The sequence below is a fragment of the Camelus ferus genome, unplaced genomic scaffold (genome assembly GCF_009834535.1).
Source record: "Camelus ferus isolate YT-003-E unplaced genomic scaffold, BCGSAC_Cfer_1.0 contig299, whole genome shotgun sequence".
Taxonomy (NCBI): Eukaryota; Metazoa; Chordata; class Mammalia; order Artiodactyla; family Camelidae; genus Camelus; species Camelus ferus.
In genome coordinates, this window is record NW_022588424.1 from 496,479 (window position 1) to 568,567 (window position 72,089).

A 72,089-nucleotide genomic window follows, 5' to 3' on the forward strand; every position below is an offset into this window, starting at 1 on the left:
TGAAAGCATGAGAATTCGGAAGTGGGTAGATAATAGTGGTACTGCTGATAAAGATAGAGTATCTTTCATCTGATAAATCCAGACAAGAAGCATTAGAGGGAAATAGGAAAGAAAGAGCCAAGGTTTTTAAGAGATTCATTTCTGAATTTGTGTCATTTTCATAAAAGCAAGGAGCTTAGATAGTGAGTATAATACCTGCATGGAATTATCCTCTGCTTCGAGAAAGGCAACAACCAAACAGGCAATTTAATTTTGGTAAAAGAAGAACATTTAGGAAAGATGCAATCAGAAAGAAATAACATATATACTATGCCTTTTTGGTATATGAAATGAGCTATTAGATTAGAATCTACTCCCAAGTTCCTATCTGAAAATGGTAAAAAACAAACAAACAAACAAACAAAAAACACAGTTATAATTGCAACTAAACAAAGATAAAGTGGTTATTCTTGGCCCTACCCCAAAGTTCTGAAGTTTCAGTTGGATTTATCTAAAATTTCTATGATTTAATCATCCGAAAGGGATCGTTCTACCTGCAGTTGAATGCTGGAAGTAAAATTAAGCCACTTGAGGAAGCTTTGTTGAAATTTTAACATGCTCTTCCAAGTCTCACTGTCAACTACAGTCTCAAAATTTCTTTCTTGTTAACAGCAACAATAAAGAATGTAAGTCAAACAAGTGTCCAGACTTTTTTCTCTCAATGAAGATATATAGAGAGAGTACTCATTTCTTTGGGACTTTGTTTCCAGTCCTTATATGGATTCATTTTTTGTTTTAATCAGATTTCACTCTTTTTACCTTTTCCCATCCATCTATAAATGAGAGTAAGACTCGCTCACTACCCAGAAATTTTAGGAGGATAATTTTGTAAATTACATTGACTTTGCTATTTCCAGTTTGTGAAAGAAAATATTATTTATTTTAGATAATTTATATTACTTTTTATTTTTACTTTAAGTTTTAGAATTATAGCAAACTGACAAACTACCCTGTTAATTGCTAAGGCTTGGAATGTATGAAAATAACCAGTTTTACTATTCTTTCCTTTTAACTGCAAGTGTTAAAGTATTTGTATCAATGAAATGACAATCTTCTCTCTATCTCTCTGTCTCACTCTCTCTCTATCTCTGTCACACACATACACACACGATTTCCCAATTGACTAAATATTTAAATAGGAAATTGTTAGGCTTAAAATTTTAATCTTATGATAAACATAAAACATAGCTATTCTATTAAAATGTTTATTTCATTCCTGGGAAACCCAGTCTAGGAAAATGATAAGAATTGTTGTGAATAGGAGTATAAAAACTAACTGAATAGAGAATTCAGATACAAAACCAAATACATATGCAAAATTAATTTAAATGTGTTATTTTTTATCAATAGAGAAAAGCAGGATTACCTATAAATGAGGTTAAAGCAACTGTAATGCTGTTTGGAAAATAAAAGTTGAATACTTCTTTTATTCTTTATACCAAAATTAATTCCAGCTATATTAAAGATTTAAATGGGAAAAAAATGAATCTTTAAACATTCACAGCAAAAGTAGAAATAAAATTACGATCATAGAATACAGAAGGTCTTCTGACCAGCAATATGATTAAAAACACATAAAAGGAAAAGAATAATAAATTAAGCAGTATAAAAATTTTTAATTTCTATGAGGTAAAAACAAAAGATAATGGTAAAATAAGAAACATTTTATAATATGTGTATGCTGTAAAAATATTTTCCTCCAACTTATATAATGTTAAATACAGAGATAATTTTCTTAACTTACAAAGAGCTTATGCAAATATTTATTTAAAAAAAAAAGAGTAGCTCATTGGGAAAATGAGCAAAGGAAGAGTACACAGAAGGAAATAAATGCAAATGAACAATGCTCATATGAAGAGTCTAAATCTTCAGTTCCTTCCAACCCTTAGCAACCACTGATCTTTTATCGTCCCATAGTTTTGCCTTTTCCAGAATATCACATAGCTCAAATTATACAGTATGTAGCTTTTAAGATTGGTTCCTCCATGTCTTCTCATGGCTTGAGAGATCATTTCTTTTTAGTGTTGAATAGTACTCCATTATCTGGATGCACCACAGTTTATTTATCCATTTACCTACTGATGGACATCCTGGTTGCTTCCAAGTGTTAACAATTATGAATAAAGTTGCTATACACCTCTGTGTGCAGGTTTTTGTGTGGACATAAGTTTTCAACTCATCTGGGTAAAAACCAAGGAGCGTGATTACTGGATCATATGATAAAAGTATGTTCAGTTTTGTCCGAAACTACTAAACTATCTTTCAAAGTGAGTGCACCATTTTGCATTCCTACCAGCAATGAATGAGAGTTCCTGTTGCTCCCAATTTTGTCAGCATTTGGTATTGTCAGTATTTTGGATTTTGGTCTTTCTAATTGGTATATAGTGGGGATTTTACTTTTTATATCTTATCATTCAGTATTATTTGAATCTTTTAATCATGAGCCTTTTTTGAATGCTAACAAACATTATCTGGGATAGAATGATGACCCATTTTTATGTTTGAAGGGATAAGCAGGTTTGATCTGGTCATCTTATGTAGAAAGGGATGGAGAGAATTAGAAAAAGCTCTCTCTCTCAGATCTTACCAAGCCACTGGGATCTATTCATGATAAAAAGAACAAGGAAGGAAATTAACATTTCTGGACATTTGCTATTTTCTGCACAATATCTTTACTTCTGGTATTATAGTACCACAGTCAAATAAAGTTAGGAAATCAGATTTACTCTGACTACTAGTATATTAAAAACACTGAGAAATCTTACAGTATAGAAAACTGTTTAATTTCACTTGACATTGCTTCCCACAATTATTTGATAACAGAGTACTTTTTAAATTCATAACCCTTATAAACATAAGGCAGAACATACTTGGTCTATCTCCTTTTATATACGTTATCTCATTTGATCCTAATAACAATTCTAGGGAAAATACCTTATTCTCTTCATTTTAAAAATAAGAAAATTGAGGTTTCAAATATTTAGGTAACCTTAACCAAGATCATTTTACTCATATATGGATTCATACCTGAGTCTTCCCAACTAGAGTTCACGCCAGCTGTTGCAGAGACCTATGAAAATCCACTCATCTCCACTCCATAATGGATTCCCTTATTCCACTTTAATATTTTCAGAAGAAGAATATTCTATATGTATAAAGTTGAAGCAATGACACTAGGGCAATAACCTAGGATTTGAGACTCCTTAAAGCCATAATTGGCAAACTATAAGATGACTACATGGGCTCAGCTGTAACAAGATACAATATTGTGATTCTCTCTGATTCAAATTACCCTTCTTGCAAATCATCTGGATTTATGATCTTGATAAACTTTTGAGGATTTGGCTATATCTAAGAAATTGGAATGAGCCATGTAATTCAGGTAGTCCCTGAATCATACCCAACCCAGGCCCATGCAAGAGATATCTGATACCTCTGTAGCAGATCACAAAGCAAAAAAAGGAGCAGAGAGGAAAGAAAACTCTGACCATTGCACTGAATGTCCTTGCTTGTGTGGGTTTTGGTCAAACAAAGCTCCAATTATTTTTTCTGCGTTAATTTCTTTTCCAGTAAAGTGCTTAAAGAATATACTTCCAGTTAAAGCTTTTAGGGTGGACCATTGCTCAAGCCATTTTCAACTTTATTGAAGAAAGGATCTGAAAATATACTTTGGGTAGAAATTCAGATACGGCTCTTGGGGAAAAGCATGATGACTTAATAGGTCTCCCTACCACCCACCTAACTTCTGTGATTGAATTAATACAGAGGATAATGGGGGAGGAAGGATGGAAATGTGAGTTGCAACCACAATTTAAGCTATGTACAGTTACATCATGGCATCAGTTTTTCCACTCAAGCTGGTAAATGACTACACCCAGAGATATGTGAGCCCTTTCTGATGAGATATAAATCAATCCAAACAGTTATCCAATTCTCCCTTGCAATGAATTTAAACGATATCTTTCCCGTCCTTTTAGCCTTTGGTTCTCATTTCATTTCTAGCTTACTGTGGTCTAAGCTCAATTTTTAAGGGATTTGATCCAACTGCTGGCTCTGAAACTTGAAAAAAATTTTAAATAAGCCTAAATTATGAAATCCTAAGATCTGATGGAGTGGGGTTTGCCACAGGATAAAGGACTGCATATCTCACCTAACTGGATCATAGAAGAAGTTCAGAGAATATGTTTATCAGTTAGCTATTAAAGCATACCAAAACACCCCTATATGAAATGGCCTAAAACGTTATGTATTTTTGTTGCCCACAAATATCTGGGAGGACTAGCCTTTTGGCCTTCTTCTCAGTGTGGTTCTGCTTGTCTCAGCTGGGATCACTCATACATCTGCGGTCAGCTATGTGTTGGAGAGACACTCTGCTGACCTTGGTTGGGCTCCCTCCCATACACAGGGGCTGACTGACTGTTTACTAATACAGGGTAGTCTCAGCGGGATATCTCATCTCTGCTCCATCTGGCCTCTTATTCTCCTGCAAGCTAGTCCAGGCAGAGGCAGTATCCAAATGAAAACAGAAGCAAACAGGTCTTTAAAGCCTAGACTCAGAACTGGCACACTACTACTTTAACTCAAATTCTACTGGACAAAGCAAGTCACAGGACAGCCCAGATTCAACATATGGGTGACTAAGATAAGCTTCAGAGGGTGTTGAAACAGGGAGTGGTGAACAATTGGGGATGACTTTGCAAAAAATTTATAACAGTATTTAATATCTTTCCTTTTTAAGCTGAATCTTAAGGCATTCTGGGCACATACAGAAGGCATCCCGGAATCCAGGGCAAAGGTGGAGTGCCACTGTGCCTGTGTTCACCATCAGTAGAGTTCAAGATCAGTGACTCCTCTTCAAATAATGTAAGCTACATAAAGTCAGGTAAAATCTCTGTCTCTTTCTGTCTCTGTCTTTCTCTGTCCCTCTCCTCTCTCCCTCTCTCTCCTTCACACCCTACTATATTCCTATATTTCCAGCACATTAAACAATGCCTGGCTCAGATGCTCAATAAATATTTGTGAATGAATAAATGAGTGAAGGGAAGTGTTATGTAAGAGATTCTATTAACAGAGTCAGATGGAGAAAGTGAACCAAACTGAACACGAGACTCAGGAAAGCAGTAATAAAGTGATGTAAAGCAGATAAGAGAAATCCATCCTAGAAAAGAAATTTCAGAACTGAAGTAAATCAACAGTGGTGATGGTATTTTGAGGTTCCTGCTGCTGCCAGTTTGGCCATGCAGGGAATACTTAAACAGACCATAGCTCAGTAGACAGGAAGGAATGAATCTGCTACAGAAATCAAGTGGAGCAGGAAAAACAGGAGATTTTGCAGCTCACTGTCCTGGAAAGCAGTTGATTCCGGGTGACTGAGGATGAAGGGATAGGGTGACTGTCACTGGAGTGGATGTGGGGTCGGTTTTACTGGCTGGCCTGAGAAGTCTAGGAAGCCCCCAATAACATGGAGGTATGTCAGTAAATGTCAGGATCCCTGCCACTAGGTAGGGTTTAGGGGCAGACTTGGGACAAACAACTGGGAAGAAAGAAAAGCTAAAATGACAAGAGATAGGCCCTGGGACTGAGCACAGCAAAAAGAGAAGCCGATAGCATCAACCAAGGGAGAGCCTAGGAGAAACGAATGGTTAGTGCATCAGGAATTCCCTGGCTTCTGGAGGCCACGCACATATTTGACTCCCTTGCCCTTCAGCAAGCAGAGAAGTGTTTTATCCCGTCAGTAAAATCTGCATTGCTGAGATGACAGGACTCACTTTCTGCAGGGTGCATAACAACTTTCCGACATGTTGTCAGAATGTGTCAGGTCGAGTTACTGTGATTCTATTTCATGACGACGTGACACATGGCGCCATTGCTGGCAATTCAGACGTTTCCTGTCAATGCCTGCCACTCAGGAATGGATGTGTAATCAAACCAAGTCACCAGCTAGGCTTTTTGCATGAGAGTCGCTTGCAAGTTTTACTTTTAATACCTGAGGTTTTGTGTTACTGATATTAAATAAAAACTCTTTGCAATGAATTTTAAATGAGATAAAAGCTCTCACCAGAGATTTGTTAAAAGCAGATGAACAGCTGTTCTCTTTTCCCCCCTTTTTAGTAGAAGGGTTTTAAATTATATATTAACCAAAAAGGTAAACAGAATAAAATGGGCAATTAAATATTAATGGAAGATGTAGTGGAATTGTCCTGTGCTGCACTTAAAACAGGCTGAATGATTGAGCTGTGAATTGCTCTCCCCGAGGTATTGAAATATTCATCAGTGCTATTTAATAAATGTTCATATTCGTAGGCACTCATGTTTACACTACAGCACTTGCAAGAGAGTGCTTACTAAAGAAAACATGCTAATGGAAGGTGAACTTTCCTGTACAGTGAGTCACCTTAAATTATACAGAGTGTGCCACTGAGGAGACAGGGAAATCTCTCCTCTGACAAATGAGAAGCTTGCATAAGAGAGGAGCGTCTTTTGTTAAGAGAGGAGCGTCTTTCGTTAAGAGAATGGCTGAGGATGGCATAGAGGCGATGTGGCACCAAGACTATTTTGAGGTTTTTAAAAATTTATCTGGTTTGCATTTTAAAAATGTTTAACCTTTCCTGCCTGAAGCAGAGCTTCATTCCTATGCTATTACTGTAAACTGACTACCTTATGGGAAAGGATGCAAGAGATAGCAAAAAGAGACTGCCGTGGAAAACCTTTAAACCACTGAGGTGAAAGCGTCCCAGCCGACAGTGGAGATGGACAGAAAGACACACACAGCTTTTATGGACTGAAGCGGACACTGCCTCCTACCACTTCCTTTCAGTGACATTTATTTAGTCTTTCTTTCCTAGGAACTGCAGATACTGTATCACTTCAAGAGAGGAATTTGATTGTTCTCATAAGTTAAACAGAATCAAGGCCAATCAATACCTTGGAATTGGCTGATCTCTAGGGAAGATATTAAGATTTACTAGACCAGTGGAAGAAAGGGGCTGTAGCTATGGCTGCTGGATTTCTGATGAGTGGGATGCCTACAAGGAACATGTCCAATCAACTTAGACACCTATTTACTGAAAAACACACATTCACACAAATTCAGCAGCATCACACACATGTGCTGGATCAGGGTCAGTTGGAGGCTTCCTTTCTGATAGCCCTTCATCACCCTCTATGATTAACCAGAAAAAAAATATTTATTCAGTGCAAAAATGGGATCTTAGTTCCAAGGGTAACAAAAATAGCCATACAGAGTACTGTAGATTGATCTCAATATTTCACTCTCCTGTAACAGCTTCATACTTCCATACCTATGTCATGGCTTCACATAGGTAGAATATACCTTTTACCCCTTGACTGGAGCCTTGGCCATGTAATTTGTATTGGCTAATGGGTTGGACATGGCATGGAAAAAAGCTCAAAATGTTCACGAACACTGGGCTTGCTCTCTTGTGCCCTGGCCTTTTGCCATGAGAAGAAAATGCCTCTGGTAGCTGCTAGTCCAAGGAGGATGGGACACTGTGGCATCAAGCCCAACTGTATTCATCTAGGTCAGGTGAACTGTAACTGATCTGCAGAGGCATGAGCAAGATGCTCACTTAGTTTGGGGTTTGTTACATAGCAGTACTACGGCACTGTCAAGATCAGAGAGGATCATTCCAGGGCATCTGTAGACCTATTAATGGTTGTCCACTGGTTATAAATATTTCAGAATGATCCTCTATAACCTTGAAAATATATCCCCAATTAGCCTGCCATCTATAACTCTAGACTTTTCTCCTCAGTTTCTATCCTAGATTATGGTATTCCCACATAATTTTTATTTTACTTTCCTGGCTTGCCTTTTATGTTGCTCCTTTTGCCCAGCATGCTCTTCTCTCTGATTCATTGTCTAGCATCCCCCAAGTTCCAACGTAATCACAAGTCACTTCCCCCTCTGGAATGCCACAGACTTTAAAGGACCATTTATCCCATTCCATTATAAACATTTATTACCCAATGCACATACTAAGAGTTTTTTTTAAAGCAGCAGCAGAAGGGCTAGTACATGGTAGGTACTCAATGAGTGACTAACCTTAAATACTATAGCCAGGCAAGACTTAAACTAATTCTTTTTGAACAGCAGATGATTCCTATTTCTATGAATTAAAGAAAATACTACCACTACTACCAGGAGGAAACCCAGGTTAAATTTAACAGTAATGGTTTAGTGAGAAGTACTAAATTACATCTAAGCATTTATTTCCTTAAGAGTTTCCTCTAAAATTCTTCTTAAATGTATTTTTTAAAACTAGAATTATATTTAGCTGCTTAAAAACCAGTTGTTTTTATAGAAAAGCAAAGTTAAATTTAAAGTATGGACTATTTCTGTTGAGAAACTTCTAAGAATCTGACCATGAGACCATTGTTCAACTGATGCCAAATATATTTCAGTTATTAAGGAAGAATATCACGAGTGTAAATCTATAAAGTAACAGTAAACAGCATAGTCACATATAAGAATTTAACCTTTGAACTTGATATAATGAACATGAAGCCACCAATCAACACAGAAGAATGGTTCCTCCAATTAAACTTTATTTGCTGATTTCCTCCTGATACGTTTGTACAACACTTGTGTAAGGATCATTTTCAATGTTCTATAGATAAAACAACTATACGCTGAGTTTGATAACTAATTGAACATCAGCTTAAGCTCTGATAGGAAATGAGGTAAAACTCTCAGGGCCAGTCATTTTACTGGTGGTTAAGCACCAAAGGCAAGATGATTACATTCCAGAGATGACATACTAAACTTTAAAAAGAAGCTATCACAGTCCATTTTGAGTCTATTTGAGTTCTTGCTGAAACAATGGAAGGATAAGGCAAAGGACAAGGGGAAGGATAAGGCAAAGGACAAGAGGAAGGATAAGGCAAAGGACAAGAGAAGGGATAACAGAAAGAGGAAACAAGATTGTGGGACCTTCCACCCCTTCCTTCACAGCATGACTGCCTCCACTACATGCACTAATGTGTCCTTGAAATTTTATCCAACGTTTGAAACAGCTAGTCTGTCTTCCATATCTCACCCTAGGACTTTGAATCAACCCAGAAATCTAAACACAAAATACCTGGCTCTAATATTCCACCAAGTCTAGGCTTGCAGAGAAGAGAAATTTATAGCCTTGTTCAACAGAAGAGGGTGACTTTGTTAGTACAAGTACTGTAATACAAACACACTGAGCAAAAGTATCGGTGTGAGTGTTGTAAAGCATCCAGGAGGAAATTAGCTGTTTTAAACCATGGAACTAATGTGAATCATTGCTAATAGCTGCTTATTTATCACCAGCATAAAAAGATAATTTGGCTAAGCTAATGAAGTAATTCCAGCTTTTAACTGAATGCTAGTTATTAATTGAATGTTACTTGGGGAAAAAAAAAGGGGGGGAGGGAAACTATATGAAGGAGTGAGTGTAACCAGCTTCCACCCAAGTACATCAACATTTTCTTGATGCTGCTTCATAATATTCCAGTTGCATAACTTCGGGGATATCAAACTTTTTAAGAAAGTTCTCATGGTGAGACAATTTACATTTATCACTTTTATAAGAACAATGTAAAATGGCTTGCGCAGAAGAAGATGTGTGTGTGCATGTAGGTGGTGTGTGTTTTCCTTTATTTTTCCCTTCCATCTCATTGCAGGTGAGAAAACATGCTCAATAGTAAAGAATAGACGTTGGACCCAGCAAAACCTGATATTTAATCCCAGCTAATACTTCCTGTGATGTGATCTTAAATTTATCATTTAACTTTCTAAGCCTTAATTTCTACCTTCTCTAATGGGATAATAATAAACAATAAAGTGTTTTATGTTTTTTTCAATACATTCCTCCAAGTCAGCTATGCAGAACCAAACTTTCATTCAGTACTGACTCCCTTAATGAAACTGTGGCAGATTTCACAATTTTTCAGTGAATTTTGATTATTAGAAAAATCTTATTACTTATTTCAGTGTTGGAAGATATCATCCTGTTCAGTATTAAATTTCAATCTCATATTTGATTGAAATTTCTCTCTGCCTCCAGGGTAGGACTGACTATGACTCTAGTAGACTGAAGTTGAGTGGAGGATAGTCAGCTCTTTGTCTGTCCCACCCATCAACCCAACCTCCTTCACTTTCCCCCTTCCCTGTGTTGATGTCTCAGGAGTTAGGCAAGGGTGAGACAAAGAGGAAAAATAAAGGTTTCCTTCTTGGCTGGTCAGAATTATATTCCTCTCCTCGGCTGTAATGAGTGCTGATCAGGTTTGCTTATGTACTCTTTGGAATGGAAATAGCCCTACAAAGTCCCCCTAATGAGAAGCACACTCCACATCATCCCACATCTCCCAGATAGGCATTCCACTCAGCCTCCACATGCTGTGGCAAGACTGTGGCATCCAATCTCATTTACCCTCCTTGGCCAACTCTTGGGTCTGAGTTCTCACAAGGCATTCAGGTAACCAATGTTCAGTAAGTTTCCATTATGTGCTAGCTCTCTTCTAGGCCCTGGGGCTATATTAAGGATAAAAACAGGAAAAAGAATTCTTGTCCTAATGTAGTTTGCAGTGTCTTAGAGCCTAGTAGATGAAGATAGAAAATAAACATACCAAATAAATAAAGTATATTTGTTTAGATGGAAATAAATACTATGAAGAAAAATAAAGCAGGTAAGAGAGATATGGAGTCCAGAGGGAGAGTTATAATTTTAAACGGTATGGTGGGTGTCCCTGAAGTGGTGATGTTTGAACAAAAATGTTGAAGAAAGTGAGGGAGTGAATCATTTCAATATCTGGGGGAAATGGTTTCTAAACAGAGGGAAGAGTCAGTGAAAAGGTTTTGAGGTTGAAAGGTATTTTGAAGATCCAAGGGATAAGAAGGAGACCAGTGTTTCCGAAGTAGAGCAAACTAGTATAGGCATGACACAAAGCAGTCCAGCTTATTCAGGGTTGGAGTGTGTGCGTGCAAGTAAGCACATATGTGGGCACACGCACAAACACACACATTCATACACATCTGAGGCAGGGGAAGAGATGGTGAGTACAAGGGAGTAGCATATAACTAATTTTCATTTAGTTATATATAAGGCCATAATTTACATAATTTTAACAGGGACTATATTAGAGCTGTTAAAATTGTGGGTACTGGAGTCAGACTGCAAATCCTGACTCCTCTACTTATTATTCTTTTGACCTGATGAAAGTAATATAACCTCACTCCAACTCAATTTCTTTTTCTGTAAAATAAGGATAAAAACAGAATCTCAGAATTGCTGTGAGATAATTGAATTAAAGCCTGAAAGCACATATTACTGTCCGTGGTGATTTCAGTGGGATGCAAGGGTTAAGAATCACTGCCTACATCTATGTTTGACTGACCCATTCTTGCTGATAAGGTCTCAACTAAAATGTCACCTCCTCAGAGAGGCTTTCTGTGATAGTCATTAGGGATGTTCATAAATATTCCAGTACTCCTCCTTCTAGGCCTTGGTGATTGGATTTCCTCACCTCCTTTCAGATTAGACATGGCCACATGACCTGCTGCGGTCAGTGAAATTTGAAAAGTGGCATGTAGAACTTTCACACAAAAAAGACATCTGTCAATTCCGGTGGAAGCACCACATCTGCCCCCTGCACTGGTAAATATATATATTGAGAGAGAGAGAGACACTTATGACATTCTGTGTTTCTACAGACCATCAGGCTAATGATGATGATCAGAGAACACCCCTCTTGCCACCTGACTGTAACGGACATATATCTGAAGCAAGAATAAGTCTTTGCACTGTTAACCCACTAAGGTCTGAGATTGTAATACAATATAGTTTCTCTTGACTGATATACTTCGATTGACCATATTGCATAAAATAGTTTCCTCATTCCCCAGCCCCTTTCCAGCACATTTTTAGATTTAATTTACGTTACAGTACTATACTGTCCTTCTTTGACATAAATTCACTCACAGAATGTCTGAGAGAAAGAAGTTCGTTTATGTCATTCACAATTGTATCCTCAACACAGTAATGAGAATTAAAACTTATTCAGAATTTAATAAATTTTTGTTGAATTATTAAACTTCACAGAACATAAATCCTTTTACTTAGAGCCTTAAGATGCATGAGACTTATGCTAAATTCTACTTCATGTGGCATGATTCTAGGATATTCACATCAAAAATTATAATGTATGGTTTTTATGTTATTTAAGTCAAAGTTCTAGGATATAGACACAACTTGGTTGTTTCACAGTGAGATTATTTCCATGAATAAAAATAAGCTAAAATGCAATTTCAATGGTAAATGTACCAATTAAAAGTCAGAGATTGCCAGAGTAGATCAAAAACATGACCCAACTATATATTGTCCACAAGAAACCCACTTTAAATACAAAGACATGTACAGATTAAAAGTAAATGGATGGAGAAAAATATACTAATACTAATCAAAATAAAGTAGGAGTAGATATATTAATTTCAGACAGAGAAAATTTTTAAAGGAAGGAAAATTATCAGGGATAAAGAAGGACATTACATAATGATAAGAGGTCAATTCTCCAAGAAGATATAACAATTTGTAACATGGTGCACCCAACAAAAGAGCATCAAACTACATGAGGCATAAACTGATAGAACTGTAAGGAAAAATAGATAAATCCACTATCACTGTTGGTGACTTCAACACTCCTCTCATAGAAATGGACAGATCAACCAGAGAGAAATTCAGTAAGGACACAGTAGAATTCAACAACACCATCAATCAACCGGATATAATTGACATCTATTGACTACTCCACCCAACAAAAACATAATTCACATTTTTCTCAAGCTGACATGGAACATTCACCAAGATAGACCATATTCTGGACCATAAAATACAACGTAACAAATTTAAAAGAATAGAAATCATACAATGTCTGCTCACAGACCACAATGAAATTAAACTAGAAATTAATAACAGAAAGACAGCTAGACAATACTCCCAAATGGAAATTAAACAACAGGCTTCAAAATAAAATGTGAATCAAAAAATAAATCTCAGGAGAAATTCAAAAATATTTTAATTAAATGAAAATTAAAACACAACTTACCAAAATTTGCAGCATATAGTAAGAGTGTTTAGAGGGAAATTTATAGCAGTGAACGCATGTATTAGAAAAGAAGAAAGAACTGAATTTAGTTATCCAGTCTTCCACCATAGGAAACTGGAAAAAGAAGAGCAAATTAAAGTCAGAATAAGCAGAAAAAAGAAATAATAAGAATTTGAGCAGAAATCAATGGAAACTCTAATTCAAAAAGATACAAGCACTCCAATGTTCATAGCAGCACTACTTACAATAGCCAAGACATGGAAGCACCTAAATGTCCATCAATAGATGATTGGATAAAGTTGTGGTATATATAGACACACACACACACACACACACACACATCTCACAGATATTTATGTGTGTGTGTGTGTGTGTGTGTGTGTGTAATGGAATACCACTCAGCCATAAAAAAGAATAAAATAATGCCATTTGCAGCAACACGGATGACCTGGAGATTGTCATACTAAGTGAAGTAAGCCAGAAAGAGAAAGAAAAATACCATGTATCACTTATATGTGGAACCTAAAAAAAAGGGGGGGGGGCACAAATAAACTTATTTATGAAACAGAGACAAACTCACAGATATAGAAAACAAACTTATGGTTACCAGGGGGAAAGAGGACAGGGAAGGATAAATTGGGAGTTCGAGATATGTAGATACTAACTGCTATATATAAAATCTGATAAACAACAAGGTCCTACTATATAGCACAGGAACTATATTCAGTACCTTGTAATGACCTATAATGAAAAAGAAGATGAAAAAGAATAGATAGATAGATAGATAGATAGGCAGATATATGAATCATTATGGTATACAACAGAAATTAACACAAAATTGTAAATTGATGATAATTCAGTGAAAAAAATCAATGGAATTGAGAACGGGAAATCAAAAGAGAAAAATCAATTAAACTAAAAGCTGCTACTTTGAAAAGATCAATAAAATTGATTAGCCTCTAGACAGGTTAACTAAGAAAATAAGAAAGAAGACACAAATTACTAATTATCAGAAACAGGAACATTACCAAAGATCATATAGATTTTAATTTAAAAAGGACTAGACATACTATGAAAAACACTATGTCCACAACTTTGATAACCTAGATGAACTAATCCTAGAAAGATACAATCTGCCAAAAGTCACACAAGAATAAACAGATGATCTGAATAGCCCTATTTGCATTAATGAAATTGAATCAATAATTAATTACCTTCTAAACAGAGTGCACCTCATCCAGATGGGTTCACTAATGAATTCTTCCAAACATTTAAGGAAGAATACCAATTCACTACAATATCTTCTGAGGATAGAAGCAAAAGGAATACTTCCTAACTCATCCTTTAAGGAGAGCATTACACCAATGTGAAAACCAGATAAAGACATGAAAAAAAAAGAAAACTACAGACCAATATCATTCATGAACATAGATGCAGAAATCCTCAACCATATATTAGAAATCAAATCCAAAAAATATAAAAAGAATTATACACAACCAAGTGGGATATATCCCACATATACAAAGCTGGTTCAACATTCAAAAATCAATTAATAAGGGGGGAAGGTATAGCTCAAGTGGTAGAGTGCATGTTTAGCATGCGCCGGGTCCTGGGTTAAATCCCCAGGACCTCCTTTAAAAATAAACAAACCTAATTACCTCTCCTCTACCAAAATAAAACAATTAAATAATATAATAATAAATAAAATACTAAAAAATAAACAAAAAATCAATTAATGTAAGGAAATGTTCTAATCTCTTTGTTTTACATGTAGCAGTCTAATTTCCCCAACTAGAAACTACTTGTTGAAGAGACTGTCTTTTCTCCATTGTATATTCTTCCTTCCTTTGTCATAGGTTAATTGACCATAGGTACATGGGTTTACTTCTGGGCTCTCTATCCTGTTCCACTAATCTATGTGTCTGTTTTTGTGCCAGTATCAAGCTGTTTTGATTGCCGTAGCTTTGTACTATAGTCTGAAGACTGGGAGCATTTTTTTTTTCTCTAAAGATTGCTTTGGCAATTAGGGGTCTTTTGTTGTTCCATATGAATTTTAGGATTATTTGTTCAAGTTTGGTGAAAAACATCATGGTCATTTTCACAGGGATTTCAATAAACGTATAGATTGCTTTGGGTAGTATGGCCATTTAAACAATATTAATTCTTCCAATGTAAAAGCATGAGCTATCCTTTATTTGTATCATCTTCAATTTCTTTCATAAATGTTTTATATTTTTAAGAGTATATATTTTTCACTTCCTTGGATAAGTTTATTCCTAGGCATTCACTCTTCTTGATGTGATTTTAAAAGTATTTTTTTTAACCTTTCTCTTTCTGAGAGTTCATTATTAGTGTATAGAAAAGCAACAGATTTCTGTATATTAATCTTGTATCCTGCAACTTTGCTGAATTCATTTGTTAGTTCTAGTAGTTTTGGAGTGGAGACTTTAGGATTTTCTGTATAAAGTATCATGTCACCTGCAAGTAGTGACAGTTTTACATCTTCACTTCCAATCTAGATGCCATTTATTTATTCGTCTTGTCTGATTGCTGTGGCTAGAACTTCCAATACTATATTAAATAGAAGTGGTGAGAGTGGGCATCCTTGTCTCAATCCTGAATTAGAGGAAAAGCTTTCAGCTTTTCACCACTAAGTATGATGTAACTGTTGGTTTATTATAAATGGTCCTGATTATGTTGAGATATGTTCCCTCTACACCCACTTTGATGAGAGTTTTTATCATGAAATGGATATTGAATTTTGTCAGATGCTATTTCTATGTCTATTGAGATGATTATGTGATTTTTATCCTTCCCAACAAACTCAAAATGGATTAAACATCTAAATGTAAGACCCGAAACCATGAATTTCCTAGAAGAGAATACAGAAAGAATATTCTTTGACATAAATTATAGTAATATTTTTTTTGGATCTGCCTCCTAAGGCAAAAGAAATAAAAGCAACAATGAACAAATGGGACCTACTTAAACTTAAAAGCTTTTGCACAGCAAAGGAAATCATAGAGAAAAGGAAAAGACAACCTGCAGAATAAGAAGAAATATTTACAAATGATATGATTGATAAGGAGTTAATACCCAAAATATACAAACAGTTCACACAACTCATATCAGAAAAACAATTTTAAAAATGGACGGAAGACATGAATAGACATTTTCCTAGACATACAGATGACTAACAGGCACATGAAAAGATGCTCAACGTTGCTAATTATCACAGAAATGCAAATCAAAACAACAAGAGATATCACCTCATACCTGTCAGAATAGCTATCATCAAAAAATCTATAAATAACAAATGTTGGAAAGGATGTGCAAAAACAGGGACACTTGTACGCTATTGGTGGGAATGGAAATTGGTGCAGCTACTGTGGAAAACAATATGAAAATTTCTCAAAAAGCTAAAAACAGAACTACCATATGATCCAGCAATTCCACTACTGTGTATATATTTTTTTAAAAATGGAAACACTAATTCGAAAAGATACATGTGCTTCAATGTTCACAGTAGCACTATTTATACTAGCCAAGATATGGAAGCACTCCAGGTGTCCATCAACAGATAAAGAAGATGTGGGATAGATATATACAATGAAATATTACTCAGTCATAAACAAAAATGGAATTCTGTCATTTGTAGCAATGTGGACTGACCTAGAGAATATTATGCTTAGTGAAATAAGTCAGAGAGAGAAAGATAAACACTGTATGATATTACTTGTACGTGGAATCTAAAAAATAATACAAATGAATGTATATTCAAAACAGAAACACACTTACAGATACAGAAAAGAAATTAGTGGTTACCAAAGGGGAAGGGGCAAATTAAAGGTATGAGATTTAGAGATATAAACTACTATGTGTAAAATAGATAAGCAATGAGGATATATTGTATAGCACAGGGAATTACAGCCATTATCCTGTAATAACTTTTAGTGGAGTATAATCTGTAAAAATACTGAATCACAATATTGTATACCTGAAACTAATATAACACTGTAAATCAAACTATACTTCAATAAGAATATCAACATAATCCATCACACCAATAGACTAAAAAAGTAAAATCACACGGTCATATCAGTAAATGCAGAAAAAGCGTCTGACATAATCCAATACTCATTCATGCTTAAAAAAACCTCTCAGTCAACTAGGAATAGAGGAAAACTTCCTCAACTTGGCAAAGACTAGCTACAAAAACCCCTATAGCTAATGTCATATTTAATGGTGAGAGACTCTGTAAGCTTTTCCACTAAGATCAGGTACAAGGCAAGGATGTCCCTTCTTACCTTTCTGTTTAAACAGTGTACTACAAGTGCTTGCTAATGCAATAAGGCAAGAAAAGGGACTGAAAGAAATACAGTCAGAGAAGAGCTAAATAAATGAAGGTATACCCTATGCTCATAGTTAGGAAAACTCAATTTTGTCAAGGTCTCAGCTCTTTCCAACTTGATCTATAGATTCAATGCAATCCCAATAAAAATCCCAGCAAGTTATTTTATGGATGTCTACAACGGATAGATTCTAAAGTTTACATGCAGGGGCAAAAGACCAGAACAGCCAACGCAATATTGACCGAAAAGAATAAAGCTGAAGGACTGACACAATTCAACTTCAAGATTTACTGTAAAGCTACAGAATCAAGACAGTGGTAATAGAGAAAGGATAAACAAGTAAAACAGTGGAAGAGAAGAGAGAGCCCAGAAATAGATCCCTGTAAATATAGTCAACTTATCTTTGACAAAGAAGAAAAAGCAATACGATGGAATAGAAACAGTCTTTTAACAAATGGTGCTGGAATAACTGAACATGCATAGACCAAAAAAAATTATCTACACACAGACTTTACATCCTTCTTAAAAATTAACTCAATATTGATCACAGAACTAAATGTAAAGTGTAAAACTATGAAACTCCTAGAAGATAACATGGGAGAAAACCTAAATGACCTTGGGCATGGTGATGCTTTTTTAGGTATAAAACCAAAACCTAATCCATAAAAGAAATAATTGATACCTCGGCTTCACTAAAATTAAAAACTTCAGCTCTGTGAAAAAGCAGAAGAGAGAAAGAAAATCCAGAGAATGAAAAGACAAGCCACAAACTGGGAGAAAATATTTGCAAAAGACACACCTGATAAATATACTAAATATACAGAGAACTCTTAAAATTCAACAATAACAAAACAAAAAACTTGATTTAAAAACAGGCCAAAGACCTTAACACATACCTCATCAAAGATGATATACCGATGGCAAATAAACATATGAAAAGATACTCCATAACTTATGTCATCAGGGAAATGCAAATTAAAACAAGATACCACTACACACCTATTTGAATAACCAAAATCCAGAACACTGAAAACATCAAGTGCTGGCAAAGATGTGGGGCAACAGAATCTCTCATTCAGTGGGAATACAAAACGGTACAGCCTCTTTGGAAGACAGTTTGGCAGTTTCTTACAAAACTAAACGTACTCTCTTACCAAACAGTCTAGCAATCATGCTCTTTGGCATTTACTCAAAAGAGCTGAAAACTTATGTCTGCACAAAAACCTGTACATGAATGTTTACAGCAGCTTTATTCACAATTGCAAACACTTGGAAGCAACCAGAAGTCCTTCAGTAAGTGAACAAATAAATCAGCTGTGGTACAAGCTATGAAAAAACATGGAGGGAATTTAAACGTGTAATACTATACGAAAGAAGTCAACCTGAAAAGATTACATACTGTACAATTCCAACTATATAATATTCTGGAAGAGCTATGGAGACAATAAAAATATCAGTGGTAGCCAGAAGTGTTGCAAGGGAGATGAACAGGCAGAGCACAGATGATTTTTAAGGCAGAGAAAATACTCTATATGATATTATAATATGTGTATGTCACTATACTTTTGTCCAAACTCAGAATGTACAACACTTAAAGTAAACTATGGATATGGGAGATTACGATTATGATGTTTCAGTGTAGGTTCCTCCTTGGTAAAAAATGTGAGTGATGTTGATAAAGGGGGAGGATATGCACATGAAGATGTAGGACGTATGTGAGAAATCTTTGTACCTTCCTTCCAATTTTGTCATAAACATAAAACTGCTCTAAAAAAGTAAAGTCTTAATAAAACAAAAAGTTAAAATGGATTAATGCATATATTCAAAATAAAAAATGTAAACATCTGTAATAATAATCATTTATCTCTTGTTCATAACTTAGTAAAAGAGGTTATTAGGTTTTAAGAATGATAATTGTTCACACTCTTAACATCCCATCTAAATTTCAAAACAATTGAGAAATAAGGAATCAGACTGATGGAAATTAAGACATAATCTGTGTTACTTAGACATGTCACCAAACTCTGGCCTCTTAATATTTTCCCCTCTCTCTCACTCCCATCCCAAAGTCTGGACTTTCAGAGATCTATTTAAAGAAGAACAAAGGTCTACAGAGTAGACCCACTTAATCAGAATTGCAGCCTTACACCCACTGGGCCCTGAGAGTAGAGACAGAGACTAACGTGGACTCTGATCCACTCACTGGGCACCTAAACATAGAGACAGGAGCAAAAACAGAGCCCAGACTCCTGAAGCCAAGTTGCTCTAAATGAGAGAAAACAAACACATCTCCAGATACCACTCTTCAGGGAAATTGCTCCTTTTGTCTCCTTAAAGAAATGAATGCGAGTGTATAAAAAAAGAGGCCAGAGGGGTTTCTTCCATTTTCATCCCTTCTGGAGAGTGCACATTTCTTCTTTCCGTGGAAATGTTAAGCGTGTGGGAGATGGAGAAGGGAAGCGGTAAGTGCACCTCAGTCTACAACAGGCAAGGCAAATCTTAAAGCCCAATAATTTCTTCTTTCTAAATGACAAAGTCAAACTGACTGCTTTCTTTTAATGGCAGTGGAGCAGTGCTGGCTCACTTCCCAAGTACCCTTTCATGTAAAGATACCTGATGAATGACAACATAGCTCTGTTTCCCTCCTCTTTTCATAGTAGTAATTAGAATTCATTTACGGACATTCAACCAATAGCTTACAATTATGATTAGAGGGACTTAGCAATGAAATCACTTATTTTAACAATAGTATTTTCACTGCAAATTCCACCCCCCAAAATTAAAATACTTTTAAAAATGTAAATTAAAGTACTGGCTAAAATAACTCTTTAATGAAAGTTTATAATGTCCTCTTACATGTTCCCTGGATCCCTCTCTATAAATGCAGAAATTTCTCAATGCTAATTTAGGCAGTGAATAAGCTATTTCTCATACCGATTCATGTTGAGAATCAGCTCTATAGATCCAAAACTGCTGACATTATACAGAAGGAACCCTTAAAGCTGACTTCTGGTGCCTGCATCTGACATCCTAAAGAGAAAATTAAGCTATTTCTAATACAACAAAATGGTGGTTTAACAACAGAAACATACTTCTCAGAAAAGCACTAATCATTCTTAGATGAAAGTAATGTGAAAGATAAGTATTTGCCTAAAGAACAATTCATTGAGCTCTCAACTTTTCTGGAGTTGGGACACAAAGAATTTAAGAGTTCTGAGTGATGTTAGAGATTATCTAGTGATTCTCAACCTGATGAGGACAGAGAGCACTCCTATTAAGAATCACTGTATGGAATAAGAAGGTACTAAATGGAGCATGTTATAAACATAAATGGTACGGTCACAGAAGAAAGGGGGCGGGGAATCCAAACTCTCATTTTTCAGGTTAGAAAACCAGGGCACAGAGAATTTAAGTTGCTACTTTAAGTCATATGGAAAGCCAGCTAAAGTCAGAACTAGCCTTATTCTCCAGCAATTAAGGCCAGTGGTCTTTCCTTAGGAGTAATTTATATTAAATTCAAAGCCTCATATATTGCATGTTTTGGTAATATCTTTGCTCTGTCCAAACTACTAAAGGTATGCAATTTTCATACAAGAGTGACTAAGAGTGAATTTTGATTGAAGAATTATGCCAAAGCCTTTTACAATGCCTAGAGACAGTCCTGGACTTGAGGAGGTAAAATTCCTCCAGATATGTGCCCATTCCAGTGTAATGCCAATACCTATTTGTGATTCATTTCTGTGACACTTCTAGCTTGCCCTTCAAGAAACACTATTTTAATTGTATCTGGATTTCCCATCAGCGCACTTACCATGAGAGGAAGATAGTGGATTCAAGAGCAGGGTTAAGATTTACAGCAAGGTCGTTGCCAAAAAGAAACTAGTCAGCTAGTCTGTAGGGAAATCTGACATTTTAGTTTCTTGAAAATTTTTTTTACTTTTGTCTATAGATCAGCTATGTTCATGAAAAATACACCCAAGGAAACATCAAGATTTTTACATTTGAAGTAAAAGGATAGAATTTATAATTTGTTATTAAAAATAAAGATTATGGTCACCCTCTAGCCAAATCAAAAAGACACATTAGGCCAAGTTCAGCTGAAGATTGCAGTTTGTTTTGAAACAGAAATTTGCCATTTATATAAATGACAATTAAGTAAGTTAGAATGAGACACAAAAAAGTCTTTCCTTCATCCTTTCGTAGATGGAGGAAACACTAGTGTATTGTTCTAAGCCTTCTTCCCCCATTCTTTCTAGAATCAGTAATTGACTAAGAGACCCATGATTAACTTTAATATGGTAAGGATTTTTACTTGAAATACAATGAGTTTCTCAATCTACACAAGTCTACTTTTCTATATCTTTTTTCTTTATTTTTCTGTAGCTTAAAGAATGATACTGAAATACCTATTTAAGGACTGAAATAAACAAATCACTCCAAAATTCATAGGACCAAACTAGTATTGCTCTTGCTGGTACCCATGCTCTTATTATTTGTATAGCACTTAATCACTTATGAAATGCTTCCATATATATTACCTTATGCAATACCTTCAACAGCATCCATGTAGAGGAACAACAAGAATTCTAGATGGGAAAACAAGACTTTAGAAGATTCTCTGACTTGATCAGAATCACAAAAGTGGTAAATGGTAATTCCTCACCCTCCAATTCTTAAACATCAGGCTTTGTATACAACTTCCCAAAATGACATTAGAATGTTAGCCTTTTTGCCAGATAAATCTTAGTAAAATTCGAAGAAGCTTTTCAGAGATTATGCAGTGCTCTTTAATTTCTCTTTTGTGACCTATTCTAGGCAAAGAAAATCAGGCCATAAAAGATTATTAGAAGCAACTGCTCACTCTGGAACTCTCATTAAGAACAATCACTTAAGAGCTCTTACTTGGATGATGTGAAAGAAACATTCATACCTGAACCTTTACAAATAGTCTTTTGTCATAATTAAGTTCATATATTAGAAGCTTCAGAGTTATCATACAAACCTTACTGCAGCTAACTTTAATCAGCCTGAAATAGAACATCAGGCAATGTTTATACATAAAAGTTTATATCTGAAGGGTTAACAGCTGATAACTTCCACACTTGGAAAAGAAGCATAGCGTCAATTAATAATCACAGTTAAAACTACATACATGCACACACAAAATCTCCTTCAAGTTGCCAGGGAAATAGCAGTTTTTATAACTCACTCCAAAACATTTTAAAGACCAAACTAACATCACAAACTGAGACTTGAGCATGCAATTTGTAATTCATGTCACTATGTGATAAATGAAGCTTGATGCTATAGAAGGAAGAAAACTGGAAGTCCAACCCAGTTCTCTAGTGTCTGCTAATTAGCCTTAGGCAAGTTACTTCACTACTTCTAAGTTAGCTCCTTTTGTGTAACTTAGAGTTAAAGATTGTTCTCTCTCTCTCTATATATATACATATATGTGTGTGTGAGTATATATATGGAATAACATATAGTGGAGGAGCTAAGAAGTTGAGACTAGGAGAGACTGTATGAGGGTAAATTTTGGCTCTGCCACTTACAAGCTATATGATCTTAAATATATTATCAAACTTCAGTGTGCTTTAGTTTCCTCATATGGCAATAATTGTATCTACTTCATAGGCAGTTGTTTTAAACAATATAATATAGAGACCACTTAGTAAAGTGCCTGATACTTAGCGAGCTCTCAGTAAGCATTACTAATTTATTTATATTTATGGTTATTATTTTTATGTAGCACAACACCTAGCTCATTAAATCCTTGCTCTTTAACTTCAGTTTTTACTCAGCAGAAATAAGAAAAACTATATATGAGAGTTTTTTGTATTCATTAGCATTGCCAAAAATAATATGGGTTTTGTGCATATTGGGACCACTATACAATAGAAGATAATGGTATTCTGAAAAATAAGCATATTTCTTGAAATATAAGAAAGCTACTCATAAGGCTGCATTGAATATACTTCATTAATTTCTAAGTGGGAAATCATTATAAAAACAGTTCTGATGCACTGCTAATGCAGAAACCAATAAAGCTAGATAGACATATCTTTTTAACTAAGACTTACTCTTAATATTGCTAGAAAACAGATGTAGCTAGATCATTCTGGTTACAATGAGTCAAATTCAGTCTTTCTCTAGGGCTAATAATATGAAACTAAAGAAACTCAAAACTACCTAGCTAATTTTTTTTCAAAATAACTGCATACTTTTTAATTTGTATTCTACACATATATGTAATTATTTTGTGTCAAGACACTATTAAACTTTATTGACCAGGAAACCAAAACAATTTTCTCCTAAAGGTATATTTCGCAATTAACAGCATATTAACTGCTCCAGAACTAATCAGTGATCATTAAAATGTTCTTACTTTTAAATAGAGAGGAAAAACTTATGAGAATTTAGTAAACTAGTAAGTAAATATATAAATATTTTAAAAAATAATCTGGAGGCTAAAAATATTGGAGTACACTAAATTTATGCTCAATCTTCTACACAGTTGGTACACTAGCAAGAATTTATAAAAGCAACCAAGTTTTTGGGTGGGAAATCTACAGCCACTGCTATTAGTTTCTGCTAACACTTCATCACAGAGCTATTAGGTGCTTGTGAGATTTAGAAATTTTGTATATTTTTTAAGAGGACAAATTCTCCTCTGTTTCCAGAGTTGTCTTAGCAATAGAATCTATCTTCAAATTATAAAACTTGTCTTAAATGTATATTTATTGTGGGGATTTCCATTAATTTCCAGTGGTTCAGTTTAACAGTCATCATTTTAAAGAGAAACCCTTATTTTCAAATTCTAGTATTGCTGCTGCTGTTTTACAAGCCACGGTATATTCTACCTGATTATCTCTTTATATTTGTGTGATTCATATAAGAATCCTTAAATATATGGATTTGGAAAGGTATAGAGTTCATCATACTTAGGTTTACAACAATTTATGAAAGCCCAACATGTGTCAGTTAGTCCAATACTTAGTGCTGCCACCCCCACAACTTCTTTCAATTCTCACAACGACCCTGACAGAAGAGCATATTTTACAGAGAAGAAACAGAATAACCAAAAGATTGGATCACATGGTCAGGGTAATCTGATAGTAAGTGGCAGAGCTGATAATGTGTGCGTCTATAACCTTGAAGTTATCCTTTCACATTTATTAAAAATTGATCTTGTAAAGATTTCCATTTTGAAACATGGTAGACTAGGTCCTCTGTTCTAGAAACAACAAAAATGCTGGGAAAAATATAGAAAGAAAAAAGAGAGGAAGGAAAGACATTTTAAATTACTGAGTTGGCAAGAAAGGGAAATTTCAAAGGTCAATAATGAGGTAAAACCAGAATCTGAAGAGACAATAAATCAAAGCAGTTTTCATGCTGAGCACATGTACTCAATCCTGGGTACACTGAGTTTTCTGTTTTGATGAATAAGTAAGTAGAGTGTGGGAACAAGAGACAAAGTGTAGGACCAGCTCAAGATGGGAGTTCTAGAAAGACACAGCTACAAGAGGAGTTATCCCAAAGAGCTTTATCCATGATGTAGCAGTAGAGCAGAAACAAATAAGACCCTTAGAAAAAGACAAGAAAGATTTCCATTCTCAGCCTTGGCTCTGGGTGGAATGAAAGTCTCCTTTGAAAATTCATAATCATGAGACAGCTATATCTTCAGGATAAGCCCTACAACTTTAAACCAAGACTTATGTTAAATTTGTCCTGGATTACTGGTAGCTCTGGGCTTTTGGCAGAAGCAAATCCTCTGGATGAACATACCTTTAAGAATACCTCATTGGAGCAATGCAGATAGAGTTCCCCTTAATAGTAGTTCAGATTCAAAAATCTCAAAACTCACAGGGAAAGAAGTTACAAAAAGAGAGCCAACACAAACAGGAAGACTCTAGAAATGGAAAATATCAGGCTTATAATATAAAAATAAGTATATTCAATATTTAAATGAATAAGAGAAATATTACTCAATTATAAAAAAGAGTGAAATAATGCCCTTTGCAGTAACATAGATGGACCTAGAGATTATCATACTAAGTGAAGTCAGACAAAGACAAATATATGATATTACTTATATGTGGAATCTAAAAAATAGTACAAATAAATTTATTTACAAAACAAAAACAGATTTGAGACATAGAAAACAAACTTATGATTACCAAAGGGGAGGTGGGGAGGGATAAATTGGGAGTATGGGATTAACAGATACAGATGACCATATATAAAACAGGTAAACAACAAGGATTTACTCTATAGCACAGGGAATTATATCCAATATTTTGTAATAAACTACAATGGAAAAGAATTTAAAAAAATACAGATATACACTGAATCACTTTACTGTATACTACATGATGATTCTCTTAATTTTTATAATTGTCCCTAACATATCCTGAGATAGTTGTGAAACTAACACAATATTATAAATCAACTATACTTCAATTAAAATTAATAAATGAATAAAAGAATGACATATAACTAAAGAAAAATGTTTGTAAAATGGTGAAGTTGAATTTGTTAGAGAAAGAGGGAATTTGTAGAAATACTACTGAAGAAGAAAAACATGTTTGAGGGGCTGGCTTTCCCCAGGTATCAAGAATTATAATAAAACTGTAAAAACTGAACATTTGTAATTAGTGTAAGATCAATCAAATAAACTAGATATCCCAGGAAAAGAGCTAGTATTGTAAATAATCGGGGAAAAAGAGGAACTACTCAGTAAGTGTTGCTGAAACATTCAATAAGTGTTGCTGAAAATTTAATTGGAACCTGGACCTGAATAAAAAATAAAATTAACTTCAGCAAATGATGTTGGGAAAACTGGACAGCAGCATGTAAAACAATGAAGCTAGAACACTCCCTTACACCATATACAAAAATCAACTCAAAATGGATTAAAGACTTAAACGTAAGACAAGATACAATAAACCTCCTAGAGGAAAACATAGGCAAAACATTATCTGACATACATTTCAAAAATTTTCTCCTAGAAGAAATAAAAGCAAGAAGAAACAAATGGGACCTAATGAAACTTACAAGCTTCTGCACAGCAAAGGAAACCAGAAGTAATACAAGAAGAAAATCTACGGAATGGGAGAAAATTTTTGCAAGTGAAACCGACAAAGGCTTGATCTCCAGAATATATAAGCAACTCATACGACTCAATAAGAAAAAAATAAACAACCCAATCCAAAAATGGGCAGAAGACCTAAACAAGCAATTCTCCAAGGAAGACATACAAATGATCAAAAAGCACATGAAAAAATGCTCAGTATCACTAATTATCAGAGAAATGCAAATCAAAACTACAATGAGGTATCACCTCACACCAGTCAGAATGGCCGTCATTCAAAAATCCACAAATGACAAATGCTGGAGAGGCTGTGGGGAAAGGGGAACCCTCCTACACTGCTGGTGGGAATGCAGTTTGGTGCAGCCACTATGGAAAACAGTGTGGAGATTCCCCAAAAGACTAGGAATAGACTTACCATATGACCCAGGAATCCCACTCCTGGGATTGTATCCAGAAGGAAATCTACTTCAGGATGACACCTGCACCCCAATGTTCATAGCAGCACTATTTACAATAGCCAAAACATGAAAACAGCCTAAATGTCCATCAACAGGTGACTGGATAAAGAAGAGGTGGTATATTTATACAATGGAATACTACTCAGCCATAAAAACTGACAACATAATGCCATTTGCAGCAACATGGATGCTCCTGGAGAATGTCATTCTAAGTGAAGTAAGCCAGAAAGAGAAAGAAAAATACCATATGAGATCGCTCATATGTGGAATCTAAAAAACAAAAAACAAACAAAAACAAAGCGTAAATACAGGACAGAAATAGACTCACAGACAGAGAATATAGACTTGTGGTTGCCAGGGGAGTGGAGGGTGGGAAGGGATAGACTGGGATTTCAAAATTGTAGAATAGATAAACAAGATTACACTGTATAGCACAGGGAAATATACACAAAATGTTATGATAACTCACAGAGAAAAAAATGTGACAATGAGTGTGTATATGTCCATGAATGACTGAAAAATTGTGCTGAACACTGGAATTTGACACAACATTGTAAAATGATTATAAATCAATAAAAAAATGTTAAAAAATTAAATTAAATTAAATTAAATTCTGAGTAGACTAAATAACTAAATGTGAAAGATAAAACCATAAATCTTTTCAGAAAACTATAAAGAAATATATCTTTAGGAACTTAGGATGATGATTTTTTTAAACAGAGCACAGAATGAGCTAACCATAAAGGAGGAGATTTATAAAATTAACAACTGCCATTTATCCAGCAATATCATGAAGAAAATGAATTTATAAGCCACAAACTGGAAGGAAATACTGCAACATAATGCAACTGCTTTTCTGTACTCTATTGTAGCCTTTAGTTGATGAACTTTTTGCTGATATTTACTTTCCAGGAAGGAGACTTCCTTTCCAATGATTCTCTTAATTTTTATATTATAACTGTCCCCAACATATCCTGAGAGTTGGGTAAAAGGTTTTCCAATCTGTGGATCAATTCCAAATATTAGAACACTAGAAAAAAAAATGCACAATCACAGCATAAAGAAAGAGTGACAGAGAAACCTATTGCCAAGGTCCAAAATATTTGTGTTTTATAAAAGGCATAGGGAATTTAAAAATAAAGATACAGTGAATGATAAGGAAGCAACGGGAGAAAGGAAGTAGAAAGAAAATGAAGGAGGAGGAGGATGAGAGGGAGGAAGAGGAAGGAAGGAAGGAGGAGTTGAAAAGAGGGAAAAATGAAAGACGAAGTAGAGTTCTGGGAACAGGAGACAAAGCCTAGGACCAGCTCAAGAGGGGGGTTGTTCTAATAAGATAGCTCTACATAAAGCAGATATCTCAAAGGGCTATACCCAAAGAGTAGCAGTTTTTTTTACTCTCAGTTTGGCTAATCAGCAGTGGCAGCAGCTATATCATCTTTGGTGAAAGAGTTTATGCTACTGAATCCATGAATAGCCTCCAGCCCTGACACCATGTTTTCTCTGTATGTGATCTCATCGCGTGATGGTGAGGTGGCCATGGAGAGAGCCTGGTTAGTATTCTCAGGAAGTGTCATTTTATTCACCTATTGTTGAGACCATCCTCTTTGGGAGTTGTTTGGTAGTATGGTATGTTTTACTCTCATGTCCATGGTTCACCTTGTTCATAGCTGTTTCCAGTATCAGGAGCTAGTTCCACTCTGCAGTTTTTCCACATAGGTAGCACCAGCCTTATCATGCCCTTTCATACTTAGCACATCACCTGGGACCCTCTTCTCATAGGTCTAAATCTCAGCTCCTCAAGGTCCTTCCACTGAGCTGCTAAACACTTACACCAGCCAAGCAAGGCCCCTCTTTGAGGTGTGAGTCCCTTGTTCAAACCTCCAGATTTTAATAATCCCAATGTCTTCCATTTTACTATCACTCTAGGAGTAATAAGTGCTTCCTATAGTTGCTACTTTTGTGATACTTCATGGTCCTTTTGCCTTTTCAGTTATCGTGTAGTAGGTTAACGATTCTTTACGTTAACATTTGGTTTTTGTCCCTTAAATGAACCCTGACAGACACAGTGATCAAAGCCCTTTATGAAAGAAATCAGGAGAGTTAATTGAGCCCTAAGATAGTGTCAGTGTACTGCTGTCCTTACTATGTAAAGTTGTACCTGTAATTGACCAATGTCAGTTAAGAAGAAAGCATTCTCCAAATCAATAACCATATAGTAAATAATAGAGGCAGTGCTTATCTGCTTCAGAATAGATACCACATTCAGCCTGGCAGCTTCGATTAGAGGTGCCACCTGGCTAAGTTTATGGTACTCCACTATCTGCTGTCATGTTCCATCTGCTTTTTGCAGAGTTCAGGTAAGGGAATGAAACGTGTATCACCACTGCTACATTCTCCAAGTCTTCGATAATGCTACTAATCTCTGCAATTCATTCCAAGACCAGTATTACTTCCAATTTATTGTTATGGCTGTATGACAGGTGTTGGGACAATTTTAGGGGCTTTCACAATGCTTCCTATATAAGTCAGGAAACCAATGTAAGGGTTATGACAGCTCCTATGTATAGTATATCTACTCCAATTATATTCTCCTGCCCTGAGAAAATAATCACAGAATGGATCTTCAAAACCAAAAGATCCAGAAAATTTCATTTGTCATGTGGCTTTCCTAGTCTTCACCCTAGTCAGGCCATGATAACATTTCAGGTCTCCTGGTATAAGTGTCTACACAGACCTCATAGTTAACAATCCTTTAAGAGTCTGATATCCTCTTTCACAAAAAGGAGTTACTCTCTGGGAAATAATCAGAAAAATATTTTTCCACATATATTTTGGCAGAATTGCAGAGTCCTTTTAAAGGAAACCCATTTTTTCCTTCAACCAATGGGCTATGAGTCAGTAAGTTAATATATATCTAGAAATAGAATGAAAAGCTTCCATTTTCCTTTGTGGTGGTAGGTGTCAGCCTTGCGCTCAACACTTTCAGGGTTATTATTATTGTTGTTGTTGTGTTATAAAAAACAAGCAATATTCTAGTCACTATCCATAGTGTTTCTCTGATTTCTTTACCAAATATTTGGTGAGTCATATTAAAACAGGTGAAGGCATTTCAGCTTTTATTTCTTAATTGGGAGGTGGAAGTGCTTCACCCAGATAGACACAAATTTTCTGTTTTCTTGAAAACACAGCTAGTTTGCTCAGTTGTGCACGATTTTTGCCACGTGAAGCCACTGCATCACAAGCAATCCATCCAGGGGAGAATGGTACAGACATTTGCCATTTCCTATCTCTCACTGATTAAAGTTCACTCCATGGTAAATTAACTTCTTCTCATTTCTAGATTATGTTATTACCTCCTCTGAGGAGCCACTTGAATGAGAAGCAAGAGTTTCAGTGGATCCAGTGAGCCCACTGGGACCTACTCCTCCCATCTCTCACCCCTACTCCCTCCCGGTAAATATCAGCTGCAGAATAACTTGGGTTAGCTGCCTAAACGAGAGCAGGAGTAATGGACAGCAAGGAGAACAAACATCATCTTCCTAGATAACTGCTTTATGTAAAAACATTGCCGTCTCCAGGTATTGTGAGGCCATTCTCCTCTAGAAAGAGAAAAGGGGCTGCTTCTTATGACCAGCGATTCAGAGGAGCAAAAGGATTCAAGTTTCCTGAGCTTACCCACTTAAACTGCTAGCCTCAGTATCTTACTCTTTCTTTATCAGAGCCCTGACTTTGACAGAGGAGAAAGGACAGATTTTAATTTTGTTTCCTTTTCAGGTGTCTGTCACATTTATAATTAGATCCCTAGCCTGTTTTTTTTTTTTTTTTTCTCTACTTTGTTGGTTTCTTTGTTTTTTAGCTAGTCTTCTTTAGGGCCACTAGAGACTTCCTCTGGCATTCACAGCATACCTTATATAAATAATTATTTGACCTAACTATATCACTTTCTTTTTGCAAGGCCCCCAATGCCATCAAAAGCAGACTCCTCATGCCATAAGTTTTACATTATTTTCTGCTTTCTCAATCAACTGCAGTAGCCATTTCATTTCCAATGACTTGCCTTTGCACCTCATCTTAGTTCACCACCAACAGAAACTTCAGCAATTGTGAGGCCATGCATGACAGAGATTACGATGACCCCCACCACACCAGCAGCAACCTGACCCCTATTGCCCTCTGCTAGGCAGGCAATCCAACACCCTGAGGGTCTGCTGTCTAGGACTTCTGATACGAGGGTTCTAAGGGAATCTTTGGCCTCAGTTTCCTAGAAAATAGAACCCAAGAGGAAGTTTATCTGCTTAAAATTTTATTGGGTTTAGGAAATACAATCCCAGGGAAGCAAGAGTGAGTGGGAAATGTAACAAAGCACACAGGAGGAAGAGTATTAGGAGGTGGCACATTACCCAGCTGGCCACAGCCTTATAAAAACATAACTGATTTGCTTAATCATGTGGGGTGTTTGCTATATCGAACCACTACTCTTTAAGTAGTCCATACGGTGGGGACAGGCCAGCAATCTATCTACCAGCTCCTTCTCATCTTTTGTCTAACACCTTCTCATATATGGGTTGTGTTATTACCCCTCCAGGCAGATACTAGGGAAGAAAGCCTGTGATTCAGTGGGTCCAGTTGGGTTGACCTTGTGCATTGGAATTCCAGACATGGAAGACATAGTAGAACCTTTGCCACAGCCTCGTCTTCACTCTGGCCAGGAATCAGGGCAGTGGTTGAGGCCTGAGAGGCAGATGGGGCTGGGCAGATGTGGCAGACACTTAAACTGATCAGTACACTATTAAGGATATCTATTATCTCATATAAAAGTATGTCCAAAAGTAGTTCGGGTTCTAGGACTGTTTAACTTAGCACTTTAATACATTCATCAGGGCCCCAGACAGATTGTATCTCTCCATTCTGCCATATATGCTGCCTTCCAACCACTCAAGCTTAGTTCTCCACACAGTGAGGAGGTGGCTGCCATCTGGCTAAAGGAAAAATGCTTTCTTGTCTGCATTAAGCAATAGAGAGAAGAACTCTTCCCCACTCTTCAAACTTCGGGAGATAAGAAAAGAATATATTCCATTAATGGAGAAATACCTCTAGTTCAGTATAATTTGGAAGAATTATACCCATAAAAATGTGTAAAGGTTGGTTAGATTAATTTCATAAATCTAAGTAATACTACTAAATTTTTTAACCTTCACTAGGGAGTCAGAAAAAAACAAGTGTGCTGTGCAGAAAAACTATTCACAGCTTTTCGACCTCGTCATTCTCTAATAAAGCTGGCAAGTCTATGTGCTTCTAGGCCTCTCAAAGTGCAACATCACAAGCTATTTCATGAATCCCAATCACACTCTAAAATAATTCATCGACTTCCTTCCCACAGAAATAACTAGGACCTTCATTTGAAAACTCTAAATACCCAGCGTCTTAAAAAAAACAAAAGTTAGATATGAAAAATATGATTAACATTAACCTTTATATTTCAGCAAGTGAGTTTTAACTCTCTAATTCTGAAATAAACTTAAAAGAAGAAATAAGAGTATTTTTCAAGTAACATTGATAATCTAAAATTAAATTCTCAATCTCCCTGGGCGTAACCTGAAATTGTCAATCAATCAGCCTCCTGACCTCTGACAAATCACTTAACCATTACAAGTTTATTTTTTCATCTATTAATGGCCAACCAAGATGATCAGGAAAAATTTAGTTCTAACAGAACAAACTGTTGCTAACTAAAAATGTTGAAGATACTGAATTGTTTATTGGCATCTGAAACCTGGAAATCTCAAAGCTCAACCTCTTTGGATGTTATAATGGATTCTTCAAGAGTCAACACTGATGTCAAGAAAGAAAAATAAATTTTACACTCAAAAATAAGATCTTTGGTTGCATTTTACATTTATATGTATGGAGAGTGAGGAATGAAATTAACCTTAATTTCAAACTTCTCCAAGAGAGAAGAATGACATTTTACTGGTAAAAATAAATTTCAAATGCTTGGAGCCTGCTTTGTGCACTAATAAAAAATCAAATGGGGAAAAAAAAAAAGCAATCTGATTAAATTATATGTGACTTTTCCTATGCCAATGGAGCTTAACTAAGCAAACAGAAGCAGTGAAGTAAATCAATGTTGGTTTATTAAAGATCAGAATTCAATATCTCAATGGTTGAGGGGCTTATGCACCAGAGTGCTCACTGTTTAGCTTTCCTTTGCTAAGAAAGTAAACATGGCAGTATCAAAGAAAAACTTGTTCAGAGAATGACACTGACAAGCTAGGCTTCTCAAGGTGGAGCTTACTTTGTAGCTCTCAGAAGATATTATGTAAATAGAATATATATTTTATCCTACTATTTAACATTTCAACTTTTCTTCAAGATATTTATTTCATATTTAATAAAAAATTATTTTTTCTTAGATATTTTTATTTTTCACCAGTGAAAGCACTTTCACTTCCCAATTAAGAAATGAAAGCTGAAATGCCTTCACCTGTTCTCATATGACTCACCAAATATTTGGTGAAGAAATCAGAGATTAATTTCTCATTTGGATCCATCTTACAATGAAGTCATAAATAATAGCAAATTTGTAACATCATATTAATCTCCATGGTAACAGGCTTACTGCACAAACAGAGGATTATGACTTCATGGGAGAATCAAACAATGGTAGGAGTGGGCTGCAAGGAAGAAAGCTCATTTTCAAACTCATATAATCTACAGTAATTGTACTGGGAATACAGGCAAGCCTAGCAAAGCAAATTGCTTTTCACAGAAATATTTTGTTTTTTTCATGTGTGTTCCACAATGAAAATCTTTCTTTAAATTGCGTAGAGTGTGTGACATAAGGCAATTCTAATACATAGTCAATGTGAGACAGGCAATCTGGGATATGAAGGTTTGAACTGGGACTGACAGTATCAGGAAAGAAACACGATGCATCCAAAACAGCATCATGCATGGCTAAAGGAAAAAAACACAGAATTGCTACAGATGTGTTTACTATCCAAGCACCTAACATTTATTTATAAAGGAATCAGTGTCTTCATCTTTCCTTTCCTATTTTACTTTCTCTCAAACTCAGTCTATAAAAATTATACTTCCCTTTTTGGATTCGCTTTCATTTTGGAGAAGTTGCTATACTCTTATACCTAAATAACATCCCCGGGGATTATTCATATGCAAATTATTTTAAAAGATTTCTCCAACTATCCTTTTTCTCCAACTGGCATTCTTTGCTGTAATCTCCTTTCCTTTATAAAAGAAAAAGCTTGCTCACAGCAAGTCTAGGGTTTTTACAGAACTCTATAGCCAGGCAATAAGTGCTAATGTTTTTCTGAGATTAAAAAAATTAATCAATCATACCTCCAAAGTATGCCAATGGATTACACATTGTTTTTTGTTGTTGAATTGTGTTGTGTTTTGTATCATTTTGTTTGGTTTCCTTTTCTAGTAAGTGGGGATATCTTTAGGAAAACAACAAGAAAAACAAACAAATGAACTAAAATTTTCCATCAGTAGCACTCAGGAAAAGGAAGGGTTAAAATAATAATTTAAGCACAGGCCAAAAGATTGCAAACTCTCCCAAGTCTTCTAATATTTACATTGACATAGGGCCTGAATGAAGTGTTCTGAAAAGCAGCCTGTTGTGAAACAGACAAGACATTTTTGTGGGCCAGTATTTTCATGGACTGTCCCACTAAATTCCAATCTGCCTGTGCTGAAGGCCAAAGACGACATATAACTTATGATTAAGGATAACTCAGTGTGAAAACTACTTGTGAGTTGTCAAGAAGTAGACCTCATTACCCACAACTGGTTCAATTAAATATTTGAGGCAAGAAAATGATCTGACCAAATCCTCAGAAAACATTACACCAGGTTGAATGACTTGAGACTTTAACATGTTTGAAGTCAAATAGAACACCAGGTTCCTGAAGCTCTTATAATTAGATGGACATTGACTAGTAATGCCAGGGTATATATTGTATTTTCTTTCCAACATCTAGTTGATATTACACTTTCAAAAAAGGTGTATGTCATTGAATCTTCCACTTTCTCACCTGCCTGCAATACGCACCCAAGTGGACAAATACAGAGTTGACTTGATTAATTTGTTGCCAATTTCATGACATTCTCTTAGTCAAGATTAAAGTAGGAGGAGGATTTTTGTGATATTTTAATAAACATCAGAACAAGTGAGACTACAATTCTTTCCAGACTCTCCTTAGGCAACCTCTGGAATATCTCTCCCTCCTTCCTAGCCTCTCCCCTAAAATATTTAAGGGCTGAGTATAGTCAAAAGCTAAAAAGATTAGGCTCTGATGGTCTAACTCCTTTCTGCTCATCCATATTGACTTTGCTTATCCTTACCAATGTGGATTAGAGTAACTGCTTAGGGAAAAAATTCTAATTTAGGACTCAGGTTAGAAGTATATTTATAAAGAAATAGTAATTATTCTGCATGCCTAGTGTCAAGAAACTTGAGTAATGTAAGTAAATATTTAAACCATAATAAAGTCAGTCCCTTTTAGTCAACATTTTGCCTGATAAATTCCACCTAATTAAACTTTACTATTAGTAATGGAACTAGTCATGATAGAAAAGTTAATTATAACAACAACTTTTTTGACCATTTGTCTATCATGACCGGTTTCGGTGCTATGTACTTTTTAATGTATTATTTTATATAATCCTCACCCTAACCTTAAAAAGTTTGTATTATGAGTTCGACTACATAGGTGAATAAATGCATGCTCAATAGATTAACGATATCCTTAAGTTCAAAGAGTTAGCAAGTAATAGAATAGGCATTAACTGATCTGTCACAACATTTTTTACTTTTCAGTGACACCTGCTTATAGAGTTTCTGCAACATGGTACAAAACCAGAAGACAACTAAGTCTGAAAAAGACAGCAATCCTGCCAGATGGGCACACACACATATATACATATACATATTATAGATAGATACACACACATACATATGATATATCACATGATATATGTATATGTTTGTATGTGTATATAATATATCCATACACACATACACACACACACGTACATATAACATATGATATGTCTAATGTATATAGATATGTGTGTGTGTGTATATGTATCTCAGCCTCAGAGTTTCATATTGTTATATATCTAGACAGATATACAGATACATAGATCAGTCAATACATACTTCCAACCTGAAGAGCAAAGAGGTATGACTGACTTCCCCAATCCCATCTTTCCTATTGCTTCAGAGGCCTTTCTGCGACTTCTTTTCTTATTCCATTCTGCCCTTATAGTTACTGAGAGAAGAGAGAAAGATGAACAGAAGGGCCAGATTTAAGAGACTGCTGCTCTTCAAACTCTCACACTGAAAATCCTTGGAAAGCCCTTGAAATATTTAGATACTCAATGCCTCTTAAAAAAAAAATCAACATCTAAAATTTGAGGGCAGCTTTAAGGTCAATGAAATGATTCCAAATGCTTCTACTTGCTGGGAAAAAAATATATTTATTTTAAAAATGATCAAATTCCTTTGATAGCTTTGAAAACTATTTTGATCATTCAGATAATGTCTCCCAATGAATTTGAACTTAAAATTGTAACATAAATGTTAGTATTTGTTATAGCAAACATATTAATTTGAGCTAGGCCAAAGTTATAACAGCATGTTACTTTATATGCTATATGTACACTTTGTAGTTCATAAAGATCCCTTGGATAGTCAATGCATAAGGCATATTTATGCTCCTTTTATGGGACTTGAAACATTTTACCATTTGAAATTACTACTTAGATTTATAATGAGTATCTTCATTTATAGCATTGTGCTGATGACACTTTTGAGTAATTAAATGTGGCAACCTTGGTCAGGAATATAACCCCAGTTTTCATGCCACTCTATGCTTGTCAGCTAGCTCATTGGTAATAAAGAACCATTTTAAGACAATGTTCTGTTTGATTCATTTGCTCAGAATTTTTCCTGTTCAAATACCAGAAATGCCCTGGGTTGCAAAAAGCAATAATTTTAAGTGAGGGTTAAATAAATCAGTTAAGACCAAGCCCATATCTGCTTTGTTCGTGAACAAAGCCTTAGTTGTTAATAACAAAATAAAATTAAAGCTGGTAGGGGGGTCTGGGGATGGTGGGAAATAGAAGAAATGAATACTGATCTTCTGGGAAAGCTCCAACAAATGTTGGCCTCTCAGGAGCACTCTCAGTTTTCAGGCAGTTAGTGATTTTTTTTTTCTTTTCATCAGTATCTATTGGCTCTCGGGACAGGGAAAATACTGGAATCAAAAAGACCTGCTTTTTCCAAGATGTATGAAGCAGGGTAGGCAAATAAAGACTCTGGAAGATCTGTTTTAAGGATCCTTTTCCATCTGGCTTTGTCCATCTGGCTGTGCTCCTCAACACAGCACCAGCATATCTCTTGCCATCTGCAGTTTCACCAGAACAACATAACAATGCTATCATCAATACTCTGTACAAGACACTGTGCTAAGTTTGCAATAAATACATTTTCCTTTTTAATCTTCATAAAACCTTATAATTGCTTATGATTATACTCATTTTCCAGATGACAAAATAGAGGTTGAGAGGCAATAACTAGCCTGAAAATGTCCTGGCAGGCTGGTTGTTCACTACACTATCTTGCTTCCACAGCATCCTCCAACCCTTGAACCTTGTAAGTGTCTCCTTGCAGATTCACTACAATCCACTGTTGATAAGGAAAGGTTGTAGCCCATGGAGGCCAGTCTTGTAAGCATGAGAACAATATACATGTCTGGGCTTGAAATAGTTAAATCACCATTCAAAAGCTAATAATAGTTATGTAAAGGGGATGGGGGGCTCTTAAATAAAACCCAACCAGGAAGTTTTACTCTTTCTAAACGCATCCTGGGAGATATTTATAGTCCTCCTACCATCTTATAGTAAGGAGAATGAGTGAGAGAGCAAGAGTGAGAGAGTGAGACTTAGAGAGAGAGAGAATGGAGACATGCATGCAGGGTACCTAGGAATCATAGCCTATTTTGCTGTCTGTACATTAGAGAAAGAACGGCAAACCTCTTCATTCTCAGTTTTGCCCAAGCTGTGCAGTAACACACAGGAATAAGAATAGCAGAGGCTAGAGGTACAATGACAAAAAAAAAAAAGTGTAAATACACTGAAGTCACATCAGTATGAATTTATTACTCAAGACTGTTGCATATTCATACAAACAAACAAAATGCACCCGAGACCATTAATACTATTAAAGACAATTTCTGATAATGGCCACATGCTAAGAAAAGAAAAGCAAACTACAAAGTAGTATGATTCCAGTTTTTCATCCACATACACAAATAACCTGCACATATAAAGAAAGGGAAGGGAAGTACCTACACCAATGTGTTAAACGGGCTTTTTCTAGGGCAGGAGGATTATGATTTTTTTCTGTTTGATCATCTGGTTCTTCTTCATTTTCTAGGGTTTCAACACAACATTGAATTATTTTAAAAAGCTATTAAATAAAATATTTACCTAAAAACATAGGTAGATTATGATTCAGTGCTTAATATCTAAACTTGAATAATGACAAATAGATGCAGGATGTGGACCAATACAGGGCATAAATTTAAAAAATCACAAATAAGGTAAGAAAAGGATAAAGAAAGAAGAAAAAGATCTAAATGAATCAAAGATTTTTCTTAATGTAATCTAGGTAAGTATTTCACCAATTCCCTTAAGAGTAGGGATAAATTAAATATCCAAACCACTTTGTATATAACTTGTAGCTTCTTGTTATGTATATATCTGCTAAAATAAAGTATTTCATGCTATAATTCACTCCTGTGTGTTCACTCATTCTTGACTTACCATTTCTATTGTCAATATAATGTTCCAAGTAAAAGAGCCTTTTTGGTATAGTCACCTTGATCAGATGATACAGAGGACAATTACCATCAAGGGTCTCACATCTCCAGTGGGCACACCAGGTAAGCAACAGCCCTAATGAAAGGATGGAGCCTGAATAAGACCTGCTTCTCTAGAGTAAATTAAACTACACCCTACACAGTTATACCCAAATGGCTGAGACTTGAACAAACCACTATTATTTATTTCTTAGCATGTGATAGGGATTATGTTACGTGCTCGTGAGAGTACTGTTAAGAGTCCATAACGCTGTCCCAAGGAGTTTTTACAGATATACACAATATACACCTTAAAATTGTGGAGGGTTTGCTATTTATAATGCACGTGATGACATATCCACCTTGACCTCTGCCCTGGATTACTGTAACCTTGTGAACATTTGTAATGTTTAATTTCAACTCTTCAGTCTCTCTCTAGTTTCCAATAACAAAATGTTATCCAAGGATGTAATAGTTCCAGCCAGTGCCAGTCTTTAACTGATGCCTGAAGTTCAATCAATAGCTGACTTCACCATTCCTCCCTGCTTGCTAACAACTGGAGAAGAAATTGCTTCGTGGACTCAGACTGAGTCATAAATAAATGGTCAGAGACCATTTTAAGCAGCAAGCTTTAGATTCTATAGATATTATAAAACTAAAACAAAAGTGTCTAGAGTCACCTAGGTCTCCAGCAGAGCATCCACCTCTGATTTCTCTTTGTAGGCACATGTCTTTATGCTATTGCTTTGTTCCATTTAGGCCCAGGGAGCAGCTAATTTCTTTATGTTCTGTGTATTGTTCTGTCTCTACAGTAGTATCAGGGCATCACCTTGACAGCATCAAACCCCTTAACCTAAATTATTATAATCTCTTAATGACTATTCATTCTTAATGACTATTTCTGTACTCATTGGAAACCAATGATTTATATAGTCATCATGAGAAAAATATCTAATAATGATTTCACCAAAATTTGTGACAAAGAGGAGAGGAAGAAGGGAAAAGTCTATGTTGGGGGCAAAGGGGTTTAAAAGTTAAATATTCATCTTTCATAATAAAAATGCAATCTATAATTTCTAAAACAGAAGAATGAAGAACCACAAGTGTAACCATTTTATTTAGAAATATGATAGCAAATACCAGAAGAAACAACAAAAAGAATGGAAAATAGTTGCCCTTGGAAGTGAGACTTAAGGCAGAGAAGAAGAGGGAGGTCAAGGGACTGTAAGTCTTACAACATTAATTTTTTTACAAACACCATATACATGGCTAACTTTGATTTAAAAAGTAGAATCTTAATTTAAAAAATTACTAACTCATTCACTATATAGTCACAACTACTTTTACCTTGCATAAAACATTCTTATTAAATAAAATCTTACTATAGATACAGTTATCTGGTTTCACCTTGTGCTAAAACTACTTCTGTCTAACAGTATGAAATCTTGAAACTGTCACGCATACTCTAATATTATCCTTGGTTAACCATGTCTGTGATGCCAACTGCACACCCAATCAAACATCTAAAGTTACCAACTGGCTCCAGAGTTGGTGCCCTGGTTACAAAACACTGGCCAGCTGCAGGAAAAATAGAGGGGAAAAAGTTATGCCTTGGCTACTGAGTACAATCCATGCTCAGTGTTAATGATACTATGTCAGTCCATAAATTATAATGGCTAACGCTAGAACATTAACACCACCCAAAAACACACTCGTAAGCAAGCCAGCATGACAAAATGAGGTCATGGAGAATCTTAAAGCTATTTTAGGACATATCGTGAACACAAGTATAGCTCCTTTGACACCACCTGCTCTCATTTGGAGGACTGTATATTTAAGTCCCCCAATAGCAACTGGGCTCAAACCTAGTGCTGACTCTACAGTCCAATTCAGAATAAATGCTGTCCTGTTGTTAGGTGTTGACCTTTAGATGAGACATTTAAATCCCCCTGCCAACATTCCCCACCTTCTGCTTAATTGGCACAGTATAAAAGATGTAGCTGAGAAAGCACTCAACAGTGGTCGTAGTTGCTTACATATTACCATAGTAATAGAAGCATGTGACTAATTCCTTTGAAAAAAGAGTCAGATGATATAATCCAATATAATAAATCACTCTTGCTGTGAGGACCATGGTGGGATGAAGAAAGAAATTTGCACTCGCTGTAGGAATTTACTTATTCTTTGCAAAGAACTATTCTTGCCCCATAATGAAATCAAGAACACTTAACTTATGTTAGCGTCTGGGACAAATACCTGCCTTCATTAATGATTTTTTGTCAGTAAACTCCAAAAAAGAGGACCTTATGTCCAAATTTTTTTGAAAGCCACACTTCCCAAGTGTGGCAAGGTGGGTAAAACTTGATTTTCAAAGTCATCAGAGTAGACCTTAATTATTAGCTTGAAAGTCATTTAAAATAATATTTAATTCAAAATATAAATTACTGATATTATCCTTTGGAGTAGAGAGGAACTGACTGTCAAAAGTCAGAAATTAAAGGCTATTAAAACAATGATTTCCAATCATTCCTTTTTGCTGTATCTCATGAATGCGCCTACACTCTGGATAAAGATATGTTTTGTTTTGTAGAGCTGTAAAGTATTTATAATGTGTTTATCACATGCTCAAACAAAACCTTTGACTTCCGAATCTATTTTCTTCCAGCACCTAATACTGCTTCCCAGTTCCCTGCAGTTTACAATAAGTGTTGACTATATGAAATTTGTACACAAAGAACAAATTTATGAACATGAATCTAGAGTCATCTTTACTACAGATGACATGGACAGTTTCTATGATTATTGAGAAATAGCACTTCTTTAAATTAAATCAATGTTAATCGTGCACTTTCATTTTCCAGGCAATATGCTAAGCAACAGACATAAATGGTAGGACAAACAAGATGTGGTCCCTAACCCAAAGACTTCACTCTCTATTTCCACTGCTCTTCCTAGTTTCTAAAACTATTATTTGGAGAAACATAAGCTCAGTAATATACTCAAATTGCAATCACATTTCCTAGTTTGCTTTTTGCAGCCCTGAACAGGTTGTCTGGTGAGTACTGGTGATCAATGCATGACAAGCATGAAATTAGTAGGTTAGATTGAGGTTATAGTCACATATCTGTAAGACTGGGGGACACTTAACTGTGTTATTATTCATAATACAGGGCAAAAGTAAAAATAAAATATAATAAGACTTTCAAAATACAGTACCATTTACTCATCAAGGGAATATGGATTAAAAAATAAATTTAAAAATATAATGTCTCAAGAAATATATGCAACCACAAAAGTTATTTTGACGAAACACCACTGCATTGAATCCCTTCTATAAAACTTCCTTTAACAGGTCAGCTAGTGAATCCATCCTTGAACATTGCTAGCGAGAAATAACCTCCTTCAGGCATGGTCCATTCCTCTTATTGGTGCCATTTAGAGACACATTTCTAAAGATAGCCCCCTCCACCACCACTCCACCACTCCAATCAAAACAATCCCATTCCTCCACATTCACCATTCACTGAGTTTTTAGTCCACACTTATCTGGAACTCCCTTCCAAGAATATACCAGTTTACCTTTGTTCCTCTTAAAGGGTAGAACATAGAAATGGACACAAAACTACAGGTGTATCTGTACAAAGAGGGAGATTAGAACCATTATTTCCCTTAGTTGAGATAATGTGACATCACTGATGTAGTCTATCATTCTGTTAGTGTCTTAGGCAGCAACTCTAGTTACATTCATCCAAATGAAATTTGAGTTTTGTATTCCTTTCATATAAATTATTTAATTCTATAGGTCTAATTCTATTCAGGCATAGACATAACCACTCTTTCAGAGCCTTGCACCGTGGGTTCACCATGGTGAAGGATGCAAGATTGTGGAGCAAAAGCCACCGAATGTCAAAAGATCAGCAAATGGATCTTGAATGAAATCTTTGTGACAAACTGACTTTACGGGATGCAAAATTCATTTCCTAAAAACATCCTCTTCACCTCTAGATCAGACATACCTTAATTATGGTCTCAGGTCCATCTTCAACACACTCAAACCCAACCCTTGATTTTACAGAGAAGGCTAAAATTTATTGGGAACAGATTTGGAAATTTCTGATCTAAATTCAAAGGAATTCTGAACACATAGCTTCTGCTTTTCTCCTATTTCAGGTAAAAAGTGTCTAGAGCACTTACTACATACATATGTTATAGTATTAATATTTGTGTTGTCCATCTGTTCACCAGGAAGATTATCTCAAAGGATTCTCTAAGTTCCCAGAGAGAGGGAGATTTTTTCCAACTTTATAGCTCCAGTATATTGCAAAGTACCTGGGACAGAGTACATGCCCTCTTGAAGGAATATAAAAAATCTACACTTGTTACCAAATATCAAGACATTATGAAGCTAAAGTAGTAAGACAGAGTGGTATTGGTAAAGATTTAGAGAAATAAACAAATGGAACAAAATAAAAAACCTAGAAAGATCACCACACATGTATCAAACATATATTTCAAAACAATGCTGATTAATGAAATAGGTTGCACTGTTCTTAAATTTTGCTAAGATAATAGACTAATCATATAAAAATACAAAACTAGATCCCTACCTCACATCATACACAAAAATACTAATCCCAGTCAGAATAAGGACCTAAATGTAGAAGAAAAACTATATATGATTTAAATAAAATAGAGAAGATATCTTTACAATATCAGAATGATAAGAATTTTTTAAGGCATATATATATAGACATAGACCCACACAAAGAATTCACAAATATTAGGGGAACTTTTTTATAAATTTGGCTACAATAAAATAGAATACTTAAACACATCAAAAGAAACCACTAACTAGAGAAAAATATTTGCAACACCAATAATCACAAGGGGTTAGTATTTAAAACTAACTGATACACCCCAATAAACTACTAATATAAAAAATAAGAAATACTAGAAAAATGGACAAAGTACTTGAATATTCAAATCACAGAAAAGCAAACCAAAATAACTAATAAACATCCAAAAAGATACTTCAACCCTCTAGAAATAAGATAAATGGATATTACACAAGTGCCATCTCATAACTATCAGAATGACAGAAAATAGTCTGAAGATGCTGGTGAGGATACAGCACACAAATAACTTTTATACACTGCTGGTGGGAGTGTAAACTGGTACTACACTGGAAAGCATCCTGATAATTTCTGGTAAAGCTGAAATATTTATAGTGTCATGACCTAGTGGTTCCTCTTTCAAGTGTACAGCCTTGAGGAACTTTACATATGTGCACATGAAATTAAGTTCATTTATATTCATATCAGGATTGTTAGCAAGACAAAACTTTGAAAACAACTTGCAGTTATCATAGAGCTGTTGGCTAATTTATGAATCTCTTTGAGGGTACATGGCAGGATTACAGAGCTCTAACCTACTCCTTTGAAATAAAGTGTGACCATGTGACTTTCTATGGTCAATAAAATCTGAACAGAAGGAACTTGGGTCAATTCTGGGTGAGAGCTTTTAAGAGACTATATATGATTTACCTCAGTGACTTCCCCTACCGTATTAACATAATACTGCAGGTGGTGGAGGTCCTGTCAGCTTAGGTCCCAGGCTGGGTAGCATAGGACATGTAGTATAAGCAAAATTCAAACCAGTAAAAATGAAATGTTTTATTTTAGGCCACTGGGGTTTGAGTGTAGCCTACTATATTCCATCCTGATGAATACACAATCTAAATGTGCATCAATAAGTGAATAGATCACTACATTGTGGTATATTCATATAATGGAATACTTTATAGAAGTAAAAATGAATGAACTGGAGACACAGGTAAATCATGCAAACGTACTGTTAGAAAAAAAAGAATGTTGTAGAAAAATACATGTACTATGAAACACATGGAGCTTCAACAATACTAGTAGTAGTTTATTTCTTAAGCTGAGTGGTAAATAAACCTCAGTAGGTTATTAATTTTTGTATTATATTTTTTAATAAAATGTAAAGGTTTTTACTTAAATAACACAATCACATATTCTGTTGGATAATCACTGAGTTCTAAAAGCAAGCTGAGACCTTTTGTTAAGAATTTAGCTAGTCAGGAAAACTACAGATTTCCCTCAGTCCTCTAATTAGAGCACTAAGTGACAACTTTGAAGACGAGAGCAAAAGATCCATGACAAAGATGTTGGTTGTTCATGTTCTCTATACACTATTAGTCTTCATTTTCCATGGCCATTGAAAAAAAAGTTCTTGAAGAAACAGATGCTATGCTTATTTATTTAGGGATATTTGTGGAAAGAGGTGACTGGTTGGCTGAGAAGGCAAGAGATTGCAGTGAAAGAAGTTGCTGCTTAATGTGGAGAAAAGTGTTCACATTGCAAAATTATTTCAGTTCAGTTCCTACAACTCATGAAAACAAAATGTTTTCAATAACTTATTTCTCTTCTCATTTTGCTTCCTCTTCACAACAGGAGGACGTTTTCACTTAGTGCTATTGGTGGTATATTTGTATCACTTTTTTAAGTACAGAAAACAACAAATAAGCTTTGCTAAGGGTAGTCACCCACTGGAAGCCACTGGTTGCAGGACTGTTCCCAACTAAATAAAGACAAACATAATAGGCAACTGTTGTCCTAACTCACTTAGTGGCCAAATGTCACATGTATTACAATGGTCTAGGACATATATGGAAAAATAATTCTATAGGTCACTAAAAAAAGGCAACCGACAATATCAAAGTTGCTTACTGACAATTTGACTTTTTTTTGCTATTGTTTTAATAATAACACAGGAGGAGGACAAATCTTTTTTGGTGACTTAAAAAAACAAAACAAAACAATGCCTCCACAAAACAATTATGTAGAGTACTGGGAATGCTGTTGTGTAAGACTTTAAATTTAACAAATATTTTGAAATTCACTGTTTCAAACAAAAAAATTAATTTCACCCCAACCCTATCTAAAAAGCCTGAAATTTTAGTCTCAGTTTTACATAGAGAAAGGTGGCAAAAGCGAATAAGTTGCAGAGCTAGTAGTAAGGAAAGCTCTTGCTACTTTGGGTGTGGCTCACAGACCAGTAGCAAGGGCATCACCTAGGAACTTACTGAAAATGCAGCATCTCATGCCCCATCCAGAACTATTGAATCATAATTTGCATTTTAATAACATCCCCTAGATGAGCACATACTCACTAAAGTTTGAGAATCTTGAGTCTAGGTGATTTACTTCTACTTTATTATGCTGGAATTTTCACATATTGTCTTTAGTGAAAAGTTATGTCTGAAATCTGTACATTCATGATAAATTAAGAGTGGGTGAGACAGGGATATGTCTTTAGCGCTTATAATTATAAAATTTTGTCAGTTCTAGTATTATTTTTCATAAAATACATTTCCTTCTAAATAAATTATCCATATTCCCCACCTAATAATCACTAAAAAAAAAACCCTCAGAAAAAGCTGAAACAAATTTTCATATTTCTTCCAATACTGATTTCCTTTGGCCTATATTTTCCTTCTTTATGCTTTCTTATAATGAAAAATGAATTTCAACAATAATAGTTTTGGATGCTAGGAGAAAAAAATTAGTATTATTATTACCATTTTTTAAGTTTTCTGGCTTTATTATACTGTCTTTTATTTATCTTTTGAATAAGAACATTTATTAATTTTTGTTACTATAAAATTATACATGATTATTATTTAAAAAATTGGAAACTACATAAATATATAAAATACATACTCAAAGCCACCTATATATCCACAATTGAGAGTTAATTACAACTAACATTTTGAGATATTTTATTTCAGTATTTTTCTATGGTGATATATACTTCCACTTAATATTCTCTAATGAGTATTTCTCATGTAAATAAAATACTTTTCTAGCATTATTTTTAATAGATATTATTCTCATAGACATAACAATTAGCACTTTGTTAAACATTTAGTTAATTATTTTTAACATTAAGCTGTAATGATTATTTGTTCACATAAAGTTCTGAGTAAATCTATGGGTATTTTCTAAAGATAAATTTGGAAAAGTAGAGCTTCTAAGTCAAAGTGTATAGACATTTTAAAGAGACAAGATAGATTTTCAAATTACTATCCAAAAAGTTTATACCAAACTACAGTTCCATCTGCAATCAAAGATCACATTTCCCATTCCCCATCAATGAGTAATATATATTTTTAATCTTTGCCAGTCAGAAATGAAAAATAGCATCTCACTATTGTTTTAACTTGCATCAAAAGTGTCTGAAAGTTTTGTATATATTTATTGGCTTCAAGTATTTCCTTTGTGAATTATCTTTTCACATTTTATGCATCCCAGAGCCAGAAAGCATGGGATACCTTGAGATTTACCAGCTGCCAAACCTAATCAGAATAGCTTTTCTGGCATTATTTTATTCTTTTTTATTATATAAACTATGTAACATTTAAATCTATTTCATTATATAATATAATATATGGTTTAATTTTTTTGTTTTCCCTACTAATCAAAATTTCCAGCATCATTTTTCATGTAATTTCTGCATACTATGCTGTATTTAACACACAATTAAGTCTATTTCTAGATTTTTACTTTGTTTCATAGATCTATTTTCAGCACACTGTTTTAATTGTTATAATCTAATCAATAATTTTAATATTTGGTAGTGCAAATATCAAATATATTATTCTTTTTAGATTAATGTTTCTTTGTTATTATAGCTGGTTATATCTCATAATTTCAAAATCATTTTATCAAATACAGCAAAAAATGCAATGCACTATTTGCATTATATAATTTATGATACATTTGGGGAACTCTGACATTTTTCAAACCTTGATTATCTGAGAACAGGGTAGGCCTTTCCAATAGTTTAATTTTTTAAGTCTGTCAGTAAATGTTTTGTAGAATTTTTTAGGTATACCTTCCAGATTTTGTTTTAAGCTTAAATTTACATTGCTATTCTGAATGGTATTTCTCCCTTTATATTTTATAAGTGGTCATTGGTAATCTATAAGAACTATGTGAATTTATGTATATGTATTTTGTGAGAAGTCCTCTTACTGAACTCTGTTCCCAGTGTTAGTCCTCAGGAGTTTATAGTCAATTCTTTAAGATTTTTCTAGGTAACTAATACTACTTAAAAATAATTATATGTCCAAATATAGTTTAAAATAATAATATAAAATATAATAAAAATAACATAGAAGAAACTTTAATAGACAAACTAAACAGTAATAATTATAATGTGCACTTGTATTATTAACAGGCATATAACATTTGTCATATAAGTGTCAACTACCCATCATCCCCAGTTCAACATGCCCTAGACCAACCTCAAACCTAAAAATCTTAGCATGGGACCTATTCCATTCCCTAACTTGATAGGGTATTCACTAGTTCTCTTAGAGTTTACCAGCATCCTGGGATATATCATAGAAGCATCTTCCCTAGAGAACTGAATCAATTGGAGTATGAGATTTCAAAGCATCAATTGACACAAAATTACCTCAAACCCTAAGAGGATGACTATCAGGCAATATCTCAAGGCACAGGTAAATGACTTTGATTTTCAGAAAGCCTGGCCAAATGAGGTCTCATGGTACACTCCATGTAAAATGGGGCCAGGTAAGTGAGAGATTCAGCTCTTTGGACTCTCTCAGAGTAACCTTCATGATAGTTTTTTCTCTAGTCCACTGGCATCAGCTTTTCCAAGGTCATGGATTTATTACAAGGCCATTTGGTGTTGAAACTTGGGAATGTGACCCTCTAGATCCCAGCAAGACCTGTCTTCCTTAACTTAGCCATCTGAGCTCTCATAACACAAAATCTAATGTCACACTTTTTTCTGCACCATCTTGCTGCAATTCTTTACTTGTAAGTTGCCCTAGGCTTCTACACAGTCATCATTCAAAATGAAACTAAGGTTAATATTTTCATGATAAAGAAGGGAAATAAACACAAATTTAATTTATATTACTGTGCTAGGTATTGTGTAAATCTATTTACAAATATATGATATAATTATAATAACTCCAAAAAACAAATTCTATCATTTATCTCTATTTTATAGATATGGAAATTGAGACTTACAGAGGTAAAAGGTACTCTCAAGTATTACTCCATATTTCCTAAATTTTTGACATTTAGTTCAAATATTTACTTCAGGTTTACAACAGTTCTTATCACTCTAAACATACAGCTTTGTATTTCTACTTTACAAAACTTTTCTTCATATACTGAAGTTGAATTTCTTAAATGTCTTTTTAGCATCAGTTGAGATGATCACATAATTTTTCCACTTTCTTTGATCTCTTGATATGATAGATTGTTTTAATAAATGTTCTACTTTTAAAATTTCTCTGCACGCCTGTGATAAAGCCAACATGTTCATATTTTAGTATAATACTGTATTTGAGTTGCTATTATTTATTTAGGGTTTTTGAACCTTTATTCTTAAGCGAGCTAGCTAATTTTGTAATTCATAAAATGAACCGGGGATAAATCCATCTTTTTCTAAACTTAATAAAATGTTCATAGCACATTATTTTAATACAGTCTGTATTTGAGTTGCCATTATTTATTTAGGGTTTTTGAATCTTTATTCTTATGTGAACTAGCTATATTTTACAATTCACAAAATAAATTGGGGATCAATTAATCTTTCTCTAAGTTCAATAACATTTTAAATAATATAGGAATTGCTTTTTTCTTGAAGGTTTTCTTAAAATATTCTTAGCCTGGTATCCTCTACAGAATTAGTTTTTAAACAATCTTCTTAGTTTATTCCATGAATATTCAGATTTTCTATTCTCTTTTGAATTGTTTTCAGAAATTCATATTTTCCTAGTAAATTGTCCATTTTATAAAGTTTGTCAAATTAATTAGAATAAAAAGTTGTTCATGACATTCACTCCATATCTGATCTTAGAACCATTTTATCCACCACTGACCCATCGTTGACCCTCTGCTTTGTGCCTGACACTACTCCAAGCACTCACTAATTACTGACCAACAAAGCATACATGGTTTCAGGTCCTTTAGGATTAAACAGTCTAATGGGGAAGAATAATGGTAAACAAGTAAGAAAATAAGTAATTTCAAATTTTTATAAGTGTTATGAAGGTAACAAAATACAATAATAGAAAATAATTGGGATAGGTCTACAGGGTTAAGATAGAGGAGTATAGCAAGACCTCACTGTGGGGTGACACTTAAATCCAGACCTGGAAGATTAGGAAAAACCAGGTCTATGAAGAAAAAGAAGGAAAAGTCCCAAAATATTCCAAGGCAGGATAGATCCTGCTGTGTTTGAGGTACTGAAAGAAGTATAAGATAGCTGAAACACAGGGAGTGATATGGAGAGGGCCCTGAGAAGCTTTTGGAGAACTCGGCAGGTAATGCAGGTCTTTCAGTGGCTGCTGGGGAATTTCTATTAAGGAGATTAGGTACTGGCAATCCAATCAAAGGGAGAAATTATAACTGATTTTGCCAAGTTCTTTATGTAAAATGGAGAATAATTCAGTCACCCATATCCAAGAATAGGATAATTTATAATAAACATTTTTGTGGATCATAGTAAAGAGTTTAGATAAATTTTTTAAATTACTAGATATTACTCCTTAGTTTTCAGATTATACAAAAATTAAGCAGGAAGTTCAGAAAGCTCCTTTATAATCCCTTTTCCTTCCACCCTCATTCACTCTCCCATTTTGCCACCTCACATCATCCACCCCAACCAGTTCCCCCTATTATTAACATCTTACATTAGTGTGGTACATTTGTTTTGGCAGTTAGGAATAAATTATGATACACTGTTACTAACAACCATAGTTTACATTAGGGTTCACTCTTTGTGTTGTACATTCTATAGGTTTTGGAAAATGTATAATGGCATGTATTTACCATTACAATATCATAGAGGATAGTATCACCACTCTCAAAATTTCCTGTACTCCCTCTATCCATTGCTCCCACCCTTCCTCCCTCTGAGGCTCTGGCAACTACTGATCTTTTTACTGTCTCCATAGTTTTACCTTTCCAGAATGTCATATAGTTGGAATCATTCAATAGGTAGCCTTTTCAGACTGGATTTAAGGTTCTTTCATGTCTTTCCATGGTTTGATAGTTCATTTCTTTTTATTACTTAAGTAGATTACATTGTCTAAAGGACATCTTAGTTGCTTCCAGGTTTTGGCATTTATTTATTAAGCTGATATAAACATTCTTGTACAAACTTCTGTGTGGACTAGATATTATTTTACCTGCACTGGCAATCCATCAAAGAATTTTGAATATGTGTTTGTTAAAAAGATGACCCTCTGTCACCGCTGAGAGAAGAACAGTGCAGAGGAGACACATGTGGAAGTGAGGCTAGTAAGGATGCTGGTGCAATAATCCAGGTGAAAGACTCACAACTGGACCAGCATGGGGCTGAGGAGTGAAGATAATGTATTGACTTACATAATATGGAAGAGGAATTGATAGAACTTGCTTAAAAAAGAGAAACAAAAAGGTAAAACTTTATAAAGCCTGAGATTTCTGGCCTGTGAACATGAGAGATAACACTGCCATTTATCGAGATAGGGAAGAAGAGCTGATGAATATATTTGAGGGAAAAGGGGCAACCAAGACTTCAATTTTACATCTGCTGAAGGTGAAATACCTGTCACATCTCCAAGAAGAAATTCAAAATAGAAGGACAGATTCGGAGTGGAACCGTAAGTTTGGAAATCACCAATAAGTGAATGCTATTCAAAGCCTTGGGAGAAGAGGGCTAAGGATTCTCTGTGGGCAGCTCCAATATTTGGAATTCATAGTGGAAAAGCAAATTTCAAAGGAAACAATGGGGTGTCCAGGGAGCTAGAAGGAAATTCAGTATAGTGGGTATTATATAATCCAAATGAAGAAAGTTTTGAGGAAATTATCAATTGCAAATTGTGTGTATTTGAGTGTTTTTCCTTCATTTACATTTATCTTGCTAGTCAGGGGCCATCAATATTTTTTCCTTAAAGAATCACTTCTTGAATTTATTTCCTTTTTTTCTTTTATAGTTGTTAATTCTTAAATTTATTCTTAGCAATTCAGTTTGCTACTATTTTGTTTTCCTTTACTCTATGCGTTAAATTTTTTAAATTTACTTCTGGATTATAATTTTTCTACTTATCAGGAAATATTATGTAAAAAACTTACTATTTTTATTTTCTAATAAGTATGTAATTTCATTTTTTACATATTCTTGACTATAACATATTTAAGAAAGTCTCTTAAATGCCTAAATTTTCTTTTTTGTTTGTTTGTATTCTTTATTATTGATGTTGTTAATACTTACATTGCATTTTGACCAGGTTAATTCAGTCTTACAAAATTTATGATTTGAGAAATTTTTTGAGACTTTGTTGTATAACACATGATCAATTTTGTAAAAATATTTAGGACAATGCAAAAGAAAATATATTTTATTTATGTAAGTTGTTGAGTTAGATATGTTTCTATTAAATCAGTATTATTGTTTTATTATCCATCCTCTATTTTCTTAGTTGGATTTTTCCTACTTCATCCATCAAGAACTTAAATAGATTCCATTCCAAAAGTAATATGGTAATATTTATGCTACATCATGATTTTTGTCAGCATCTCTTTGTATTTCTAATAGTTTTATTTACATTTTAAACTATAAGCTATTCATCAAAGTTCATGACATCCATACTTCATTGTAGATTATGTCAGTTTTTTAATGTAGAGTAATAAGACTTAACTTTTTTTGCCTTGCATTTATACTAGTTTAATGAAATAATGCCTTGAAATCCACACTAATATTAATTTAATGTCAACTGCTTTATTCTTTTGCATTTGCCTATTAACTGTACACAGCTATTATCTTTAACTTTTCCCTGTAATTTTATTCTAACTAAAGTTTTTATATAAAGCATAGAGCTGATTTTTTCTATCCCAGTCATTTTAATAGTGATATTTTACCTAGTTTCATCTATTTTCTTGAATAATAAATGATTTTTGTTTTGTTTTACTCTTTCTGTTCCTCATTTTTTGACATTTCTGAAATCTTTTTTCTTTAATAACTTATGTTATCAATCTTTTTTCAAGTCAAAGCTTTTTTCTAAGCATAGTTGATAATTCTCTAATTACCAGTATCCGTTGACTCCCTTATGTGAAATAAGGAAACTAATCCTTTCTAACTTTTTCCAACTATTTTCTGTTTTAATTTATATAATTGACCCTGTAAATCACATTTTTTCACATTTTATATCTTCTCTTTCATTAATTAATTTATAATATTCATATTTTCTTTTGTGACTGTTTATGACAAATTATTTTAATGGTAAATGTACCTAGTTTTAAATTTATTTCTGGTCTTCCTCAAAGTTTGATTTCCCTATATTTAAATGGTTTGTTTTCAATTCATTTCTCAGCTGACTGGTATAAATGTTTGGTTATTTCCCTCCCACCCCCACCCCCTGGAAATGTACATGTCTGAACTACTTTTTCACTTATTGCCTCTTTGGTACTTTTCTTTTCCTTATGAAGACAGTTTGACTGGTTTGAAATTATTGGATTAGAACCTTTTTCCCATGAAACCTTAACTCCATAGTCTCCTGTCATTAACACTGTTGTAGAGGAAAAGTCTGAAACACATCTGACAGTACTTTATTATCTCTGGTGAGATACTTCCAGGATGTCTTTATACTTAAATTTAACCATTTCTTCAGAAAATGCCTAGAGGTTTCTCTCACTGAATATATTTTTCTGGATATAATAAATCCTTTTGTTTCAGTAGAGGCTTTCATTTGTCAGAGCCACTTTCACCTTTTATAGGTATTATGTTTTCTGTTACACTTACTCTGATCTCCATATATATAACCATCTCTACAGATAGTTTTGCCTTTTAAAATTGTTCTGTATTCTAGTTGAGCTTTTCAAATTTGTACTCCAAACAGCTCATTTTATTTTCTGACAATATTAATTCTACTGTTATATTTTATTTTCTTACCTTTTTAAAAGTTAATCTTAACTTAGCTCCCTATTTAATTCTCACTACCTCTTCTTCCCAATTTTCCATGCCAATATGTCATTCTCCCTCATCTTTAATATTTAATAATACAGATCTTTAAACTTGATTGGAAGTACAAAAGAAGTATTCTCAATTACATCCATAGACAATATTTTCAAATTGTATTCTTTTCCTTTGCATTGAGGACGTCATGTTTTTAGGCTGAAAAATCTTTCCATAAACACTTATCCCTTGATTCTAGATGCAGTTTATTTTTCTCTGATCAATGCTTCGGTGATGAAAGGAAGAGTAATATCTTACTGAAAATTTTAGAGTCGAAAAAAATATAATAAAGGCTGAAATAATTGCACCTATAAAAAATATACAAATTTTATGGTAAAGTAGGTTGTATTTTTATATTTTCATGGAGTGAAGAGGTACAGAACTGGTTTTCAATGAGAGGCTTAATATATTATGTAAAATCAAATAAAAATCTGTTGAATTTAATAGCCTTTGCTTTCCCAAGATTTGGGGATACTGACTCTCTCACATATAAAACAACCTGTTAAATTTACAAAATCATTAGGACATAAAGATATCTCTGTTAACACTCTTTTACAGGTGGATAAAGGGAGGCTCAACTCTGACCAGTTGCTTGACAACATAAGTCAATAGAGAAGCTGGGTTTAGAATCACAAAGCCTACCAATTCATGCAGTTAAAACAAAAAAATCAATAAAGGAGTTTAGTGATTTGAAAATTAAAACACAATGGTGCTAGCTTTAAGAGTTGAAAGCAAAATATTGATTCATAACTTTTCCCTTTTTTTGTAGTCCTGTCAAATACTGAGATTGTTGTTTTTCCTAGCAACAACACGTTCAGAAATGGGAAATGCTGAACCGCATTAGTCAAGAAAACCCAATTGAAAATCACACATTAATTTTGTGGATCTGTTAAAAATAACAATGATTTTAAGTATCACATAACATGTAAAATCCGACTGTCTTTAAGCTGTGACATATACAAGGAAGTCCCCCCAGAGTTCACTAATGAACAAAACAGTATGTAGTAACAGCAATTCTAGCAATAAATGGAGTAATTAGAATGTGTTGGTAATAGCTGACACATAATTATGACAATCACATCAAAACTGAATGAAAATAAAGGAGAGAGAATAGAGGTCTGATCTTCATATTAAAAGCAAATAAAATAATAAGTTAAATTGCATGCAAGAGGAAACTCTCCTTCTTCCAAATGCACACAGGCACTCAGACCAGTGCATTCACAGCTGCTTGTGGCTGGTTAACTGCTTAACTGCCCTGGGTATGAAATCTTTTGCTCCCTGGCTCTCGGGAGACACAAGTCTTGGGGGAGAAGCTTGCCTGTTTGGCTTCCTGTTTATTAGGAATGTTCTTGCTCTGAGGCACATGGTCTGTCCATGCCAATTTAGGATAAATTACTTCCACAGGTGATCAGCTGTTCCTCATCTCCTCTGAGATCAGAGAAAGGAAGAAGAGCTTAAATGTGAACATGTGGGATCTAAAGGGATTAAGAATCATTCTGACAGGGAGTTGTCTGATCACAGGAATGGGTTACTAAATTAGATTGTGACACTGGAGAAATATTAACTGAATTGGACTGAACTCCATGAGGGTAGTTACATATTCAGAAGTGATCTTAGCATAAAACCATTAGCCAAAAGAAAGCAGATCTAACAATAAGTATGCTGCTCAAAGGAGGTAGGTGTTCTACTGATAGGCACTACATAAATAATAAATAAGTATACTGGGAGAGAGAGAAAAGACCCAGAGCTTTAAAGCTTGCAATGGTGAGAAAGGATCCTTGTATTTTAACATCTTGCTATTCAAAGTGTGGTCCATAGACCGGCAGCATCAACATTCACTGGGAGTTTGTCGGAAATACAGAATTACTGACCCCACTCCACATCTGGTGAATCAGAATCTGCATTTTAACAAGATCTAGAGATTTCTATGACATTTGAGTTTGCAGATACATTGATTTAACAGATTCATAGACCACCGGAGGGGAAGAGATCGTGGAAAAGGTCTTACCTAAACTCCCTTTTCAAATGTGAACACTCACCAAAGTTGCATGGCTAAGAGGCAATATATGTCAGAAAATGAATTAGTGTCAGCGTTAAATCTAGATCTTAGACCAGTGCTCAGTCCATGATCCATATTATCATCCAAGAATTTCCAAATACCCAATGAAATGAAAAAAAACAAATCTGCTTAGTCTGTTTCCTAACTCTTCCTCATCTGATTTTTTATTAGTATTCTAGTACTGGACTTGGTATTTAAAAAAGAAAACTTTCTCATAAATAAATCTTCTGTCAAAGAATAAACCCAATAACAGGGCAGATTTACTGAATGCCAAGGTTATGTATTTAAAAGATCTTCTCTCTTCCAGTCATTACTGATGCAATAAAAGGTACTGTGAGAGATTGCTGGAAATGATTAAATGTGTTTTATTTTAGATTGATAACTCTGGTGGAGAGGGTGAGAGGAAGGCAGGAAAACCAGGGCAGGTGGGAGGGAAGAGCAGGAGTCGAGTGGTGGCACTGCTGTGGCATGACTCTCTGACATCACTGGCTTAACATTTGTATTTCAGTCCATCGCCTGACTAATAACACCATGTAGTGAAATAAAGCACCCATTCTAGAGGTAATTGTTATGTGGTCGAATATAAACAAGCCCCATTCTGCAGTATATTTACCACAGTGCATATTTACGAGTTGGGTTTAATTAAAAGTCAGGAACACTAGAGCTATTTTTTAACTAGATGCCTATTATCTAGTGTCAAATGCTTGGTTTTAATCATGCATTTTATATCATCGTGACCTAGATCACTGCCTGTGACATATGAGATAGTGTGTTGTCTTTCCTGAGAAGATGTAGCAGGGCTTGATGGATGTTTTCTCATTCCTAACCTCATTACTACCAGCTTCCCATCCATCTAATAAAATGCTATGATAGAGAGTGGGAAGGTGCTATAAATCATAATATTCCAGCCGCTTCCAGCAGATTCATTAGAAATGCTGACTATATATCTCACAAACAGAAAGTCAACACACAAAGTAGGTTGCTGCTTCTCCCCAGGATCAAGACACCCTGTTTCTTGTCTCTCCCTCTCACAGTGGAACAAAGGTCCCTTTTAAATGGCAAAACCCGCCATTTAACAAACAACTGCATACCTTCAGTCTTAATGTGACTGCTCCAATACAGAGTTGATAAATACTAGTTCTCATCTTGTTAGGCACAGTCTGATCATTTTTTGGCCAATAGGGATTGCTGTCCACTTCTAAGTGTCAAGGAACCCGATTCCATTATAATATATTAGATCTTGGAATGATGGTCATTATTGTTTCTGTCCTGAGAAAGAAAAGGACCCTGTGTCTCCTTAAGGTTGAGGTGGGAGTTCTTGAAGAGGTAAATGAACGCTCTGACATTACCACTCCTTCAGGTAATCGGGTGTGAAACCTTGGTAACATTCTCGGCTCTTCCCTCTTTTTCAATCATCGTATGTTCATTTATTCAACAAACATGTCATGAGGACCTACCATGGGCCAAGCCCTGTGCTAGATGCTGGGTTACAACCCTAAATCAGACGTGGCCTTCCTTCAAGAAGCTTGCACCATAAATGAAAAGTGAAATACAACAGTAGCACATAAGAGGGAGTCCTAATCCAGTCTGGGCAGGACAGTGGTGGTCAAGGAAGGCTTCCAAGAGGATATGAAACCTAAGCTCACCAGAGAAGAGGAAAGGGAAACTGTTCTACAGAAAGACAGCAGAGCATGTGCAAAGATTCAGGGCTGTAAAAAGGACATGATCCAAGTTTAGCACAGCTGAGATGAGCAGGAGCAGAGACTGGTAAGAGAGTAAGGAGTTTACAAGCAATAGAGGCCAGACCCTGAAGGGCCCTGTATGCTTTATAAAGAAATTTAAGCTATTCCAAGAGCAATAGGGAACTATTAAACACTGTTAAGTAGAACAGTGACATGGCGCATTCTGCATTTTAGAATGATCACTCTCACAATAGTGGGTAATGGATGGTAGGAGGGATGGGACAAGGATTAAGTCAGGGAAACTACAAGAAGGCAGGGGCAATAACAGCATGAGATGTGAAAGACAGAGAAACCTGTAAGTAGTTGAGAACTATTTATGAGGGAGCGATGACAGGACTAGTGATTGATTTGATCACTCTAACCTAACTGGTCACCAGGTCTATTAGTTCTTTGTTCAAATTAAGCCTTATTCAGTTGTTCCCATTTGCTCCCACAGCCACTGAAGATTCTTTCCATGATGATAAGCCCCGTGCTGTATTGTGACTAACATCCATATCTGGGCTAATCTCTCTGGTATCCAGTCCATGTTCTACAACCTAATAAATCCTCATAGACCTCTTCTCTGTGCTGCAATCTCCAGTGTCTGTTAAGCACCTAATCCCCACTGTCTACAGAAAAAGCCCTCAAACTTCAGTGAATATCTGAATCACTGAGATGCAGCAGGGGTAGGGGGGTGGCCTGTGGCAAATGAGGAAGCCCAGCCCCTATCAAGATAAAATGTCTGATTTAGATATGGCACAGTATCCAGAGATAGGTCTTTTAAACAAACATTCAAGATACTAAGATAGAATATATACTTTGAGATAAAGTTCAGAGCTATAACCTAGAATTCACAGATCTCTACAATTTCTGCACTCCACACTCTCCTGATATCCACTGTAACTTCCTTTTCTCCCCACATCACTTTCTGCTGTCCTGTGGCTTGATTTCTTACTAGAAAAATGACTATACTAAAATTGCTCCTGCATGCATACCTTCAGTCATGTTGTTCTGCCTTTCCCCTCTGCTTATCTAAATTTAGTCAATGTATGCAGGCTCAGTTTCCATATCTGTAAAGGGCAGGAAACAGATTAAATGATTTCTGAGTTATATTGTAATCTTACTATTCTATGACTCATTTTAAATTCTACCTCTTCCTGAGCCTAGCCCTGATCACTTCAGCTTTCACTGATGCCTCTTTCTGAACTTGGTCAGTCTCTATTTTTAACCCCACACTTAATTATATGAACTATTTTATAGGAAACTAGAATCAAACACTTTCATCAGGTTCTAGCTTGATTATTTACTACCAGTATGATATTGGGCAAGTTGCCATCTTTCTAAACATCAGCTTCCTTATCTGTAAATGGGGATAATAAAAGTTTCTGCCTTGTAGAATTGTTGCAAAGATTTAAAAAGATAATCTACTTAACGCAATTAGTACAGTGCTTAGAATTTATTAAGGCATTCTTTAAAAGTTAATAAAAACCAATGTGACAGTTTACAGTTCAGTTGTAAGCAACTTGACAGAGATGGAAGCTTCTTTTATATCACTGACCACTTCCCCAACTCCAGAACCTGACACAGGATATCATCACCTAGAAGATTGTTGTGGATTAATATTTATGGTACTCTAAAATAAAAATAGGTAAGCATAGCAGAATGAATCTTAGTACACAAACTAAGGTAATCCAGAATTATCATATGCCCACATTTTCTTTATATTGTTTTAAATCTGACTTGAGCTTCATCCTACTGAAGGAAATACAGTGTCAGTTATGATTACCTATCCCAAGAGGAAAAGTCCCAGGGTCTTGCTTAACATCAGGAAGTTTTCACACTGTTCCACACTGGTTACTACGGAGACGCTGAGTAACCCAGCCTGTATGGTTCCTGTAGGTCATAGGCAGCTTAGCTGCTTCTCTGCCTTGCATTGAAGGTAGGTAACTGGACTAGATTTGGAACACCTGAACTCAGGGTATATACAGTTCCCAGTGTTTTAGTTGGCCATCACTTCTGAAATTTTGTCATCTACCCAAGACTTTGCCAGGAGTAAGACATGAGCCCCAATCCAGAAGGACCAAATCATTCTCTTTTCCCATGTCAAAGGAATTACCTCCCTGAACTCCCTGCCTTGGAAGACAATTCCCTCTCTTACTCTCTGCGGCCCCTAATAATAACTTTAATAGGGTACCTACAGAACGACTTTAATAAGTTTAGGATTCTGCTCTCAGTACTACTAAAAAAAAAATTCTCTGAGGCAGGGAATTATTAAGGACCTGAATGCCTGTGTGAAATGAGGAAAGGAAAATAAATGAAAGAATAATGAGCACAAATTAATATTTTAAAAAACTATCCTATCCAACAAGTCAAGAGGAATTGATTTGCCTGAACACAGAAGGATCAAAGCACAAAATAAAGGGATGCTGGAATGTTGACAGCATATTCCTTTCTTGAGTCAGATAAGATCTTTTTCTCTACAGTTTTTGGCATTGGGAAAAAGAATTGGCCTTTGGTCAAGGTTAGGATTCACTCTTCCTCCTTTCCAAATTTTAGAAAACTTTCTGATTGTTAACAATGAGAGCACCATCCATGCAGGCAAAGCACATCTTGCCTCTTGAAAGAACAAAGGCTCAGAGAGGCCATAAAAATTGCTCATAAGTCTTTGTAGACATCAAAGGACTCTTACCAACAACATGCAGATGACTTAGTGAAAGTAAATCGGGAACATATGGATTAAGATTCTCTTGAAATACACATGGGTTTAGAAACAAGGTGAGGAGGAAACTGCTTAGGGCCAAATGCACTTTGGATTTTCTAAACACATGTGTGTGGCTATCAACCATTAACACTCCTACCCCCACATACACACATACAAACATTCACTCACTGCATAACCTCGAGACCCAGAAATGGTAAGATTCCTGGAGACCACACACAATGGGAGATTCACAGCTATTTACCCAAGGTTAGATTAATTCAACAAATGATTTCTCTAATGTTTTCAGAAGAGGGGAAAAGGGAAGGAAAGTCAATTAGTGATTCAAGATAAACAACAGATTTTTGATTCTGATTTCTGATTTCAAGAATAAACACATATCTATTTTGTTGGCCTCAGTTTTCTCATCTTTAAAATGTGGGAAGTGGATTGATTGAGCACAGAAATGCTCAAAAATGTCTTTACTCTCTGACCATTTTTTTCTTCTGCTACTCCCCCTCATCATTCTTTTTCTAATCTGGGCATATGCAAATTTTTCCAGCAGTAATAACAAGATCTGAAAGTTGAGCTTTAAAATACCCCATATCCAAGCCTCGCCCCAGGATAAATTCAAAGCAAGTGAAAATGAGTCTCAAGTACCCACCCACTCACTTTTTCTCCCCCTCTTCTCCCACTGGAACACCACCACAAAGCACCTCTGCCCTCATTTTCACCCTGACAGCCTAAAGTAGTCCATTAGGGAACTCATACTAAGGACCAAACCACAGCATGTGATGATCTCTTTCATAAATAGGAAGTCATGTGGGCTTTTAAAAAAACTGATTAATGACAATCAGAAAGCATCAAGAATTAAGTCTAAAATTACAAGACCAGAAATTGGAAGGAATAAGGTAAGACATTTTATTACATATTTAAATCCTGATTAATAAAGTGAGAGAAAAATTACTACCAGTACCATCAGCATCACACAGATTAAATATTTACTGAAGACTTCTTTCCAAAGCCAGTTTTCTGATTCATAATGTCCCTCATAGCCTGAACCTGAAACAACTCATTCTGGGAAAGCCTATTTGTCTTCTGATAGAAGAAGTAAAGATCTTTTTGTACTAAAACTATTATTCAGCAGTTCTCTGTCTCTAGGGTGACTATTGTGGTACAGTCATAGTTATTTCACAATCACTCATTTTCAGAGTATATGGAAAATAGACAGTGATTGGGATTTGCATTTGAAATACAGGTCTAAGTTATCTCCAAGAGCCACTGATATTATCAGTCCTTAATGTAGAACTTAGTTTTGAGTTAATAACATAAGTGAACCCAGACACAGTGCTGACATTAAAACCCTTGACTCTACCAAAATCTATAGTGATTCTTTCCTTATATCTGAGAAAAATTGTTTCTAACATATGGATCCCAACTGCTGTGAATAAAATTTCATGGTATAAATATCCTGATCCACTTGAAATAATCTTCCCTGTCACCTTGACCAACTGGATCATGTTACTTTCTCCTCCTATATGCTCCCATAGTAGTTTGCATTTTTCCTTATCATAACATTGAAGAATGTAAGATCTGAGAGGGGAAGAAGGGTGACTATCTTGTTCTCAATTGTATTTTCAGAGCCTAGACAGGGCATGGCATAAATAACAAATATTTGCTGAATACACACATAAATAAATAGATTTTATTTCAGAACTCTATTACTGAAATTGTTACTGGATAAGTTTTGCAGACCCTCCAAACAATCTAGCCATCTCTGTCCCCTAATCTATAAAAATTATAGTTGGTTTCCTTTGTGGCTTCAAAGGGCACTATATAAGGCCTTTATTTGCTGCTCTCTGTATTTGATTTCAGAGCTGCATTAATTCCATTTCACAGATGATGAGCCTGTGGCAAAACTTTCTACATCTGACCCAAAAAACCAAATGTAGTCTCTGAACAGCAAGGGTGAAAGTGATCACCCAGGAAATCCTGACTTTCAATTCCATTTCTAATTCCTCATAAGAAAGAGATCTTAAACTGCTCCTGTGGAACCCAAGAACTTTGTGGGTGCGTTTTGTAGATGTGCCTGGGTAGACACACAAGCAAAACTAAAATCTGACAATGAAAATGCACTTAAAGAATCATTCAAAGTAAGAAATCCCACTGCACATGAAGAAGTATATACAGCATTGAGGTAATCTAGGTGGAGTTTATTTAAATCTGCTGTGTTGGCATTCCAATGCATGTTATGTTGGGGATACAGATGCTGAATAATATAATTAGTATCCTTATATGAAAAATAAAATCCAGGCCAAAATTCAAAAAAGTACATGAAGAATTGAAGTCCCCATTAGTGTATTTCTTTACAAATCGGTGGCCAAGAATAAAGATATTTCAGAGCTCTTACTCATTTTTAATAAGTTCACGGAGGAAAACAAAAGATAGATTTGTAGCTTTGTACAAACACTACACACACACAATAGGAAAAGAAAAATTTAAGCACTTAGACACATTTTTGCCATAGTATCAATGTGAAAAGTGACATGACATCTGTAATGATAGTCAAAAAGGATGGCACAAACAAAACACACAGAAGCTAAGGCTCCTATTAAAAAGGTTCAAATATGTGTTGTGCAGATGACCCCGATGCTGGAACAATGCCAGGGTATCCCAAAATAGAGTTGGACAAGCCACACAAAGTATGTGCTCTTTATATTTCATAGTCTGGGAACTGTTTGTAATTACAGTGGCAGAGAATAGCATAGTTTGCCTTTTATATTAAATTTTATTGGCTGTTCTGGACCAAAACAGTAGTATTTATTGTATGAATATTTTAAATGAGAATGCATTTGTTTGTTTATAAAGTAAACCTCATTAAATAAATACATTTGAAACATAATATGATTCCACTACCTGATAATTTTAATAGATGGGGTAAGTTCAGTTTGGTTTGTAAGGATTACAACGTCACAGTGCTCACAACTACAGATACACTGTCAGTAATGAAACAAACTAAATCTTTTAACTTAATATGCCAAGCAAAATAAACCTATAAATTTTACTGGTTGAAAATTTGTGACTTTCTGACAAAGGCAGGCATTTAAGTATTTAAAATGTAATAAGTTACCATTTTAAACATCTTTTTACTGCTATAAAGGATATTGAAAAAATATTTCCCTATATAAAAGTGAATATTTAGATGCACGAGTATGAATTTCCTCTTAATTGGACATTTACCAATGACAGTGTGTAAGTAGTTTTTATACATTGTCATTGATTTATCTTTGGTGCTAACAGCTTCTACCACACCTCTTCTAAGGTTTTGATTCAGTTCAACTTGAAAACACTTCTGAAATTGCAAAGAAAACCATTTAAACAGTTACTACTTGTAAGTATTTAATTTTATGACTCCAATACTGTGGAAACAAACAAAATGCAGAAATAAACTGGGTGATGATGTTGATAAAAGACTTTGATTATCATTCAAACCCCCAATTTTCAAATTTAGGTGTTAGTCCAAATAGCTAGGTTGTTCTCACTGATGTCTTTATAACAAATTAGTATTATAAATTATAAGCATAAAGTAATGTTATATATATAAGAAAGGATTTTAATTTTTGTAATTTGCAACCCCACATGAGATTTCAGTCTTTAAAGGGTTCAATACTGCTAAAAATGACCACTGATATGATCCAAGCTCCTCCCTTGGCAAATGATTTTGAAGGCTGGAACGACTAAGACACTGTGAAAGATCAGTCAGTCTTTCTGGGCTTCTCAATGTCTTTAATAAGCAAAAGTAATTGTGAATTTCCACAAGGGAAGATGTTCTATTGTCATGGTTTGTCTCAGAAGCAGATCCTAAGAAGATATTCGAATACTAGTGGCATTTTGGGGAGATGCAGAAATCACAGGTAGGGAATAGGAAAGTGAGAAAGGAAGAGAAGGCAGCCAATTAAGACTGTAGTGTTAAAACAGTTGTACTGAGGACAACTGGAGCATAATTCCACAGGGAACTTCTGGGACACAAGGCAGGATCTACACTGTAGAACTACCACATCTGAGGGGCAGGAAATCTCTCATTTTATACACCCACTGCTGTCAGGTACTGGAATGGACTTGCTCTAGTAGGTATGAATTCTGGGCACTTCCAAAACAGGCAGTGGGAAGTCAAGCCCAGCATAGAAGTGGGGAGGCCTGGGAATATGTGCAGAGCTCTAACAGCAGCTGCTACAAGTACACAGTTTTTCCTAAACTAATCTGATGACAGGATTCCTTTTTTATGGAGCACTAAAAAATTTACATTAGAACTTTATTGTCTTGGAAACACTGAAACCATACAGTGCTCTAATGAGCACTATAATATAAACAGTGCTTTCACACACATCATCTATTTTTAGTCTCAAAAACCAGGTATTATTATCTCCATTGTACAGACAAGAAAAACAGACATTTAGATAGGTTTATGGATACAGGTAGACCCAGAAAGCAAACTCAAGCTTCTGATCTTAAGATTCAAAATACAGCAATCGGCTTTTTGCAGAGAGCGTATTTTCAACTTATACAAAAATGTTTAGTATCTAGAGTAGGTTTTTGCCTTTTTATCCATGAAAGTTCTTATAAAGACCTTTTATTCTACTAAAATGACCTGCCACAATACCACATATACAGTTCTATGAATACTAGTAAGTAGATTTTTAAAAAATTTAGACAACTTTGAATTCTATGGTTACTATAGAGATAGGGAAGCTTGCTGTCACTTTAATGTACTATGCTGTCTATAGTATTACTGATAGGTACCTGAGATAGCCCTATAAATTTTAAGCTTTTATGTGCCTTCTATATTTCACAATATAGGATCACAATTTATAATGATATGAAGTTTTGTCATAGAAATTGTCAGCTAGCAAAGTCCAAATATATTTTAAAGATTTGCAGTTACTAACTGTACCAAAGGAAAAACAGAAAGTCTTCAAAAGCATACTGATCTATGATGTGGTGATTTTTAAGCTAATATTTATTGAGTATTTACTATGTTCCCAGCACTGCTCTAAGTAATTTATAGATATTTGTCCATGAGTCCTTAGAACAGTCCTCTGGTGTAAGTTGTCATCTACCCTACATAACAAATGAAAAAACTGAGGCACAAAGAAGTTAAATAATTTGCCCAACTTACACAGTTTATAAAGGGTAATGCCAAGATTTGAACCCATAAAATTTGGCTTCGTAGCTACATGCATAGACATCATGCCTATAAAGGCACACTCAAAAACACTATGCCATACTGGGCTTAACCACAGAGTTGCTCCATATATTAGCCCATTAAGAATTATTTAAGTTTTAATTCTTATTTAATCAGTGTAAAGAAAAGCAATTCTCAAATTTCTAAACAATCATTGCCGGATAAAAGATCATTTAAACTTGTGCCGGCATTGTGCATAATTATTTCCAGTAGACTTGACCCAAACTATCTTAGGCAAAATTTTAATTTTCTAAGCTCTCTCTGACATTTTATTCTCAAGGGCTTGTTAAAATTTTATTTACTGAAATAAAATCTCCATGTGTATAATTAGGGGCTGCATATGGAAAATGAAGGAAAGGGAGAAAGACAGAGAGAAAGAGAAAATATAGATAAATTCTCAGACTGAACTAGAAAATGTTAATAAGTTAGAAAGTCATTTTCTCACTAAAGCAATGGACATTACTCTGAACAGATGTTAATCTTGATTTGTTTAATAGATGTTCTCTTGAAAGAGTTATATGTTGATTTGACATATTTGTGAAACCACATATTAACTGATATCACTTTTGTTTGTTTGTTTGTTTTCCTATTGACCCAACCTTCAAAAGTGCTTTATCTCCTTTCTTAGTGATTGATCAAGTAGCCAATAAACATTAAAGCTGGCAGTGCAGTAGTAAACCTTCTTTGTAAATCAAGCATCCTTTAACAATAATACTAACATCTTTAGTTGGGCAAAGCAGGAAATAAGCAGACACTTCTTTTCTTGATGAGAATCCTACAGCCTTACAATACTGCATGTAGGGGAAAGGAGGCTAGTAATGGAGATGTCTGGGGGAAAATGAAGTCTTTCAAGAATACAGAAGGAAATCCTGAATGAAAGACTCCAGACAACAATGCAAGAACAGTCCATGACCTTGAGACCTCTCAATTAAAACTCTATTAACATCGAGGTAAATAGGCACAACTGCAGTAGAAAAGTCAATAAAGAGGAACAATGTGGATGCCAGGGTGGTGAGGTCAGCACCTCTGTGGTGACATCACACCAATAAATAACTTAAACATTAGAATCAGTAATCACACTGGCATCCTACCAACCCACTACATCCCATCTTACAATTGCCCATAGGTCTAAGAAATTACTCATCAAAATCATGAAAAGCCAGAGAGAGACAGTTTGGGGCATTATCTACTCCTGAGAAGTAAGGATAAAATAGATAGTTCAATGTTGGCTTATGTGTTTGATTTTCACTCTGCATCTCTTTAATTAAGAAAAAGACACCCACATTTTCAAACAGTCATCTAAATATGTAGATAATATAAAGTGATTACAAATATGAACAAGCTTTTAATTGTGTGTGTGTGTGTGTGTGTGTGTGTGTGTGTGGCTTAATGGGGATTTCAAGCTTAAAAAATACTCTGTATATGTGCACTTGAATATTTGTTTTCTTACCATGTGGCCATAGGTGGGTATTCTTTTAGTTTTGAGAGCAGTTCATATCCTTCAACTCACATAAAAAAGAACTGAGTCATTCTCTGGAAGAAGTTTTTAATCTGTTGCCAATTGCCCATTCAAAGGAGAGTAATTCATACTCACAAATATTAATGTAAATGTTTGTAGTCAAAAGGGTGTGTTTAAGTAGCAATATGTTAGCCGACACTGTATTTTAAAAATCACTATGGTACTTTAAATTTCAACTAGCCTAAAGTCAAACTGACCAAATACTGAGGCAGGCAAATATCTGACTCATTTGGTTGAGGTCTCTATGTCGGATTTTAGTCACAGAAGGAAAACTAGACAACTGCTCCCATTTTATGATATTGGTAGACAAGTCTTATAATATTTATCAATCAATCAATCAATCAATCAATCATGGTTCCTGAACTCAAGAAGCGTTCACTTCATCTGCAGGGATGGAAATGATTCAGCATCAAAGAGAGGAGGCAGAACTTGACCTGAACCTTGAGGTATGAGTATAGATAAGAAATTCAGAGGGAAATAAGTTTTTCAAGGTAAAGGAACAGAATGAATTGGTGACAATAGGCATGGCAGATGGGGATAAGAAGAAGATGGGAAGGAGTTCTGTGTGATGGGAAGAGAGTCTATATTGGAGAATCATGGAAATATGTTTGAATAGGTAGAACAGGACTAATCTAAAAGTTTCTATTGTTAATAATAATAGATATAATTAATAATAATAGTAATAATAATTTCTATTATTAAAAGTTTCTATTATTCCAACAATTTGGAAAACCTGTTGTTTTTTAAGTCATCAGTGATCAGAATGAGCTTGAAAGTTTATTTTCATTGTTTTGTATATCATATTCCTTCCTTATTCTTTAATTAAGAATCTGTGTGTAGATGATCTTAACACACTTATTGGGGTTTTTAAAAGTTGGGCTTTTTCAATTTATTCTTATGGTATTGGTATTTTTGGTTTTGTTTGTGTTTTTTTCTAGAGGGCCAATATAAAAATCTCTTTATATTCTCTTATTTTGTGGCACTTTTATCAGCTATAGTCTAAACTGTGGAAACTTCTAGTTTTCAATCTGTCTAGCATGTAAAGAGTTGGAATTTATCACTCCCAACCACATAACAAGGAAAAAGCTGAAAAAAAAAAAAAGCTGAAAAAACACCCCTAAAAATCAACAACTCTTTTTAGATTTATAAGAGATTTATAAGAGAGCTGAGGTCCCAGGGCTAACACTGCCCAAAAATTGAAGAGACAAACAGGCAGATACAGAGAATCACTATTTACCAGATCAGAAACCAGTGCCAGAGAAGAAAAACCTAAACAGTAATTAATTAATTGCTGGAGTTTCAAAGTCGACAAGTTTGAGAATTTAAAACTCAGGGAGGTCCAGCCTTAGTGGGGACCTCCACACTTTCATGAGTGTATCTCCACAAGCCCTACCAGTTTCCTCTCACAGTGAAGACTTGAGAAAAATCCTCTTGCTTCTAGTAAGAGGAGGGGAAAAACAGTCATTTTGAAATATGCCCAGAGCATTCTCTTTAATAAGGCCTGCCCTCAAGAGAAACTTCTTTACCAGAGCCTACTCAACTGGGAATTTATCCAAAGACTAACCATCCTGGGGGAAGGGAAATATTCAACTAAAGTTTCCCTAACCTTCCTGTCCTACCTAAAGAGGAAAAAATAAAACAAAACTGAGAAGTGCTTGTGAAAATCACAGCTTAGGGGCACAGGCTCATTAAAAGACTAAAACCTAACCAAAGAACTATAGAATTCTTCCCTGTCCATTTTACCTTATTCATATCAACTTGGGACCCTGCAAAACAATGAAAGAACCATGCATCCCAAACCATTCCCAATTTTTAAGAAGTCTCTAGAGAAATTCAAAGACAACAGGGGAGACAAAAACAAAGACAACAGAGGAAATTTTAACCTCTCACATAATAGCTAGAGTAAACAGTAAACACGGCCTAACCCCTAGCCAGAAAAATATAAAACCTCCGAAAAGGCCTATTTATCTCAGTGTTTTTACCCACTACATCATGTCCTGTTTTGGACAAAAAAATTACAAGGCATACTAAAAGAAAAAAAATACAATTTGATAAGATATCTATTACTCAAACAGTGATGTGTCTCCTTCTCTCTAAATTAGAAATAATAATTGTACCTGCCTTGCTAAAGCTGAGGTGTGGATGATATGAAAAATATTAGCAACCAGAAGAACACAGGCACTAGCCAGTCTGAACCAGAGGTAAAAAATCAGTCCAGTCATATGACTGCCTATAGGTAAATTTCCTAGTTCTAGCATATGTTAAATGAGATAGTACAAGCAAAGCATTGCCCACTGTGCCTGATACAGGCCAAGCATTCAATAAATATGAACTCATGTTGAAAACAGAAATTAAATATGGAATCATTCACATTTGGATTTGGAGTTAGATGAGATCAAATAAAAGCAAGATGGAAACAAACAAGGAAGGATGAGGTCCTGTATGAGTGCCTCCAAACACATGACTAATGTTCTGAGCTTACTTTTATTTATTGGTTGGTACATAGAACAAGGGAGTTTCATTGACTCAGAGAACAAAAGTCAAGTCAACAATACCCAGAAAGGATACATGAACTCACCCCATGTCACACAGTAATTAAGGAGACACAGCCAGAAGAAAAATTCAGGCTTCTTAATTCTCCAAAATACCTCTATAACATAATAACTATTTAAATTTATATGTATTTTTATTTGACGGTTTCCAAAATATTTTGACATGCATTATCTCATTTTCAATGATAATTAATGAATAAACAAACAGATGCACTAGCCTTTGGAGAAAACAAAACAAAACAAAACCTAACAGAAATATAGCTGGATTTCAAATCCACTTTGTGGTGATCCAAATTTAAAGAACATGTTGTTTTAAATGCCATAGTTCAAGAACTGGGCAAGTTCAATACATATCAATGCAAATATGTTAGATGCAGCACAGACAGTTGCCATAGTAATCGCCATATGATGGATGGATGGATAGATTAAAATTTTGTTTTGAGCTTTTGAAAACCAAAATACTACACAAGCAAAAATTGCCTGAAATCATATCTCACAAAAGAATCTTTCCTAGTAATACTCAAGACACATCAAAAATGTATCTCAAAAAAGAGCCTTATGTAACCATGGATTCATCAATTAAAACTTTGACTTGGTTTTCTCCTTTTATGAAATGGAAAATGTAAGCCAGAAAATATAGTAGTTAAAAGCCTAGACTCTGGAACCTGGAGTCTTGGCTTCATCCCCTCTTAGATGTGGGCCTTCAGGCAAGCTGCTTGACCTTAATATGCCTCTGCTCCATTTATTAAATGGGTATATAAAGTATCCACTTCATATGGTTGCTGTGAGAACTGAATGAGTTGGTGCATGTAACGGCCCTACAAAAGTGCTTAGCACAGAGTACCTCCTCAATAGTTGCTAGTTTTATTGCTGTATTCCTTACTGCCTCTTGATTTCTCCATGTGACTTTCAAAAGAATTTTTTAACTTCTGTTCTGTCTTACTATCGGGCATGTAGCAAGGGCTTTTTAGATTGGGTGCTCTGGGTAGGAATGTGAGCATTAGAAAGTAACAATACAAAACATCACCCATGGAAACTAAAAAATAAAATAAAATAAAATAAAGTAAAATAGAGGGTTTTTTCCTCAAATAAGAAACCCCGAGTTAGGTGACTGCTGGCATTAATTCATGGCTCGCTGAGGTCGGGGCTGCATCTGTGCATCTCTTGATCTGTACTTGGAGCTGCTTTAACACCAGGCATTCAAGGCAGGGAGATGATGGAAAGGAAAACAGTAGCTCCAGCAACATCTGTCCCTTTGATTAGGAAAACAAAAATCCCCAAAATCTCCAACAGTCCTCCACTCATGTCTCATTGGCCAGAACTCTGCCACTTCCTCTCCTAGCTACAAGGAAGGCTGAGGAAGTTACTCTTCAGCTGGGCATTCTGCCATCCTCTTCAAAATTAGGATTCTGTTGGCAAGGAGAAGGAGGAATGGATAGTGTTTGCCACAGGTGCATGGGGGATCTTGCAGCATCTGATAAAAAGAATTCATTAGGTAATGTTCCCTTGAACACTTTGAGAATAAAATGAAATATGTAATGTCTAGATAGTTTTAGCTGCCAGCTAAAGCACATATTTTGCCTCCTCTTTCTTTCTGAATTTATTCCCTCTGTACTTGGTACTCTCATTCTGCCTATAATCAAAATTTGGGAATTGCCATATGAGGGTTAATGCAGCCACATTGCCAATGAAGGCAATCACTGCTGGGTTGCTGTGGTGCCTCTGCAGGTGTATGTAAAGGTATCAGGAACAAAAATCTAAAACACTCACTTGCAGTCTCCCATTGCTTTGCTCCAGAATCCACATCTATTCTGTCTCTGCAATGCACATAATCAAAGGAGTGCAGGTGCTCAGCCTGATTGAATTCAGCCTGCTTCCCTCCAGATTACAGCAATTCTCGTTCAGGGGAGTCGTACAGTGGATGTGATGGAAGAGTCTTCTCCCTAATTATGGAGATTTGTCATTGGTGTTGGGGGTTATTTTTTGTATTATTTACACTATTCTGTCTGGTGGTAATATCTTTGCCTACCAGTGACAATTACATTGCTCTTGATTGGTGCAGATCAGTAGTTTGTGATAGTTCTGAAAAGCCAGTGTGCAGCACATGTCACTGGCAGACATATTAATGCTGGCGACAAGGAATGCATGTGATGTAACACGATTAGATGGCACTAAGATAAAGGACCATCTTGAAGCCCATGAATAACCAAGAAGCAGCAAGGTGACAACTATCAATTATTTATTGCCCTTGTCCAGTATATTATTAACAGCTCCAGGAAAGCACACAGTCTTTCTTTCCTGCTCTCTCTCCC